Source organism: Punica granatum, chromosome 7, assembly GCF_007655135.1.
Source record: "Punica granatum isolate Tunisia-2019 chromosome 7, ASM765513v2, whole genome shotgun sequence".
Classification (NCBI taxonomy): domain Eukaryota; kingdom Viridiplantae; phylum Streptophyta; class Magnoliopsida; order Myrtales; family Lythraceae; genus Punica; species Punica granatum.
The window spans coordinates 11386146-11457890 of NC_045133.1; the positions used below are offsets into that span (position 1 = coordinate 11386146).

Here is a 71745-nt window from a genome sequence, read left to right on the forward strand (position 1 = left end):
CAAATACAAACTCCACCTTTTTCTCCCACTCAAGGTATGCTTCGAGATCACTCTTTCCTTGGAACGATGGGATTTTCATCTTAATACTACCCAAGTTATTGTCTTCCCGATATCTATCTCTCTAAACCGCTCTCCATGTCTCCTATTACTAACAACTGAATCTCGATCATCTTCTTCATCAAAACCAGCCCCATAATTCTCTTCATCTTCAACCCTCACTTCCCTCGGTTGAACTCTTTCCCTTCTACGTGCATTAGGAGTGTTTCGTGGCTGCTCCACACGTTTATTTTCCATCAGATCAATCCGTTCATGAACCTTCTCAAACTCCAACCTCATCACATGCCTCATTTCACTCATCATGGCCTCTATAAGTATTTTCGAATCAGTCAATTTCGTAGCGCCTTCGGGAATACTCTTAGAACTGTTGTGAGACATGATTATTGCAAAATAAAGTTAGAAAGAAGGACCTCACAATTCTCTCCCTTACGTGTTTACACTCAATAATGTGAATCACTCTACACTCGTGTTTTCACTCAAACAAACGTGGCTTTAAACCCTCTAATGTTCTTACCACTCCTGCCTTTTTCCACTCAATAATTCTCTTTCAGATCTCTTTAAACAAAACGAACAATTCTCCAAAATTTCCAGCAGAAATTCACCAAGAACTTACCAAGGAAAATTAATGGTCGAAGGAAATTTAAGGAAGAAGGGAAATAAAAGAGATTGCAACTACTATGAACGATTAAATAAACCAGAATGTTATATAAAATTATGGGATCATAATCAATGTAGATCACAAAGAACGAGAAATAACAACTTTAGAATGGTCTGATGTAAAGAATTTGGATCAAATTGACTACAACAACTTCTTTCTTTTCTTATGTTCTTTCGTTTCGTTTTTTTTTCAGCTCTTTTCTTTCTTTTTTTTTGGCTGACTTTTTTTTTTTACTAATAACAATCCAGAAAGAACAAACTTGACGAAACGAAGCTCAGCAAATTGAAACGAAAACCTGATTTGGAGCCTGATGCTCTGATACCAAATGATGCGATTCCCGCCAAGAATGACGAGACTCAACAACTAAAGGAACCCAAGATCATTCCACGATCAGATTTGAGTGACAAACCATCAACCCGTTGTTTACAACATAAACAAAAACTTTGGTATAACTGACATCAACTCGTTATTTATTGCGAAACAAGAACCTCAGTATATAGGAAGATGTCACAAACGGTGGTGGAAAGCCGTTTGATAAGTCGATGAAGACGCCACAAACGGTGGTGGAAAGCCATTTGATAAGTCGATGATGAACGCCACGAAAATTTTCGATAAGTTCGAATTAGTTCTTCAAGAACCAAAGAGAATACTCTCACAATTTTCTGAATGTTCCTTTTTATTAAAAATTGACTAAGATGAATATATATAGACAAACTAATCCTAATCTGGTCATATCTCCTCCTAAAGATAAGGAAAATAAAACCTAGAATATCGATAAAGATATGACATAATCTATAAAGATATGAAAAATATCCCTAGAATATCTCCATGAGATTTAAACTTTAAACAAATCTGATGATATCTTCTTTTGATCATCAAATATTCTAGAAGTTTCCTCAAACACTTGCTGAATTTAACCTTGTCCAGAATCTTCTATAACTTGAATCATGTTGATGGATCTTTATTAATCACGTGGTTCATGTCCAATGGGCCTCCAAGAATTTACTTGAGCTCAAACCTCTTGAATCAAGCCGTTGAGTTCATCTTTAAACTTCTTTGCACGTGCCCGCGTAACCGGTCCAATTGGAACTTGAACTGGATCCTTAATTGGAACTTGAACTAGATCCCTTGAAATCGAGCTACGATTTGCATCATTTTGGGTCGAGCAAATCTATTTTCTGGCCGAGATTTCGGCCCATTCGATGACATATGACATATGACAATCATGATGACGAAGATCTTCACAAAGATTTAAATAACATGATACGTTTTTTTATATTTATTTTTGTTCTTATTTGCGATTTCTATTACAATACAATGATTTGTATTTTGATAACTTGTAAAGCATGGTTTGTGCTACATATGACCACCTTTTGTTATTGATGATTTTCAAAACTCAAAATCGTATGAATAGGGATTTATTTTTGAATGACGAATAAAAGTTGCAAATGACTAATTCATGAGAACGTATACATTTATGTTTTTTCATTATAGGTAAAATCTTATGATACTTGATTCAATCCTACGATCTTCGATTCCACAACTCCCTCACGATCCTAGATAGGATCTCGATCTTGACAACCTTGTTCTAAATCTTATCCAGCTTCATTGTTGCTAATTTATGTTAATGTCCCAATTATAGTTCCCTTGTTTCACCAGCCCTATGATCATAAATGTAAGATCTCTACCATATGCATGATTTTTATGCAATCCCAACAATTCTTCATATGAATAGGAATTGCATAAATGACCCGCAAATCATTACAAACATTGACAAGTTCTCACTCAAGGACCTCACCATGTGGTGAGCTTGCTCGACTTTGGACTCCGTCTGACCATGCAACTCATTGTGATGAAGTCGATTTTCTCTAATTTATTGAAGAATCTCGATATATAAATTTACGAATTGAAAAGGAATAACATAAAAATTTTACACTTGAAACAATTGAAAAAAATGCCCACGACCGAGAAATTACCTACTAGATCATCGGCCAACTTGACTCAGCTGTAGATGCTGTGTGTCATTGAGAACGACGTCCATGATACTGCCAACGGAGTCTGTGGAGATGGAGAAAGGGGTCCAACCGAGTGAGAAGAGATGAAGCATTGCGGGGTGCCATGGTTGGGTAGGCATAAGACTAAGGCTGGGGTCATTGAAGACCTAACGGGAAGCTAATTTTTTAGTCAAAGAGAAAAGCCGGTGGGATACATCAATTATATATATATTGTTAAAGTAAAATTTCAAATAAAATACAAGATGTTCAAAAAATATTCGTTAGATGTATTTCACATCTTAACATATAATATTTTGTATGAAGAATTAAAATTTAAGAAAACTACATAGAAAAGCACAAAATTTGCACTTTTTTATGTTTTAGAACAAACTTTCTTTTTGGCAAATAAATACAAAAATGACCGATTCATTACCAGTTTTAGTATGCTGTTAGGTTCTCCGTCAATTCTAACCGAGTGTACTGACATGGCACTTGATGGTGACATATGGGCACAAGGATATTGGCTAAGTAGGCCCGGATTTTTGAATAATTATTTAGAAATTAAAAAAATAAAAAAAAAATAGTACAAAACTACACCTGGAAATTAAGGAGGAAGAGAAAGGAAGGGGGCTTGCGGCCACCACTCCCAATCGAGATCGATGATCACTACCAATTGGAGCCCCGATCCCAATTGGGGACGTGGTGGCTGCCAGTAGAGCCAAAATTGAGAAAACCCCCAAATTTAGGGCCCTATCACGACCACCACCGCTCCAGTCGAGATCACCGGCCATCACAGTGGTCTCAAATTAGCAGCCTCATTGGTGGCCACCACCGCTCCAATTGGAGTCGCCGGCTTATCATGGTGGTGAACGGTGATCCCGATTGGGGGTGTGGTGGTCGATCGGCCCCAACCGCCAGCCCCTCTTCTCTTTCCCTTTTCTCTAAGTTTTTTTTCTTAAAAAAAAAAATTCAGGCTATGGGGACCTTGATGGAGGCCACCACCCCCACAAATCGGGGTTGCTGATAACTACTATGGTCGCTGGCGATCCCGATTAGGGGTAGGTGGCCGCCAGGAGGCCCTATTGCCGGCCCCTTCCCTTTTATTCCTCTTTCATGTTTTTTTTTCAATTTATTTTTGTAATCTTTCATAATGATTTTTATTGATAAAATTTTTGTGAGGCCTATTTAGCTTATATACATGCGCCACGTGTCACTGTCAAGTGCCACGTCACACATCTGGTTAGAATTGACGAAGAATAGTTTATCTGATAACGAATCAATAGTTTATATATTTCTTTGCAACAAAAAATAGTTTGTGCTAAAAAAAGTGTAAAATTTGTGTTTTCTATGTAATTTTCCCTTAAAATTTCATAAGATATCTAGTAAAATTATCACATTTTATCAATTATACTCATTTACAAAATTATGATTTCATATTCTTATATGAAAAATAGGAAAAAAATTCAGGAAATTCCAATTAACCATCCTAGCATTTTTTGAGGCCATTAAAATTGGTTCCATCAACTTCACTTTCATATATACACTAGTCATGGAGCCCGTGCGATATACAGGGTAAAACGTTATATGCGTGTGTTTTAAACGATTCTAAATTGTAATTTATCAATGAAAATGTATCATAATTGAAATATATAACTGATGGCAATTGAATTTCACCAATAAAGTAAAAGACTATAGTTAAGATTTACATATTATCAGAAAAAATATATGTTTTAATACATTTATCTATAAATATATATTTGTTTCATATAAAATTGATGCGATTAAATGTTAATTTTTTCTTAAATAAAAAATTCAACATTATTAAAAATTACTTAGATTACAAAATCTTCCCCAAACATTTCAAAAATATTTTGTCGGATTGATTATTATTTTCAAAATATTTCTTTCAATATTCAAAAATTTTGATTTATTAAATACTATGTAACTAACAATATCTAGTAAGAAAATTAGAAAAATATCATTTTTTCGACCTTATTATGAAATATTTTTAAAAAATTAATAAGATTGTGTTTTACTAAAAATTTATTATTATTTTCCTACCAAAAAATTTATTATTATTTTAAAATAAAAAAACTCAAAAAATCAAAAATTCGACCAACCTGGTCTCCTTCCTTCAATTGGTGTAAATATTCAATCATATATAAATCCGTAATCCATTGTCATGTTGGTTATAATTTATCCATGTAACTTTTATGAAATATGCTTGTATGGTAGACAAAGATTGAATTAATTAGGCACGCGAGCAACATGAAAGAAAGATTTTTATTTCAGATCCTTCCTTGAGGTCTTTGTGATGTGCTTTTTTTTTCCCTCCCTCACCCCATAAGGCTACCTTTAAATAGTCCAAGAAAACAATTTGTTTGGACTAGTTAGGCACATGAATTGCTACTTAGAAAAAGAATTTTCACAAATTCGAGACCAGTTTTCTTCTGAAAGTGGTCAAAAAAGAAAGATTTATTTTCGATCCTTATTCTGAAGATCGCTAACTCATTAAATTTTTCTTTCTTTTCGGTAACAACTGATTAAATAATTTTAAAAAGAATTGTTTCAGCCGACTAGGCAAGTGAATCGCTAAAGGAAAAGAATCTTCAGATTGCCGAGACCAATTTTGTGAGAGGCGTAAAAGAACTTATCCGAGCTTTTTTTGGCCACGTAAAGCGGATGTTTGCGAAATCTAGGTTAATCCCTTAGGAGAGTCATAACGCAGATCGCATGATCGCTTGCTCAAAAACCATAATTTCATTATTTTAGATTCCTTTTCATGTTCGAGCTTTGCTTAATCTTCACTCTTCATTTCAAGAATCCATGCTCCAGAGAGACATGAAATTTACAAGGAGTACTAACTAATTTGCTACTAATTTGGAATTTCCAGTTATTTTTCTCTTCTTCTTTTTTTCCTTCTTCTTTGGTGATGGTTAAACTTTCTGTGAAAATTAATTTCAAAACATTTTCACATTGATAACCGTTGATCGAGTAAGTACCCTCTATAACTAACTACGCTAATTTCCTATCCCGCCATGGAGGTTTTGAGTTCTAAAATAAATATCCTTTTTGCTGTCTACGAAGCGAGGCTCATCGGAAGGCTTTGGCAAGTACCTCATCATCTTATTTGCACTTGCTTAGTAATTCTTCTACTATAAAAAAATGCCTTTTATTTTTTATTTTTTGTGTGAACCCTAATATCCGAAGGTCCAATAGTCCCTGACTAATCCAGTCGAGTCAGGTAGACCCACTAAGGGAAAAGCTCTCTTAGCATAAATTTTTTACTTCCACAAAATTTGAACTTGAGACTTTGCTTATGGGGAACGAGCGTCAAACCCCTTGAACTAGCCAATGTTGATAAAATAGCTTCTATTTCGTTATAAACTTATAACTCCACCAATTTTTCTTTTTCCTTGATTCTCGATTCTTATTGACAAAAATTTTTCTACGAAAAAGGGAAGAAGGTGAAGGTTAGTGAAGCCAATTTGCAAGCATATTTTCTCACTTCTTTATTTACTCATTTTTCAATTTTGTCTTTCTTTTTTCGTGGGTGTAAGTATGCACAGATCATATGTTTTTTTTTTTTGGTGAAACAATGTTACTAATTTAATATGTTAAATGTGTATAATTTCAATGTATAAAAAATAAATAGATGTCTACTGAAAAAAAAAAGATATGGATATTCATCTATACTATTATTTATTTAATTAGATATAATATTTACCTTTATTCGCACATATTTTAGCACACCTCGATCGAGTTTTTATTTTTTCCCCCCTAACATTAGTCGAGTTTAAACACAAGACTAGAGAATAATGGGTTCAATTCGATCCCAAAAGTAATGGCGCACGCACATTAGGGCTAATATTCTCTAATGCAAAAGTATGGCATTGACGTATATATATCTAAGTAACAGGATCAATTTCTGGTAGTAGAATCGAAATTATACCTACATTTTCATGTATTAGAAAGAATTTGTGTCAATACAACCTTTTATCTATGAGCAATGCCAATATCCTGAGTCGAGAATCAATACCTACCTAGTTAGGCCACGAAAAAAAGGCATGTTTTCGAACAAGTATATGCACATGGCATGTGCGGGATCAATCGACTGATCCTGTTCAGCTACAAAGAATAGGCCCTACGAACCCTAGCCTGAACGAACAAAGAATGTGTCGGGTTAGATTCATGAACCAGCATCCTCATCTCTCCTTATTTATCCATACAACTCCCAGAAATTCCAGGACAAAATTGTGGTCAGTGGCGCCTTGCCTGCCTACCAAGGAAGCGCGCAACAGCAGAAAGTATGGTCCTTCAAATTGATTGCTTTGCCGCCCCAACAATCTCCATGTTTGGTCCACCAAGTTCATGCTTACTTGCATCGACGGAACAGACTTGCGAAAAATTTCTGCCTAATTTCTGGTTCCAGTAATCTGTGCACTGACGGTTTGGATCCATAGCTTCAATCATCTTCAAAAACAACCGATCAAAAAGAATATAAGCCATAAAATCTAATCTCAGTTTATCATAGTAAGGGAAAACCGGCATGACTAGTGGAGTCGCAACTATTGACAGTTCAGGTTCGACACTCCAGATCCACGTTAAAAACCCTGAACCCGTTTTCCGATTTTACTTTACGCATAAAGAGAAACCATTACAAGTGAGATGCCACAAAGAAGAAAATATCTATCTAAAGATATAAAAGTAGCTCATATCCATTCCGAATTCATATCCCATTTTTCAGACAGAAGGCACTGGTAGCTCAGGATCTGAAATGAGGGTTTACAATCTTAAAAAGAAGATATTTATTAAAGAGACGAAGGTTTTTAAGGGTCAAATACCTGGATGACTTGTGGCGATGAGAACCCAAACATATCTAGGCCATTGACAGTCTGCAATTCATCAAATGTGGGCAGTCCTTGTACTCCTAAGCTGCTCTGCCTAGCAACTTCCTGCTTTAGTTGTTGGACGACTGAATCCCAGCACTTCTCTGCTGAAACATCGGCAAAAGTTACAGCAGGAGATTCCTCCAACGTAACCTGGAATTGATGAAAACCAATGAAAATCAGGGACAATCAGATGATCTACAAGCTAAAAACCCAAACATCACCTTAAACTAGCCAACTATCAAAACACGAAATTTCGTAGAAATGCCCTGCAAGAAAATCCTTGTGGAAAGTAAAACTAGGAAAAAGGTAGTCCGCAACATTGGAAGACATGCTTAAGGACATTCCCGTAAATGTTTTGCGCTTTATCAAACTTTCTAGAAAATGATTCCTCCCTCTAAAATATTTGACACATATAGCATGTCTGTTATAATGGGAGTGGAAAGAAATGGTTTCCCTGCATAGAATGGCAAAATTCTAAGTTTCTTTTCTTCATAGCAAACCCGGCATAAGAATGCTAGATTTTCTAGTCCAATCATTCCAAGCAAAACACAAAAGTGCAGGGAAGTGAGATTTCTCAGATCTGCACATCAAATAAATGATAATAACCCTTGAAAGAAAATCCTGGAATATAAATACTGCAAGCGAAAAATTCGCATTTCAAGATAATGACAGGAAATATAACCACCTTGAAAATAGGCCCAAGAAGCCCCGCATCCGCAACTTCTGATATGTAGCTACAGATCTTGTTGGGACTGAGCACGCTAAAGAAATTGATGCGACTCTTGTATCCTGTGGAAGTCAAAGGGTTGGTCCATCAGTAGACAAGTAACTTAGATACCACACTAAAGCAACAGCTCCATTTTGAATCGCAACGCACCATTAGGAAAAATGGTCTGCTTTGAGGACCAACGCTTCCCAATCATGATAGATCCAAAATCTATAGGCTCTGCACAAGGGATTGACCTCTTAACAGAACAGTTCGTGCCAGTCAAAGAGGATTTCTCTTCTGAGCTGTCTTCATTTGCACTGGTCAATGGACCATTTGACTTTTGTTCAGGAGTGTGCTGATCCTGAAGGGAAAGGTCGACCCCAAACACCTTACAACCACCACCCAATAGCCCGTTCTCTCCTTTGGTCGACTCAATAGTATTCAAATCAATTTTGGTCTCCTCTCCGTCCTTCCCAAGCAAAGATTCATAAGAGATAACAGTATCCGGGCTCCTTCCTTGCTGGAACTTGGACAGCACCACCTCAGAAGAAAAAGTCTCTTCTTTCTTGGGAGAAACCGACTCTCTGGATATCCACTCCTTCAAGGCTTCCTGTCCGCCTTCCAGTGCCTCGACCAGCAAGTTCAGCGTCTTGACGTCGTACTTCAAAAGCACAAATCTGTCGTCCTCTTCACAAGAACAAGAGAGTTTTGCATGCTTGAGGCATGCAAAACGGTCAGGGGAGCACCGACAGGTGACCGCAGAGAGGTGAAGGTCATAGAAGCACTTGAAGCACTCTCTCTCAATCCCAGAGTCATTGAGACCAGATCCCGTAGGTTGTAGTTTAAGCCAACTAGGAAGGCGATCTATTCTTTCCTCCTCCATCTCTATCCTCATCTGCAAAATTAGAAAAATGAGATTTAACGCTTTCCGCAAAAATAGCGTACACCTTAATCTTAGCCAAGCACTTGTATTAGCCTGATATACTTCATCCTAAGATCCTAGATTAGTGGGAATCTAGAGCAACAATACAGTACAAGTTCATTTACCCTCATGTGTGAGGAAGATTTGACACATGCAGGTTAGAGTAAAATAATATAAAACTATTGAAAGGATAAATGGAAATTCTAGGGGTAAGAACAGTATACAGCAGCCAGGCTTTCAGAACCAGACACCCAATGCTGTAGATTTGTGAATTAATAGGTTCAACAAGTGGTTCAATGACATCTAACCAAACCCACAATATACCGTTAAAATAAATCAATATTCACTATGACATATATTATTGCAGCTGCAAAAGGGATGCCAGTCTTGTGAACTCAAGCAAAAACCAGGCAATTTAACAAATTCAATTCTCAATCCCATTTTCATAAAACTGTACAGGCCTATGCTCTAGTCCTCATCTGACCCGTCCGAATGATCAACCTATCCAGCTTTTGTACCCTGATAATATGTTCGGTAATCATTTACCTTAATAGCTTAAATTGGTTTTCAGTTGGATCAACACAGAGCCATCCTAACTAGCATAAGAGATAGACAGGCCAACCTTAACTGCCTGTGTCAGCACCCCTTCTTTTCCGCAAGCAGCTTTCCACCTTAGATTCTCCAAAGTCTCCTTCCCTAACACCAATACCTCCCAGAGGGCCCTGACAGCTCTTCTTGCCGATATAAAGAGCAGTTTGTCATGAGAGATTGAAGTCTTGCGACACTGCTTGCTGTACAACTCCACTGCATTCTGCCCATGTTCTAACCAATCAACTGGTGCCACGTTGACTGCTTCAGCACAGTTAAACCCACAGTTGAACCCAGCATGGTAAGCCCTCGGGAATGTGAGGACAAATTCCCCAGAGCACTGGACTGCCCGATACACTGGGACCCCCTCGGCCTTTAAGATAGACGGGGACAACTGAGTCACCTGCCCAACATACATCGTGCAAAAGTTAATCAGACCAAGTTCTATCAGTAGCAAATGGAAATTCTCTTAAGGCAAGATAATGAACTTTTTGCGCATTTTTGCATGCAGGAAACGAATGGAATGGACCCATTACAAATGACATGCATGGTATCAGATAATTTATAAACAGGAATAAGCATATTTTATTCTAAAATAAATATAAATATAAAATTAAGCAAGAAAACGTATAATTACCCAACTGCCTCTGAACTACAGGGGTGGTCGCCATAACTGCTAAGTTAGGATAAAATTACACCCACATCCCCCACCCCCAAAAATTCAGTAGTGATGACGTTTAGTGCCCAAAGATGGCTTTGGCACTAAGCGATGAGGCTACAGTGGAAAACCCAACTGACGATCATCCTCTTCTGTAATTTTTCCTTCTCAGCCAGACATTTTTTACTATAAGGTGTCTATTATCACTTATTGCATGAACACAAAGGTTAAATTGCTCAAAAGAAAGTTAAGGCCACTGTCCCCAACTCCAAATTTAGAGCTTGGTAATTATTCCAAAAAAAAATATGCAGTTAATGAATCCTTATCCAATTACACAAAGAGCCAATAGACCTCAAGAAATAAAGCTATACAATGTTCATGGATAGCATTAAATTAGCTATAAAAAAATACTCATATAATTACATTGCAACAGTCAACAAAGAAGAAACTCGATCCCCATATTTTGTACTTGAAAAAACTAATAGGCCGAAGATGATGATCCAGCAAGAAATTGGCGAAGAGAAAGATTGTGAGAGTTACTTACCAGCTCATTAAGTAGATGAGGTTGTTCTTCAAAAAGATCGGGTAGATGCTTCCGCATAACTCTCTCCAACTTGGTGGCATGGCTTCCGGGAACCCCATACCATACTTTTGCGTCCCCAAAGTGAAGATAATTGAGCGAGTAGAGGTGATGGTCTTCAACATGCTGTTTTATATGAATCAGAAAATCAGCATTAAAACTCTGAGCAAAGCTAAACTAGAGAGAATGTGTGTGAACATTAAAAAAAAAAAAAACCAATTAGTAGTGATCCACTGTGAGAGAAAGGGATTTAATCTTTTCGGGACTCTGAAGTAATGCATTGCCTCTGACTTAAATTAGATTTTCTAACATCATTTTGAGAAACTACTAAAATGTTTCAGAATGAAATCAAATGCAGAACAAGTTTCAATTGTTTTCTTGGGAAAAATACAACTTACATCTAGATTATACATAATTTGATCTAAGCTGAGTCTAGACAATTGCGATAGAATGGTTACTAGTTCATATAGATTGATAACATACCCAACAAAATGATGAAAAGCACATCCCAACATAGAGCCATGGCACTAAAACCCCTGAGATATGACTCTCCTCGAAAGATAACACTGAACCAGGCAGCCGTGGAAAGTTATTCAGATTCCACCCTGACTTTACATATTTATCCGAGTCACCATCAGTTGAAGTCGAGGTAGATTTTGGAAATCCACTTCCAAATGTTCCTGTTTCCAGGTCAGCTCCATAATATACCTGTGATGTAATAAAATTATGGTATGATCAGCAAATAAGCATTAAGCTGGTGGTGACTGATGGCAATTTGTTTTGTAGAAAGGAACTGGTGGAAATATGATTGTCCAGAATAATAGCTAAAATCATATAACAAATAATATTCTTTTGTTCATTTGTTTTGGATCTGTTTGAGTCCAATATACAAGGGTTAACTATGAAATACTGAAATGCCTCCAAAAGTGAAAGGAACAAAGAGAAAAATTGCAGAACCAACACATAAAAGAGAACTTCAAAGCCATATCCATACCTCGACTTCATCTGTTGGTTGCTCAATGATCCGCCAATACTCACCCTCAATATCGTCCACTGTAGGCTCCCACCCAATACTCTTTGCTGCAGCTGAGTCCTTCACTTCAAAATAAGACTGTTTAAAGCCAAGAGCAAATTTTTGAAACTCTGCGAGTGTAAAATCTGCCCCCGTCTGGAACCCGAACTTCTCCTCAGATGCAGGAGTCGCATAGCAATCCGAGTTAGAAGTGGCACTCTGCTTATTCTTTGTCATTCGACAGTTCCCCTTGCGCTTCCGCTTCCGACCACGGGTTTTTTTCCTCATGGGCTCTCGATTCTGAAGCAAGTCCACTTGCATAATTCGAGTCGAAAATTTAGCACCTTCCCAGATATCTTTCTGTTTAAGAAGGCAAGGAGGTTTCCAAGAAGCAGGGGGAACTATCCGGCATATTCCATATGACTCAGCCTTAGAGCGGATCTTTGCTATGTAGCCGAGGGTATCTTCAAATTCCTATTAAAAGTCAATAGTTAATGAAATTGCAACCAGGAATTTTTTACCTCCAAGAAAGGTCAATAGGCCACCATTCCATCATAAAGGCACCAACAGAACCATTAAATGTTCACAAGAGTTTTAATTAAAAAAACAAATCTACATAAAATACAAAGCTTCATTGAACATGGCTTATAGAGTCTCTCCTTTGACTACAAATAACTGAAATTCATCAAGCCAATGCACAAAAGTGGCTTTGCACAAGGAAAATTTAAACCTCAAGACAATTGGGAAAGCAGTTCATCTTAGACAAGATAAAATAGAATTATTGATGGGGAATGCATTGATCATGAAACACACAGCTTATATAGATCATATGTAGTCAAATAATATCTTTAGAACCAGTTCATGTTATAATTTGTCCTTCACCCATGAATTACTAAAATTGCTTCAGTAAGTCATGTGGCAATATACAGTGGTGAGAATGGGACAAAGTAAACATCAAGAGCAAATTACCTTCACAGTCGGATAAAATACGGGAGCTTCATCGAGCACAGGCCTACAGGCTTCAGAAGGATCCCATCTAGCTGATACCTGCAGGTAATACATGCATGTCCAATTAATTCACAAGATACCCTCTTCCAATATACATAATCCCAGAAAATTCAAATGTTCGCCATCAGTCCCATTTGAAACACAGTATGAAGACTGGTAGAAACCGAGATAGTGGAGTATTTTGGTGATAGGATAACAGGATGCACACTTCAAAATCAAGCTTACAATCCCAAGGCCCTTCAAGTCTTGCATTTTTAGACTATGAGAAAACATGGATTTTATTTTCTCTAACTCAGCCATTTTCAGAGGGGAAAAGTTCTTTACTGTTCGACTCCGAGGACTGCCTGAGCATTCCGATGCATTATCACTCATCTTCGCATCCTTAGAGTGCTGATCCTGCAAAATTCATATTCTGTAAGCATCTACAAAGATAGCATGCAAGCATTTTTTGTTTTTATTGCAGAGACTCCATCCAGTATTAAAGACTCATAATGACAATGCAATTGAGGCTGCACCAAGGACTATTGCATGTCGAAGCAAACTCAATTGGCAGTAACCATAAGGGGAATATGGTTCTTGAGCACTATGTAATGAGGGCATCATCAGGATAGAATAAAAAGATTTAATCGATACCAACTAAAGCTTATTTCTAAATCAATCAAGTCCCCATCTAATCAAATCCTGCTCTATCTAACTGAATCTCAAAAATCCAAGGCTACAACAGACAATAAGGTGACCTGATCTCCACAGGCTTTTAACCATGAATTGGATTCAACTATCCGCAACAGATGAAAGATACTAGTGCATAGTCGCTAATTCCTGCAACTCTGTCAAGGAATTAGTCACTAAAGTGAGTGACGTTCAGCCACAATAGAGATCGAGTCCCAACAGGAATACTAGCACTTGTACCTAAATATTGCAGTGGAGTATCAGAAGAAAAATTCCATCGAAGTTTCATCAGCAGCAAAAAATCAAAAAACTGATCATGTTCCTCATTCACACATCTGAATTGGGTCACTGAAACCTAAAAACACACGCTTAGCAAGCAATTCTATCACCAATTGCTTTCACTATAATCTGGGGCCGCATTCGGAACCCTAGGTCTCAGAGCACCATCAATCATCAATCAAATCCCTAAAATGACCTATCCTCCTAACTCCCCCAAAACATCCACCTCCCCTGTGATTCTGCAATATGTGTCTACTTTGCTAAACAACGGTGCTAACCTGAATCACAGGTGACAATAAACAGAGCATAGAACGGATCAGCTACTAATCACGTGATGGAAGCAAACCCCAAATCATCACCATGAACAATCAAAAGGTCCATCAGAAGGAACACAAACACGCAAACAGCAGGTGAATTAGGGTAAGCAGTCAATAAAGATTTCATGGCCAAGACTGCAACTGAAGTCTAACCTCCATCAATGGAGCCTCCACCACGTCCATGTTGGACTGTTCCATAGGGCCGTCTGCCATTGCAAATCCCTCAGAAATACGCAAACTTTCCCAACCAATCCGAACCCCAAATCGATCAAAACCAATACCCAGAAACAGTTTCCAGCCCCCCTTCACAAAGAAACAGCAAAAGGGCAATTCCCGGATCAGCCAATCCGTAAAGGGTTGATTGTTATTATGGCTATTGGTTTTTCGAGGAAACTAATCGTAAAATGGAAAGGTTCTGTAGCAATTAATGTTACCCCCCCTCCCAAGAACACAGAAGGTGACAAATTAAGAAAAGGATCTCTCTTTGGAATTGAACTCCCCCCCCACGTAATTTATGTAAACCCCTCCATCAATAGTTCCTATACAACACCAAAAAAAAAAAAAAAAGTGGGAAAAAAAGGATTGATTCGATTTGGAATCTCTGTTTTTTTTTTTTTTTGAGGGGGATAATTATCTGCTGGAGATTTGACCGACCTACACAAACACAACCTCGTTCTCCAAGTGAGAAAACAACCTCGTTCTCCAAGAAAGGGTAAAGGCAGATTTGTTTGTAAGACTGACAAGGCGTGTTGGATGGAATTTGGTATGGTGCAGCAGTTTGCGGATCCAGGGCCTTTTTATTTCTTTTCTTTCAACTTTTATTTATACGTCGGCTTTCTCCAAAAAGAAAATAATTTTATTTATTTATATATCACGAGAGTATTTTCATTGCGTTAGGAAATAATACGTGAAATCGAGGTTTAACTATCGATTTAAGAATGTGATAGATAGATATCTATCTACACATATTGCTACTCCAAAGTGAGGGACAATTTTGATAGACATATAATAGATAATGAAATTTATCATTGAGTATAAAAATAATAAATTGATCAACTATATTTTTGAGTGAGAAAAACAATATTCGCAATATAAAAGCTTTAAACCCAAATTCGTGAGTGAATAGAAAAAAGATGAGCGAAAAGTTTTATAGTAATTTTACTATTTTTTTCCCGTTGATACTTCAAGCAGGTCCAGTTCTAATATGGACAAAGATTGAAAAGGAGAAGTTATAGATAATGAGTAATAGGCGATAGATGGATGATAGACAGATAACAGATTTTTTGAATATTTTTTTAAAATATTTTGGGAACGTGGGGTTAATATGTAGAACTTTTAGAAGGATTTATCTGTACATTGAATTTTATTATTATATTATATATATATATATATAATTTCTTTGAGAACATATATTTTTTCTTACTACTTCACGGTGTACCTATAAGTTGGACACACAATTATATTCTTAATATGCATATATACGGTAGATCTCTCCAAATTTTTGAATCAGATACATTCTTAATAAATGTATCGATGAAATGATATATACTTTTCTCTTTAGTAAATTTATTAATTGTTAATTTAATATATTATCTTTATTGTTATATGGAGACTCACAAATCTAATATGGGATGAAAATCGAAAAAAAAAACTAACGCAGGAGATTTCGCCGATAAAGTAAAATTAGAGCCAGATTTAGGATAAGTGGACTTTTTGTATGTACAAATTATATTGCATTGTATTATTTCGTTAATATTTACCAATAAAAGTGAAACAATGACGCGGGGGTTCCAATATTGGAAGAAAAGTAAAAACGGAGGGTTTCGGGTTTTGGTCAAGTCATGCGACGAGGAGGAGGAAAGGGTCAACAGGAACCCACTCCGCACGCAGTTTCAACGGAAATCCCTGGGGGCAAGCCAACCGACTAAGAGAATATATTTTTATATATATTTATATTTATGGTAAATTACATTGGTGGTTCAAAAGATTTTACAAATGTATCAAGTTGGTCCAAAAAGTTTTTTTTGCTACTTGATGGTACAAAATGTTTCAAAACCGTAACAATGTAGTATATTTCGTGAATTCATGATTGACGCCGTTAGATAAAATGCTGACGTGACAATAATATTATAATAAAAAAATATTTTTTAATTTTAATTAAAACTCCAAACTTTGTAAAATTTCAAAACGACCTAAATTTTTTAAACTTTTTCAATTTTGCCCCAACCCTCTCTCTTCCTCCACTGTTCATCGTCTTCCTCCTCCACTCCACTGTTCATCCCCGGCAGAACAGCCTGGTTCCGAGCTCAAACTCCAGTTCTCAGCGCTTCTCCATCAATCCGAAGTCCAAGGCCGCGCTTCTTGGACTCCCAAAGCCAATGGAAGCTTTCTCACTTCGTACCAGAGAGAGAGAGAGAGAGAGAGAGTCCGAGTCCGACTTCGACTTCGTCTGGGCTTCCTTCAACTCCGAGCCAAAGGGTGTGTTGCTCGTCAAAGAGAGGACTCGCGACTTGACTGTGGTGTTACTGTAGAGGAGAACTTCGGAGGAATCGAATCCATTGAATACGAAGTCGACCAAGGCCGAGACCTGGAAGAGGAGAGCCAAAAAGGGATAATTACACTGAAGGAAGCCCAGATCCAAGCTTTTGTGGTACTCGAGCTTCCTTCAACGGCATCCTCGACCACGTACGGTCGGCCAAGTGGGGGCCGTTGCACGGGAACTCGCCAGGTCTGGGATGAACAGTGGAGGGGGAGGAGGAAGACGATGAATAGTGGAGGAGAGAGGAGGTTGGGGCAAAATTGAAAAAGTTCAAAAAAGTTTAGGTCATTTTGAAATTTTAAAAAGTTTGGAGTTTTAATTAAAAGTTTGTCCGACCCATTTTGACCCGATCCAGTGATCCGGATGCCACATCAGTCTACTGTTTCGGCCACGTCAGAAAAGAGCTGACACGTAGCGAGCCACGTTAGCGTCTCTTGACGGCATCAATGGTGAATTAACGGAATGTACTACATTGTTACGGTTTTGAAACATTTCGTACTATTAAGTAGCAAAAAAAACTTTTTGGACCAACCTGATACATTTATACAACTTTTTGGACCACTAATGTAATTTACCATTATATTTTTATGTATACCAATGTGGAATTATTTCATAAAGAAATTTTTACCTTATATATCTCATGATTTCATTTTTTTTCAAATTTCTCATATGTTTTTAAAATTATCAAAAATATCTCATGGTTTACATTTTTTTTCAAATCTATTCCGATATTATATTTACCGTTAATAAAACGTAAGTAGGCTCCAAATCTATCACATTGTTTTAATTATTTTTTTTTTGAAATCTATCACGGATAAATGGCCATAGTGGCAAGAACGTTAAATGTTGATGGAAAATATAACGGCGGGATAGATTTGAAAAAAAATGCAAACCATGGAATAGTTTACATAATTTTAAAAGTATAGGATAATTTGATAAAAAAATGTGAAACCATAAGATACATAGCGTAATTTGATATCTCATTAATTTTTCCAGTTAATAAATTTTATATATTTAATTATGACTGAACTTTTAAGACTGAATTATACTACCATCGATGTTAATGTGCCATACCTCTAGCAAGTGATTTCTTTTAATCAAAATAAAACAAAAATATAGCCGAAAACATAACTAATTAAAAAAAGATTTGGAAAAAAGCACCGTTAATAAAAGAAAACATACTACCATCAATATTAATGTGCAATACCTATAGTAAGAAATTTCAAATCAAAATACAATAAAAATAAAAGAAAAATAAAACCAATAATATAACTAATTAAAAAAGATTTGGAACAAAGCACCGTTAATAAAATGGTGGAGTGAGATTTACCCAAAAAAAAATGTGTGGGGTGAGATGAGAGAAAAAATAGGAATTGTGAGGTGAGTACAAAGGTGAGTTAGTGGGTAATTATCTTTTTCATTTTACTATTGTATACGCAATTTGATTCAAACATAAACGTTTAGGATAATATCGGAAAGAGAGTGTTAGACAAATTACTATTTTTCTTCTCACGTACAAGTAGTATAGATATAGCCAACAAAAAGTAGTATAGATATAGATATTTATTTTGTTTTATTTTATTTTATACTTTCATAAAAGAAAGAACTAAGAGTTTTAGTATACATATAGATGTTTATTTTGTTTTATTTTATTTAATACTTTTATAAAAGTAAGAAATAAGAGTTTTTTTCTCACATTTAGTAACCTAAAATAATGGTTAAACATAAACTCATTATCCTTTAACCACCCAAACACTTCTATACTTCTCACACAAATTTCCACTTTTCTTTAGTGGTACTTTCCCCCAATATCCATTAGCAATAGTTTTATTTCAATAATCATTTTATTCTAAATTTAATTTTCTTCTTATAAAATTATAATTTATGAGTTCTCAAGAAGATCAATTTTAATAGTATTTTTGGGTGCATTTCATAATTAAATAATACTGCTGATGGAATAATTAAAAATTTATCTTTCAGGAGAAAAAATATAAAAGTTTTTATAGAACAGCTATGTGTGTATGTATAAAACGAGGAAACGAATCATGCTTGCGCCCACCATGTTAAATCAAATTCTTCATGTGAATTTGACCTTTTAATTCTAGTTAAAATATAGATCTACAAAAGCCAAGTGAGACATAGTTGCATCACCTAAGTGAAATTATAAAGCCCCAACTCCACGTGAATTAAGCTCCGCAAATTTTAGGTATTTGTCCATAATTTGCTTGTAATTATATATATATAACTAAAGAAATTATTAAAAAACTAAAAAAATCCTTGATGATTGAAAAAAACTCCTTGAGATGCATGATATTTTCAAGTTCAATATGTTAAATACTTGTTCAAATGACAAATTTTTTATTGATTCAGTATATTGTGGTATTGAGATCACATGATACGGTCGATCATGCCCTAGATTTGGGTCTTGACATTAAGGCATGCTTTTATAAGTACATATAAAGTCCGATTTCAACAACTACTCCATAAAAAAAAATAATGAATTACCTTAGTTTGGTAAACTTCTATGCTACGACATGATACCGTTGGATGGAGCCAGGCTTGGTCAATCTAATCTCACTGTTGGATTGGATTGAGCTGTCTCTTATAAGTAAGGCAGGCTCCATTCTTGAGGAGTGTTTGCTACGATTCCATACTATGTGGAATTTTCGAAACTAGGTAATTAACAATCGTATATGGAATAGTTGTTGAATAGGACTCTATATGTACTTATAGATGTATGCCTCAATGTCATGACCTAAATCCGAGGCAAAACCGGCATTATTCTGTGATATCACTATTATAAGATACAAAATCAATTTAAATTTTCAAATAATTCCAGCGCTAAATATCTATAAAACGAGCGCAAGTTGATTTTAATATTTTAACAAATGCTAACTAATAAATACACCACTAAGCAATCCCTTGGGGTGTCTGGTGGTAAGAAAGAACATATGTGTCCACTATGTCGCAAGTTCGAAACCCCTTGAGGCCAGCCAACACTTCTGGGTTATCTAGTCTAGCATATGGGACCATGGGGATTAGTCCAACGAAAACTGGACACCCCACGGTATTAAAAAAAAACCAAAAAGAAAATATATCTAGGAATTAAAATAATCTCGATATTAGAAAGGATAAATATTTTTGAAATAATTAACTAATAAAGAAAAAGTTTGTCATTTTGTGAGAAAGAAAAACTGGTGGATCTGAAACAAACTTAAGAATTTGTAACTATATAAAAAAAAAATTGCAACATCAGACTCCACTTGTCAAGTCAGCACTGTGAACGTCCAAATCTTCGAAAACCATTAATTTTGCCAGTTGCGGTAACAAAGCGAGAGTTTGTGATTTTAAGAAAATTTATGGTAGGTTTGGAACAAAATTGAAAATTTGTGATTTTCTATACTATTTCCCCATCTTTTTATTGGCATTTGTATTCACAAAAAAGAATACTAAATATTTTCGTAATCATCTATTATGCTTCTCGAAAGAAAAAATCCTATTTGCAATAGTCAAATTTAAATTATATCATAGTTCTAACATCTTTTATTCACTCTAATTTTGCATAAATAATTCGTGAAAAGTAGTATGATAGTACCTATAAGACCTCCCACCAAGCTCCAAAGATGCTCTAGCAACTATAAAGATTTGATGGGAGGTAACACCGATGATGAGATTAACAACACTGCAATAGAATTAAACGATATAGCTATTTTCAATAATAATTCAACTCTACCTAACTCAACTCTATTTTTCCCCAAGTTCAGTAATATAATCATTAATGTTCTGTCTTTTTTCTTCCATTTAATAATAATTTTTCACTCATACATTTCCCTAACCATTTTTATAATCAATTTTTTAATAATAAATTTTCCATCTACTTTTACATCTATAAGAAACACACACACATATATATATATATATATTCTCACACATCAATATATTTGTCAATACTTGCAATCATTGCACGAAATCAAGTTGAGTTGGATTATAATCCAACTCAAAAACCAAGTGCAAGCTAAGTATGGGTGATTAATAAACAAAACGAATTTTCAATAGTCGCCTCAACTGAAATTAAAGTGCAAATATAAAATCGTTTTATCAGATTTTGACTCTCTTAGAAAAATTTAATGCATGGTGTAAACAGCACTTGGAAAAAGTCTCTTCAGGGAGACTCGTAAGAATGACTAAAATCTCTTTATATTTTTCGACGGCAATTTTGGTCCCTTCAGTCTGGGAGCCACCGATAGGTCAAATGCCCATCTCTTAAAACCGTATCTACAATGAGAAAAGAGTTCAGTTCGTTCACGTGTTCTTTGAACTAAAATCAAGAGATTTTCAGTTTGTTTCTCGTCATCGAGATTTCTCCCATACCTTATTATCCCCTGTAACCGAAAATATGTACGTAGATGTAGTATTTGAGAAACACCAGGTAGGATGGAGGCACGATATTTATAGTTCCACGGGATGCTTTAAAGAACGTGGAGCTAATGCATAAACCATCCTCGTTATGCCCTACCTTTGTCAGCATATCACGCATAATCTCTTCTATCTGTAAAAAATCAATGGGTAATTTGATCTTATATTTCCTTTTTCAGCAATACAGTGCCCATTTTTCATCTAATTTAATCAATTATGTGGCTAGGGAATCAAGGATAACATTATCAATTTATGAAGTAATTACCAATTATATATCTGCACACTTCCAATTTTCACCCCATTATCTAGTATCTTTTCTCTCTGTCCAATCCCTTCAACGTCCGATTTCTCCATCTTATATGTATATCTTTTATAAAACTTTTGTTTTTGACATCAATTTCTAATTGGAAAAAAAAAGAAGGGAACGCTGTTCGAACTTATACTGACCGCACGAACAATGTACGTGGATTCATATGTGCAATTTAATGTGGCCTCATAGATTTATGTTTAATCTTGGGAAGAAAGAACCAATTTCGATAAGATGGATAAAAGGAGGATTTACGTCCAAGAAGAACGGGGGGTAGCGGTATTGAAACTCGGGTTTCATCACATACAAAAGGACAGAAGTAAGACAACAGGATGTCACGTGACATAATAAAGATACCTAAAGAAAAAAAAAAACAGAGAGAAGCTCATTTCATCAAACAGAAGTCACACACGACATGTTTTAACTCATCTACCCATTTAATTATTATTATATCGAACATAAGTCACACACGACATGCTTAACTTATCTATCTTGCTTACTGATCATAGAGCGTAAAGGTTTCGGGAAGGAGTTGATTTTCCTAGCTACTACGGGATTGTTGTTGGCTGATTAGCAGGTTTGGGCTTCATGAGCCGGATCATGGACAAGGCAGATATGAGCGTCAGGAGGCTCAGCCCAATATAGGAAGCAATGAGGGCCCAGCCGCCCCGATCGCAGTAGGAATCGAATTTGTCACAGATTTTGTTCCACCGGGCATGCGAATTACCGCGCTTGCCAAGCTCTGCCATGAACGTCGCTGCTCCATCGCCAGCCGATGCTAGAACCACCGCCATCTGCCCCCACACATGGCAAAGTGTTATGTTTCTCATTGACTGAGACCAATATACGAAAAGATAAGATCCTAAAATATAGTTAGAACTAAGTAGTTGCTTTTTCCCTGTAATTTGTCAAAATTGACCTTTTTGCTCAGAAAAAAAAATTTAAAATTAATTCTCACTTTCCATCTCGATTTTTCTTTTCTTTTTCAAAATTTATTCATCCACAGAAAATTATAAGAATATGTTTACTATTGTTAAGCTAAAAAATCTTATGATGTGAACATAATTGGATTAATCACCATTAAATGACAAAATTATAGATAGAAAGCTCATTAGAAAAGAGAAGTTATAAATTAGAATATAAAAAGGAAATAATAGACTAATGAAAATTTGAGAAAACTAAAAAAGGAGCTTCTCTAACATACATACAGTTTGGAATAGTAAAGAATAAAAATTTTCATGGAAAAATCATGTCATTTCAATATAAGTAAACATGTTTTTTTTTTTAAGTTCCTAAACAGTTGAAGAACCCTTCAAAAATAAACAAGCCCACTAGATGACTCTCTCTCTTCTTTTTTTTTTTTGGAATGAAGCAGCTTGGCTATTTCTACTTTATGATTTTCCCCAAATCAAATTTTATTTATTCCACCAAAAAAAAACCTGTTTTGACTGTAAAAGCAAATATCCTCTTTTTCCCTGACAAATAGAACCATACATTGTCCAGTTCCAACATGGACTCGAAATTTCTTCCCAGATGTTTTCGATTTAATTTCTTTTTCTGTCCTTTTGTCTTTTCCTTTTGTCCAAATAAATCAAATGCATCAAAGTTGATAAAAGGGTTGATGTAGTATTCGTGTACTATATCAGTTCCTCGCTTGGAATTAAGAGATTCCAAGTCACTCTTATATTCTCGTTTATTTATTTTATGTTAGGTTCACAAAATTTTATTATAACAGGAAATATGTAAATATGAAAGGTACCATGTCAAAAACCGCAACGAGCACTAGACGCAGACCCTTGTAGTCAAGCTTATTTCCACAAATTTCCACCAATATCATCAATAGGTTGTGGAAACTAGCATTTGCATTTGCTATAACGAAGAACCTGCATTGCATAATCACTCATATAAGCTGCAACCATGTAAAACATGCACGTGTATATTAATTAAGATTGATGATCGCCTTATCCAGTCACACTGGTATTGCTGAAGATAATATATCATATTTTGTGCCATATATACTGTAGGCCCCTAATCGGGCGTGTTTGTGTAAGCTCTTACACGAATGCTGGGGTATGCTGAAACTTTGCGGTAAGGGTGAGCGTTATCGGAGTGCTCCCAATTGTGGCCACCACTAGTGTCTTAGTCTCTTTGTTGAGCGCCATCACGATCGTCGCTGATGCTGTAGCCAGAAATGCAACTATCCTTACCGTCAGCAGAAGCCACCGACCTTTCGGCTTTGAAAAAGGAACGGATTCGTGCTCACCCTCGGTCTTTCCACCGTTTTGGAGAGCCATAGAAGCGATGACAAAAGAAGGAATTAGGGTGGTTAGATTGATTGTGTGTGTTGGATGAGGCAAGAGAGAGGATTGGTTCTTATAGCATCCGGGGAAGGGAAAAATGGACCAAAATTATCATTTGTTCAGTGCCATAAGCTAGGTAGAGATAGTACGTTTTGGTTTTCTTTGGTAGTCTAACCATTCCTTTTAATTTCAATTTCTTTGTCTTGGTGGGTGGGAAAATATTAAATGCCTTGCCCCATCATGCGGTAATACTTATTTATTTGTTTATTTTGTATATAATGCAAAGCAAGTACAAGGAGGGCCAATTGGATTTTACATTGGTGGTTTTTGTATGTTTTCTTTATGAGGGACCTAAAACTAAATTAATCGATTGATTATCTCATAGTCTTTTTGGTAGCTAAATACTGCTGCCCAACCCCGTAAACTGCTAGGAAAACCCTTCTAGTTTTCTTAGAGCGGTTTCATGGGCGATGTGGCCGCAGGGGTCCGGTTTATCTCCCCTAAGTTAGGTTTAAGATAATAACTAGTGTTTTTCTTCTTTTTTTTTTAACCCACAAAAAGAATTACACCATTAATCATGAACTTTACTTGTTTCCCAAATTTAATATGAACTTTCTTTTTTTATCAAAGAAATGCATATTTTTTTTTTTTGCAAATCTCACCTGTTAATTTTTCCGTTTATTTTTAGTGACATGGCAAATGGTTTTCTGGCTTGGCACTAAAAAGTACTAAATAAATTGAATAAATTACACTGTGCAGTTACAGTTTTTTTTTAATACTTTTTTCGAGGCAGCACATTTCACTTCAATTTCGCCCGATGAAAGTTTCTTTCTTCTGCAAATTTTATTAACGAGCATAAAAAAGGTCCTTGGTGTGTGCCCGTTAAATAAGTGGGAAGAATTTATGAATTTTCGCTTAAAATAATAATGAATTTTTACAGAATTTAAGATTGATTTTTATTAATATATGATGGACCTAGCCATCCCAAACTCTCCCCAGCGTCCTCCATATGTATAGTGGTGGATTATTATGACCATAATAGACGTACTATCTAAACAATATATAATTTTATTTCAACATATAAAGATTAAAATAATAAATAAATATTTAGAACTGTCGTCAAATTTTAGAAAGAATTAAAATATCTTAAAATTATTATTCTTTTTTATGCAAGATTAATTTCATTGTTCGAGATGTTTGTTAGATGTTTGTATGCAAGTGTCGCATCATTCAGCATTATCAATATGTTTTTTTTTTCTAGTAAGTATTTAAAGCAATTATTCCTCTATAATTGTTATTTGAATTTGTAGTCTATTTTTCATATTAACTGAACAACCTTCTCCGCAGTTGTATATCGGCAAACGATGGAGAAAGGATTTAAGAATTTTATTTAATTTAAATTAGTTTATAAAAGATGAGATTCCTTACTGCATGAAGCGAGTAGAAATCTTAAATTTGGTGGAGGATGAGAAGCTTATTCGATGGTCAAAACGATTGGACTTGATGAGAAAGAATATATACAGAGGTGATATTTGAGTTCAAAAAGAACTCTAAATGGTCTAGAACAGTTTTTCCCTTGCTCGTAATTGAAAGTGTGAGAGAAAATAGATGAAATGAATAATTAGACTTGATGAAAAAGAATATATACAGAGGTGAGATTTGAGTTCGAAAAGAACTATAAATGGTCTAGAAAACTTTTTTCCTTATTCATAATTGAAAGTGTGAGAAAATAGACGAAAGGAAAAATAATTCCAATTCAAGAGAGAGATTGAGAGAAGAGGTGGGATTCAAATATTATTTTGCACCATATCTAGATGGAATTTTTTTTTAAAAAAAGCCAAATTAACACATTTCTTTTAGAGTTTTGCAATTTTTGAAATTAAAGTGGGGTCAATTGACCCCATAATCCTCAATGTAAATCCGCCCCTGGTGCTATGTCCGCTTTATGTGACATTTTCAAAGCAAATTGATGTTGTGCTATATAGTGAAAGAAATTAAAAAATTTCATGCTATTTGGTGAAATTAAAGTAAATTGTATTGTCTCATAAAAAAGATTAAATGAAAAATCTTGTTCTATGAAGTAATTTTCCAATATAATATAAATACATAAAATAATTCATAAAAGGGGCAAACATTCAAAAAAATTAAATAAAACTATAAAATTTTAGAACAATTCAAGAAAAATAAATTAAAATTCAGAGAAAATAAAAAATAAAACAACATAAGAAAGACTAATAAATATAACAAAAGAAAAGTAAAATTAAATTTAAAACATTAGAAATTCCAAAATAAGATAAAACGTATAAGAAATTTGGAAAATGCAAAAAAGTTCAAAAAAAGGAGAAAAATTCACAACAATTTTAACAAAATAGGAAATTAGAAAATTTTGGTAAAAATAAAATGAAATTAGAAAAAATCAAATCAAATCAAATATTTTGAAAATGAGAAATAGTAAGAAAATTAAAAAAAAATGTTAGTAGAAAATTTTAAATAAAGTTTAAAAAAAGAAATCTGGAAAAAGAAATCCAACTTTGCGGCCATACTGCTATCTTTTAGAAGGGATATCACGATTGAAAAAGTTACGTTCACAGTACTAGCCTCATTGAAGTTCAATAAGTTTGCTAACTGTTAAGAGCTCTAAAGGCGAAATTACCCCAACAATCGTGGGTCTGTTGCATTAATAGTTAAAAAAAAAATTCGTGTATTTTTATAATTAAAAAGTAATTCATATTAGGGAAAATATGCAGAGTTCATGATTAAGGCACAATTAACTAACCCAAATCAATATATAATATATAATGCCTAGAACAATAAATCAAGTCGCGCAACGTGTAATCGTTGGTCTCTCCAACTTCTGTCATGTGTCGCCAAAACGAATATTCCCATGTGGACTTCATCATGTGTCGCCATGTGTGAAACTATAATAATTAAATAATTATCATTTCACAAAGAAACAAATGCACAAAAAAAAATCACATATAACAATTACTTGGAAAGGTTATTTTTAATTAAATAGAATTACTTGAAAAAAATATTTTTATTAGATACAATTATCTTTATTAAATACAAATAATACTTACAAATAAGTATAATATAAGTTTATTTCATGTTGTTTTAACATTCGAATTAGTATATAATACATAATGCTTGAAGCAGTTAACCAGATCGCGCCACGTGCAATCATTGGTCTCTCCAGCTTCCACCATGTGTCCCATGTGGACTTCACCACGTGTCGCCATGTGTCGATCTATAATAATTAAATAGTTATTACTTCACAAAAAAAGCACATGCACAAAAAAATCACATATAACGAATACTTGGAAAAAGTATTTTTATTAGATACGATTATCTTTAGACAGATTTTACTTAAAGATATGTATAATATAAGTCTGTTTTATGTTGTTTTAACATTCGAATTGGTAGAATTGCAGTGACGAATTGATCGAATTACTCAGATGTTGCTGTTTATATAAGTATAAAAAATACCCCAAGACGCTAGAATTACATCGCTATATAATGTGAAATTCGAATCAATATATAATATATAATGCCAAGAACAATTAATCAGGTTGCGCCACGTATAATTGTTAGTCTCTCCAGCTTCCGCCATGTGCCACCAGAGCGAATGTTCCCATGTGGACTCCACCACGTGTCGCCATGTGTCGAACTATAGTAATTAAATAGTTATTATTTCACAAAAAACCAAATGCATAAAAAAATCACATATAACAATTACTTGGAAAATATTACTTGAAAATTTTATTTTTAATTAAATAGAATTACCTGAAAAAAAATATTTTTATTAGATACAATTGTCTTTATTAAATACAAATATTACTTACAAATAAGTATAGTATAAGTCTATTTCATGCTGTTTTAACATTCGAACCAATATATAATACTTGGAACAGTTAAACAAATCGTGCCACAGGTAATCATTGGTCTCTCCAACTTCCTCCATGTGTCGACAGAACGAATGTTCCCATGTGGACTTCACCACGTGTCACAAAAAAGCACATGCACAAAAAAATCACATATAACAATTACTTGGAATTATTTTTAATTAAATAGAATTACTTGGAAAAAATACTTTATCAGATACAATTGTCTTTATTAACTACAAATATTACTTACAAATAAGTACAATATTATTCTATTTCATATTTTTTTAACATTCGAATTGGTATAATTGCAATTCTGAATTGGTTGAATTACTCGAATGGTACTGTTTTAAAATTATAAAAGAATTACCCCCAAACATTGGAATGACATCGCTATATAATGTGAAATTCAAATCAATATATAATATATAATGTCTGAAACAGTTAATCAGGTCCCGCCATGTTTAATCATTGATCTCTCCAGCTTCTGCCATGTGTAGCCAAAACGAATGTTCCCATGTGGGCTTCGCCACGTATCGCCACGTGTCGAGCTATAATAATTAAATAGTTATTGTTTCACAAAAAAGCACATGCACAAAAAAAGCACATAGAACAATTACTTGGTAAATATCACTTAGAAAATTATTTTTAATTAAATAGAATTACTTGGAAAAAATATTTTTGTTAGATACAATTATCTTTATTAAATACAAATATTGCTTCCAAATGAGTATAATATAAGTCTATTTCGTGTTCTTTTAACATTCGAATCAATATATAATATATAATGTTTGAAACAGTTAACCACGTCGTATCACATGTAATCATTGGTCTCTCCAGCTTCCGCCATGTGTTGCCAGAACAAATGTTCCCATGTGTTCTTTGCCACGTGTCGCCATGTGTCTAGCAATAATAATTAAATAGTTATTATTTCACAAAAAAGCATATGCACAAAAAAATCATATATAACAATTACTTGGAAAATATTACTTTAAAATGATTTTTAATTAAATATAATTATTTGGAAAATATTTTTATTAGATACAATTGTCTGCATCAAATACAAATATTATTTACAAATAAGTATGATATAACTCTACTTCATGCTGTTTTAACATTCGAATTGGTAGAATCGCAATGCTGAATTGGTTGAATTACTCGGATGGTACTGTTTTTATAATTATAAAAATTACTCCCAAAACACTAGAATTACATCGGTATATAATGTGAAATTCGAATCAATATATAATATATAATGCATTGAATAGTTAATCAAGTCGCACCACGTGTAATTATTAGTCTCTCCAACTTCCGTCATGTGTAACCAAAACGAATGTTCCCATGTGGGCTTCTCCATGTATCGCCATGTGTCGAGCTACAATAATTAAATAGTTATTATTTCACAAAAAAGCACTTGCACAAAAAAATCACATAGAATAATTACTTGCAAAATATTACTCGAAAAAATTATTTTTAGTTAAATATAATTACTTGGAAAAATTATTTTTGTTAGATACAATTATCTTTATTAAATACAAATATTACTTCCAAATAAGTATAATATAAGTCTATTTCGTGTTGTTTTAACATTCGAATCAATATATGATATATAATGTCTAGAACAGTTAACCAGATTGCGCTATGTGTAATCATTGGTTTCTACAGCTTCCGCCATGTGCCGCCAGAACGAATGTTCCCATGTGGGCTTCGCCACATGTCGCCATGCGCTAGAAATAATAATTAATTTAATTATTATTTCACAAAAAAGTACGTGCACAAAAAAAACATGTAACAATTACTTGGAAAATATTACTTGTATAAATTATTTTCAATGAAATAGAATTACTTGGAAAAATATTTTTATTAGATACGATTATCTTTATCAAATACAAATATTTCTTACAAATAAGTATAATATAAGTCTATTTCATGTTGTTTTAACATTCGAATTGGTAGAATTGCATTTTCAAATTGGTTGAATTAATAGGATGTTACTATTTTTATAATTATAAAAAATCACCCCCAAAATGCTAAAATTGCATCGCTATATAATGTGAAATTCAAATTGGTAGAATTATAGCGTCGAATTGATTGAATTACTCAGATGTTACCAATTCTAGTTGTTAACTTTTGGATATTTTTATTTTTACTATTTTTTAAATTAAAAAAATCTCCAAAACACATCGAAAATATTTAATTATTATATAAAACAAATGCTATTTTTTTTGTTAAATACAATTATTTTTATTAGATACAATATTGCTTACAAATATGTATAATATAAGTCTATTTCATATTGTTTTAACAATCTAATTGGTATAATTACATAGAAAAAACTACTTTAATCGAATTTAGCATTCGAACTGGAAGAATTGCAGTGCTGTATTACACAGATATTACCAATTTGAATTACACATATTTTTATTATTGTATATTTTTATTATTATAGAATTGCAGTGATGAACATGGGAATTCAAATTTTAATGCGAATATGCTAGGATAAAATTAATTAACTGAAAAAGAAAATACTTTAATCGTGATGTGGAGGCCCTAGGGGCTGAATTTATGGAGAAGTTCGATGGCGCCAAGCCCGAGCTTTATAAACCTGGGAAGAAGTCCAATGAGAAGGGGAATTTGTCCAAGGTCAATGGAAGTCCAGGAAGTGAGAAATCAAGCTAAAATTCATCCAAACTGAAGCAGCCCTCATAAATGTCAAGTGGTTGAGTCATTTTATTCAAATAATGCCTTGAGAATGTTTTCAAGGCTTAGTTAATTGAGTCTAGTTGTCAGAAGTTGTTCATTTAGTGTGTTTTAGAGTCTCCATTGGTATTTTGGTATCGTAAGGGGCATTTATTGCTTGTTTGACTTGTTGTGCTGGAGTTTGATAGTTGTAAGCATATATGTATGGGGGTTGGACGAATTTGAGGTAATGAATTACTTTCTATTTCCTTTTCATATTGCTGAGCTCTGCTTAGTGTTTGTTCTATCCTTCTTTTGCTTGGTCTTGACGTGTTTGGGCTGAGTTCTGCCGATCCTCGTTGCGTTAGGTGGTATCAGATCTTGGGAACTCGCCTAGGTCTGTCCATGGCTGACGACGCTGGTCGGAACCGTGTTAACGCCGATGAGCGGGAGGCGGCTGACGTAGCAGCTCTTGGTCAACGAGTCGGGCAAGTGGAGCAAACACTCCACGAGATCCTCAACCGACTTAATGCTCTTGGGCTGCGTGATCGAGGCGATGCGGATGATGGTCGGGCGGAGAGAGTTGCACCCCGTGCACCTCAGTGTCTTCCTCGGAGGATGCTAGTGATCGATGACTCGGATGACGATGAGGAACTCTTGTTCGAGCGGGCACCTCGAAATCGGCATCATAGGGATCGACGCTAAGCTGATGATTTCAAGTTGAAAGTGGACATTCCGGTGTTCAATGGGTGCCTTAGCATTGAGGATTTCCTCGATTGGCTGTTGGAGGTGGAGCAGTTCTTCGAATTCATGGAGGTCCCTGAGGAGAAGCTTGTGAAGTTGGTGGCCTACCCGTTGAAAGGGGGTGCCTCAGCTTGGTGGGATCGAATGCAAGGAAACCGAGCTCTTGAAGGGAGAGGGCCCGTGAGGTGCTGGCAGGGTATGAAGCGGATTTTTGCCCCCTGATTATGAGCAACACCTCTTCTTCAAGGGCAACGATCCGTTGACGACTACAAGGAGAAGGGGTTCTTGCAATTGGCTTAAAGGAATGCGTTGAGTGAGTCGGAAGGGCAACAGGTGGCAAGGTACTTGGATGGGTTGAAACCCGTCCTTCGAGACAAGATAGGGGTTCAAATAGTTACCACCATCGATTAGGCACGGAGCTTGGCCTTAAAGGCTAAGTTGTTGTTGCAAGAGCGGAGGAGTACTTTTCGGAAGAATTTTGCTAATTCGACTCAGTCACAAGACGACAAGGGGCGAACTTTCTTTCTGGGATCTACAAGCAAATCCGAACAAGGGATAAAGGATAAGGTGGCCGAAAGGCGGGCTGCACCGGTTTCCGATAGTGTACGAAATTCGAATTCCTCCAAACAACAATCAGATCTCAAGTGCTACAAATGCAATCAGCCGAGGCACCGTTCAAGTGATTGCCCTTGTAGAAAGACATTGGCTGTAGTAGAGGCAGAAGATGATGTTGAAGACGTGCTTTGTAGTCCAGATGACGAGCAAGACGCGGGAGTATACGATGAGGATGATTATTCGCAAGCTCTCGTAATAAGGAAGTTGATGTTGGCCCCGAAGCAAGAAGATGAGTCTCAGCGGAACAAGCTATTTCAAACCCGTTGCTTGATCAAGTCTCGTCCATTTATTGTGATCATTAATAGTGGCAGCCAAGAGAACATTATCAGGAAGGCAGTGGTGGAGAAGCTGAAGCTGCCTATGGAAAAGCATTCCAATCCATACTCTGTTGGTTGGATTAAAGCCGTGGGAGAGATCCGAGTGAATGAACGCTGCAAGGTGCCGTTTTCTATTGGCCGCTACCGAGATGAGGTGTATTGCGACCTTGTGGATATGGAAGCGTGCCATCTTTTACTCGGGCATCCTTGGAAGTATGACAACGATTCAAAGCACTTGGGGCGTGACAACACCTATCAATTGGTGAAGGAAGGGGTGCGATACACTTTGTTGCCTATGTCTAAGAAGTCGAGCCCCAAAGCTGATGTGAAGGGAGATAGTACGGCTTTCCTGATTGAGTCACATTCGGAGCGAGAGATGGATGCGAAGTTCAAGGAGTCGGGAGAGATGCATATATTGATCGTAAAGGAGCTGCCTATTACTCAGCAAGAAGAGAAGACTCCCGAAGAAGTGCAAGCTCTACTAGCCGAGTTTGAGGAGATTATTCCTGATGAGTTACCTCCGATGCGTGATATTCAGCACCAAATAGGCTTGATCCCGGGAGCAAGTTTGCCAAACTTACCACATTATCGGATGAGCCCAAAGGAGAATGCAATATTGAAGGAGAAAATTGAAGAGTTGCTGCGAAAGGGGCATATTCGAGAAATCCTTAGCCCATGTGCGGTTCCAGCTCCACTAGTGCCAAAGAAGGATGGGAGTTGGCGTATGTGCGTGGACAGCCGTGCAATCAACAAAATCACGGTGGGTTACAAGTTTCCTATTCCTCGGCTCGATGATATGTTGGATCAGCTCCATGGGTCAGCGGTGTTTTCAAAGATCGACTTGCGGAGTGGATACCACCAGATTCGTATTCGACCAGGAGATGAATGGAAAACTGCGTTCAAAACAAGGGATGGCCTCTATGAGCGGCTTGTCATGCCATTCGGCCTTTCCAATGCCCCAAGCACCTTCATGAGGCTTATGAATCAGGTACTCAAGTCTTTCATTGGGCGTTTTGTGGTGGTATACTTTGATAATATCTTAATATATAGCAAATCAGCTGAGGAGCATTTAGAGCACTTGCATGAGGTTTTGCTTGTGTTGCGTGAGAACAAGCTTTATGTGAACATGAAGAAGTGTAGTTTCATGAAATCAGAGTTGTTGTTCCTCAGATTTATTGTGAGTGCTAATGGTATTCGGGTAGATGAGGAGAAGGTTTGGGCGATTCATGATTGGCCTACGCCGAAGTCAGTAGGGGAGGTTCGGAGTTTCCATGGCTTGGTTACATTTTATAGGCGATTTATTCGTGATTTCAGCTCTATTATGTCCCCAATTACTTAATGTTTGAAGAAGGGTAGGTTTCATTAGGGAAAGGAAGCTGATGAGAGCTTTGAATTGATTAAGAAGAAGTTATGTTCAACTCCCTGTGCTTGCTTTGTCGAGTTTTGATAAGCTATTTGAAGTTGAGTGCGATGCTAGTGGTGTGGGCGTTGGGGCTGTGCTTTCGCAAGAAAAGAGACCCATGGCCTTCTTTAGTGAGAAATTGAATGATGCTCGTCGGAAGTGGTCAACTTATGATGAGGATTTTACGCCGTCTTCCAATCTTTGAAGCATTGGGAGCACTATCTTATTGGGAAAGAGTTCATATTATACTCCGATCATCAGGCCTTGAAATACTTGAGCACGTAAAAGAGGTTGACTGGTGACATGCATGCTCGCTGGTCGGCTTTCATCCAAAAGTTTCCATTCAAGTTGGTGCATAAGTCGGGAGTAAACAATCGAGTGATTGATGCATTAAGCTGCCGGGCTGCTCTTCTGGTCGAAATGCGGGCTGAGTTGGTTGGGTTCGAAGAGTTAAAGGGCGAATAAGCACAAGATGAGGACTTCGCTGCCACATAGTCCAAGCTTGAAAGGCACGAAGAAGCCGGAGATTTCCATATTTTCAAGGGGTATCTAATGCGGGGAAATCAGCTATGTATTCCTCGAACGTCTCTATGCGAGAAGCTTATTCGGGACTTGCATGGAGGAGGTCTTGGAACACATTTTGGGCGGGATAAGACACTCGCAGTGGTATCAGAGAGGTTTTATTGGCTAAAGTTGAGGCGTGATGTGGAGAAGTACGTCCAAAGGTGTAGCGCGTGCCAAACTTCTAAGGGGCATTCGCAAAATACCGGGTTGTATATGCCGCTGCCTGTTCCCGAGGATGCTTGGGAGGACTTGTCCATGGATTTCGTGTTGGGTCTTCCTCGAACTCAGCAAGGTATGGACTCTATTTTCGTTGTGGTGGATAGGTTTTCCAAGATGCGCATTTCACCCCATGCCGCAAGACTACCGATGCATCAAGTGTGGTCCGGTTGTTCTTCAAGGAGGTAGTTCGCTTGCACGGCATGCTTAAGTCTATAGTGTCAGATTGAGATTCGCGGTTTCTTAGTCACTTTTGGCTTACTCTGTGGCGTATGTTTGACGCAACTCTTAAGTTCAGCAGCACCGCCCATCCTCAAACGGACGACCAAACTGAGTCCATGAATCGGACCTTGGGTAAATGATTAGGTGCATTTGTGGAGACAAGCCAAAACAGTTGGACTTTGTTATCTCGCAAGCCGAGTTTGCTTATAACAGCGTTGTCCATAGCGCAACGGGAAGGTCCCCATTTTCTATTGTCTACCAAAAGGTCCCTCGACATGCGGTGGATTTGCTCAAACTACCCAAGGGTGCCCATTCTAGTGTTGCAGCTGAGTCACTTGCCGAGCACATCCAAGAGCCAAGGGTGAAAGTTAAGGATAAGCTCGAGGAAGCTAATGCAACGTATAAGAAGGCGACATATCAGCATTGACGGGAAAAGCTCTTTTCGGATGGTGATATGGTTATGGTGTTTCTTCGGAAGGAGAGGTTACCGGTTGGAAACTACAACAAGCTCAACCCGAAAAAGTATGGTCCTTATAAGGTGCCGAAGAAAATCAATGATAATGCCTACGTCATCGACCTTCCAGCGTCCATGAACATTTCCCGCACTTTTAATGTCGCAGATATTTTCCCATATTTTGATTCACAGGAGCCATTGTATCCGGAGCTACCAAGCTCGAGGTCGAGCTTTTCTCAAGTGAGGGAGATTGATGTGGAGGCCCTAGAGGCTGAATTTATGGAGAAGTTCGATGGCGCCAAGCCCAAGCTTTATAAACCCAGGAAGAAGTCCAATGAGAAGGGGAATTTGTCAAAGGTCAAGGGAAGTCCATGAAGTGAGAAATCAAGCTAAAATTCGTCCAAACTGAAGAAGCCCTCATAAATGTCAAATGGTTGAGTCATTTTATTCAAATAATGCCTTGAGAATGCTTCCAAGGCTTAGATAACTGAGTCTAGTTGTCAGAAGTTGTTCATTTAGTGTGTTTTAGAGTCCCCCGTTGGTATTTTGGTATTGTAAGGGGCATTTATTGCTTGTTTGACGACCCGGGGTTCCCTAAAAGAGATTAAAGCCGATCACTTGGTTTAATCGGAGTAATAATTCGGGTTCTTGTGTTAAAATGGATAATAGTGTATATCGACACATGTCACGGGGATCAAGGGTGATTAACTCATTAATTGAGTCTTAGGATTCAAATTGATGGTCAAATTAAATTAACATTGAGGGATTAGGATCACTCCGTAGAATTTTGGGGATTAATCGGCTAATTCACGTAAATATGGCCATGTGAATAAAATCGAAAAACTGCAAATAAAATAAGTAGACATAGGAAATTACGTTAGAATTTTTCTAAGTTAGAGGCCCTAGGCCCATTTTTCTCTTTTGGGCCTTAGGCCCATTTCTATGTCCACTTGGTCCTTTATGTGAATGTTGGCCTGAATGTATAGCCTATGTATTGATTGGCTTGAAGGTATGACCCTTTTCATTCTTTCTTGACTCGAATGTGTGGCCCGTTTTGAGTCGAACTCTATAATTGTATAAGCACGTGTATCTTGCGAAGTTTATAATTCATTATTTAATTTTCTTGTACATTCGTGAATGTAGACCCGACCCTATGATTAAATAACTCGACTTTGACGATAAAAAGTGTTAGCACTATTATGAGCCCAGGAAGGTACCAAAAGGGCAAGTTATTGGTTTGAGGGCCTCTAATATCGTAACAAAGTCCCAAGACTCATTTCTCTGGTTAAAAAGATTGAGTCGAACTTAAAATCCTTAAGCAATTAGTATCATGATCCCGTATGTGACTTTAGGTGGCTCACCGGTCAAATTAAACGGTGTAGTGGCGACTCCATTCCCGAATTGGGTCTTAGGCTACATGTACTGATAGAACACCCCGAGATCGGCGGCAAAGTCCTAAAAATGACACCCGCGCGACAGGGGATTGCCTCAGCTGATGGAGTACCACGACTCGCTGAGGCGTGCCATGGACCTCCCTCAATACTTGAGGGGTATGAGGGAGTGGTCCTCTGTCCTCTATGGAAGCGTCTCCGGCATGGTTGACAGCATCGAGGTGAAGGGCACCTCCCTTAAAACCAGGGGCTGTCCCCTTGGGGTGAAGGGTACTGCCCAAATCCTGACGGCGCTCACTGGCATCGTTCGGGACCTGTTTACTCGGATGCCCAAAGTACGTGCTGGCATTTGAGGAGAAGAAGCTTCCGACCACTCCGTTCATGGTGAGTGGTGCCGATGTTCAGGGATCTCCCCTCCGAACTTTCAAGTCGAAGCCTCTACTGCTCCTGCCTTTGTTGTGCAAGAGCAAGAAGATGAAGAGGAAGAGGAGGCAGATGAAGCAGATGGAGAGGAATATGATGTCGCCCTGAATGATAACGTCCTCTCCTCTTCGGAGGACGAGAAGTACTCCCCTACTCTCCCAAATCTCTCAAATGGTTTCAAGGAGAGACCAAATTTTTTTCTGATTTGGACTAGGGTAGAATTAAGAAAAATCAGTCCTTTTCTTCCTTTTATTTTTTTTATATTGTAATTATAAAAGTCAATGAAATGAAATCAAATATTTTAAGTAATCTCCATTTCAATTCCGAGCAATATATCTAGCATATCAATACTTCGACATGCACCAACATTTCCTGATGATGTCGTTTAGACGCTCCTAACTTGGTCCTCAAGTCAACCTTCTAACTTGCTCGAAGTGGCTTAATTACTTTAGATAAGATTGGAGATCTTTAATAAACCCACGTGCCCCTTTGATCGGGACACGTGTAACTTAATCCGAGTCTTCTTGCTGCGGTTGTCTCCACTACTAGGCCTAACTGATCCATTACTCATCTCGAGCAACCATGGGGCAAGGAAAGAATTTAACGTTTGCAACGGATATGTATGATCCTCTTGTTTTTGAATTTGAGTCCCCAAGTGGTCCTTCATTTCTTAATCTTCCTGAAACATCTAACGATTAGATTTCTCTGCCCTCGACCAAGAAAAAATCTCCTGAGCCTATTGAGGTGAGATCTTTAATTCATTTTCCTTGAACTGACTTCCCATTTGTCTGCTTTCTTTTCACAAAATTGTGATTATCAGGAAGTCATGCTCAACAAGAAAGGAAAAGTCTGCATTTCCCAATTCCCTCAATGGCTCCAGGAATTGATGGCTGAGCATAAATTAGGCATCTGTAAAGCTGTTGACGCTGGTAGCTACCGCCACATCCAGCGACTAAAATGCCGGATGTCCTTCATTGCTATCGCTGATGTTAAACCGAAAATGAATGCCTGGCTTAGCATAATCAAGGATACTCTCAAAGCATTGCTCAAGGCCAAACAAACCTCCACTGGTTACCAAGATGCCAATGACTCGTCCAACCATTGGTCGGAGGAATTATGCAAGTGGACCCAAAAATGTATCAAGTGCAAGTTTGATACTGAGATTAAGGCTTCAAGGAACTCTCTCCTCTCCTGTGCGGTAGAAAACTATGACGCATAACTTTATCCTTGCGCCTTTGATTACTATCGCCAGGAATTAGCTCATGGCACCAATAGGATGGCCGGAATAAGTGAGCAATTCAGTTTTGCCAAGTAGAAAATGTCTAAAGCAGAGGAACACCTGGCTTATTTGCATGGCAAATGTCAACGCTCTTGTGCCCTTCTGCTTATTATAGCAGAGAGTGCATATCATTTGATCAACAAATTTTGCTCTGAATTTTTTGAAGAAGCTGCTTCACCCACCTCCTACTACTTGGATTAGCCGTTTGGTGATTATGATGGAGAAGATAAAAGTAGAAGGATCCACCTTGCCAGGCTTGGTAGATGTAATCTTTTGATATTATTTTAGTATTCTAGTGTTTACTAGCTATTGTTGCCTGTCATTTCTGTTACTCCGAAGGACAGCCGTTTATGTGTACTTTGCTTTTCCTTATATATGAATGACTTCAATTCAGACACTAGCATTCCAGATATTGTTTCCACAATTCATGATACATTTCTTGAATCTCCTTTGAATACTTGTCCCAAATAGATGGCATAAATTTCTTCAAATATTTGCCATTCATTTGCCTAGTCACTTGCGGTTGATCAGGTTTACTGATTAGATAAGTCTTCTTACTCATCACTAATTGTACTTGATAAGGTCTCTCCCAAGTAGGTGACCATTTTCCTAGTACATGGCTTTTATGACCTATTAGGAAAATTATCTTCCAGTCCAAGTCACCGATCTTAAATGATTTTGAGTGTACTTTCTTATTGTAAGCGCATTCGGCTCTGAGTTTCTGGCACCTGATCCTGTCAAGAGCCCTAACCCTCTTGACATCCAAATAGCCAATTCAGAGATCAGTACTCCTCAATACTCCTTCTCACTGAGGTCTTAGAACACAACTCTGAATGATTCCGCCACCACCTCTCTCGGTAGTACAACTTCTAATCCTAATGTAAGTGAGTAAGGAGAGGCTCTAACATACTCTCTTGTTGTGTTCCTATAAGCCCATAACACATCAATTAGCATTTCGTGCCAATTACGAGAGTTTTTATCAATAGTGTTTTGAATAATAGCCCTTTGAATAAACTTGTTGGTTGATTTAGCTTGCCCATTGGCCTGTAGGTAGTATGCTGATGAATGAACCAACTTAATACCAAAAGTATCGACAAATTCTTGAATTTCTCCTTTAGTGAAGATGGTTGCTTGGTCAAGTGTAATAGTTTGAAGAAGTCCAAACCGAGATATAATCATTTCTTTAATGAATTGAATCACATTTTTCTGATTAATGGCTTTATATGGCTTAGCCTCTACCCACTTTGTAAAATAATCAGTGGTGACTAAAATATGCGCGTGCTGCTTACTTGAAGCAGGATTGATCTCTCCGATAATGTCCATAACCCAACCTCTAAATGGCCAAGGTTTGATGATGGACTTTAATTTCGTTGCCGGCGCTCCAGTAATATTGCTAAACTTTTAACATGTTTCATAACCTTTATCATAATCCAAACAACTTTTATACATTTGTGGCCAATATATACCTTGTCTTCCGAGAACTTGTTTCATTTTGTCTCCAGTAAGATGGGCCCCACACAATCCTTCATGAACTTCTGCTATCACTTTATGGGCGGTATCCCAATCAAGGCATCTTAGAGGCATGCCATTTACCGTCTTCTTATATAGTTCATCTCCTACCAAAATATAACTTTTGCCCTGAATGCCTTCTCTGCTAGATGTTACATTTTGCAATTGGTCGATGATAGGTTTTCTCCAATCACCTATTCCAATCTCCAGAACACACACCTCATGTTCCTCACTTTGTTCTGTACTTAGAATGAGTTCACCATGCTCAATGATAGCATGTTAGGCTAGGTGATCAGTGGAAACTTCTATTCCTGATGCCATTTGAGCCAAACAATAAGCTTGCTCGTTGGCAGCTCTCGGGGTGTGACTTGATATCACATCGTCAAAGCTTTTAAGCCTATTTTTTTTACGTTTTCTAAACATCTTGCAAGCACTTGATTTTGGCACTTGTAAATCCCAACAATTTGGTTCATCACCTACTGAAAGTCTCCTCTAATTTCCACGGTCCTATCACCCAATTGTAACAATTGGAGCTTCATATTCTGCTTGGTTATGAGTGCATTCTTCTGGAATAGGACACGATATTTGGATAGTGATCCCAATTGGTGATTTGATTACTACACCTATTCCTCTTCCTTTGCTATTCGTGGCACCATCATATCATAGTTTCCACGGTACAAGTTTAATATAGGCAGCTTCTTTACAAAAATAGCTAATAAAATATGTTATAGCATGTCCTTTTATGGCTGTTTGCTTTACTACCTTAATATAAAATTGACGCAAATAAAGCCTCCACTTACTTAACCTCCCTTGTGTAAAAGGAATATCAAATAAGTACTTAGGGACATAAAGCGCACTTATTACCTTAATTTCATAAGCTAAGGCATAGTACTTTAATTTCTTAATAGCAAAGTATAATGCTAAGCATATATGTTTTGTAAGAGGATATCTTTGCTCCGCATCATTCATTAACCTACTAAGGTAAAAGACAACATGTTCTTTTCTTTCATCATCATCTTGTGCTAGCGTAGCCCTTATGGACTTTTGAACAATCGATATGTCAAGTTTCAATGGTTTCCCGGGTTTTAGAGCAACTGACACGGGTGGAGAACTTAAGTACATTTTGATTTCATCAAAGGCCTTTTGGTGTTCTTCGACCCATACAAATTCATCCTTGTTTTTGCTTTAAACAAAGATGAGAAAGGTTATGCCTTAATGGCCAAGTTAGAAATGAACCTTCTTAAATAATTCACTGATCCAAGGAACCTCTGTAATTCTACTATTGATCGAGGTGGTTCAGCTTCTAAAATAGCTTTGGATTTGTTAGGATCAATTTCAATTCCTCATTTGTGAATGATAAATTCAAGAAATTTTCCTGCCTCAACAGCAAAAGCACTTTTGAGGGTATTTAGCTTAAGCTTATGTGTTTGCATTTTAATGAATGTTTGCTCCAATTTGGCTAAATGCTTATGTTTCTCTTTGGATTTGACAATGATATCATCAATGTACACTTCCAAAGTATTTCTAATGTGGTCATGAAAAATGACATTCATAACTCTCTGATAGGTGGCTATCACATTCATAGCTCTCTATGTTGTTGGAGCAACGAAAAGCGGTTTTATGAACATCATTTTCGTTAAAATAGATTTGATTATATCATGAATACCCATCCATTAAAGTCATGATCTCATGGCATGCTACCGAGTCAATCAACACATCTGCGATAGGCATAGAATATTCATCTTTGGGAGTGACTTTATTAAGATCTCTGAAGACAATATAAATTCTGATTTTGCCATTCTTCCTTTTGATTGGGACTATGCTTGATATCCTTTCGACATATCTCATTAGCTGGATATATCCTGATTTGACCAACTTGTCAATTTCCTTCTTGATTGGAGTTATCAAAGCATCCTACGTAGTCGGAGCCAATTGTTTGACTGGTATACAACCAGGAATTAAAGGTAAACGATGTTCTACTAGACTTCGGTCTAGTCCGGGCATTTCATTATAATACCATGCAAAACATCTTTATACTTTCCTAGGAGTTCAGTAAGCGATTGTTTGAACTCATTATCTCAGTGTTTACATATCATGATTATCCTACCTTCACTGGGATTTCCTAACTCAATTTCTTGTAGCTCATTAGTGTCAGTGAAAGTGGGTTGTTTACTCGCCTCATTGATTTTTGTTGACTTCGAACCGAATCGGTGTAACTCTGAATGGTCCAACAAGTTTGAGTCTGCGTATTTATCAACATGTTTTTTTCTTTTGCAATAGAAACTCGAGTTCAAATTCTGGACGTGAATAAGCTTCCACAAGATCTAACATGAGCAGATGCGATGCGGGTAAACTGGTAGTAAATTTACGCAAACAAAAGTATCCACTTTACTAATGTATAAACAAGGTCTGGAATACGTAGTTTTGTACATGATACAAAATATGTATCCATAATAGAAATTGCAATAAGTCGGAATTTTCAAAACATAAAGTTGTCCTAAAGCCCTCTTAAACGATCTTGTCACCAACAGGGTGACAAGATTAAAGGTATGCTATGAGTTGATTGAATTCATTGGAGATTGTTCTTCCCAAAGCTAGGGGTGAGAACATATTTTGAGCTTCCTCGACTAGCTTTTAGGTCATGTCCTCTTCCAAAAAGTTCATGGCACCAGATTCATTGAAGTCTTCGTCAGAAATTAGCTCATCTCCTCAAACATCATCATTATCACCTGTGTTAGCCACACAAATGTCATATATGAAAGGACTTGGGTTAGCATATACAGCCTCATAGCCATGTCTATTTTAGAGATAAAGCATTTGATGTAAAGAAGATGGAATGCAAGAAGTAGCATGGAAGCATTCTCTTCCCAATAGTACTTTGTAGGTTGATCGAGTATCTACCACAAAGAAGGTAGTAGGTCTTGTATATGTTCCCACTGTTGCAGGGATTTTAATCATACCTTTTGTTTTAAGGCCTAATTAAGTAAACCCACAAATCATCACATCTACGGGCTTTCGTTTGAAAGTCTTACTTGACATTAAATTCACAGCAGCCCCATTATCTATTAGGGTCTTATCAATAGTGAATTTACCTATTTTACTAGTGGTAAAGAGCGCTCGGAGATGACTAGAAACACTATCGTTTATTGGTCTAGCAAAACATAAATAGAAAAGTTCTTCAAAATCTTGACCTGATTTCAATCCTTCCTCAATCATCTCATCAATTCCACCTAAGTCCAGTTCCTTACTGGCAAGTGTGTTTTTTCCATATCATCCTTCAAGCCCCTTGGTATTATGCCTGGAAATCAGTTGACAAAATAGACACCATGTTGCATTCCACTAGTGAGGGAACCTCCTCCCTTAGGTCAGTTGGCATGTTTTCACCTTCCTCTCTTTCCAAAGGTTTATGTGTCCTTTTACTCTTGCTTTTGGTTTCCATGACAGGCGCTTCAATCTCCATATCTTTAGTCCCATATATTTTTGTTTTGTCAGAGGACTATATTTTGACTTTAAGGCAGCCATGCTCAGTGGTTATATAGAAGATCTTGGTCTATACCTTTTTCTTTTTACTCCTATACCCAGTATGTTTCACAATCTTCTTCCCAACCACTGGAGTAAACCTCATAGCTAGATTGTTGTCTAAGAAACTAGAGTCCATGGTCTCTGCCTTTAGCAACCTGCTTGACATATGCATTAGGCTGAATTTTTCATGCTTCCATTGGCATCATAGGGGCATAGGCTTTGGTGCTGCAATTGGTCTCCTAAGGGATCGTTCAATCTTCAGACTAGTCTTGGCCACATAAGTTACCATCCTCCTAATACAGGGGTTACACATGTGATACATGAGTGTTTTCACTCAATCTACCAACATATGCATGGTGTATTCTTTGTGCCTAAGTTGCTGCCAATAATCAGGAGTTGAAGCTGATAATGTCTCCACTAATGTTTCTAACAGACCTAGAGCAACAAACGGCTTAGGTGAAATGTTCAAATCCCTCTTTCTTTTTTTAATCTTATTATAGATCACGCTTCAAAAGACCATGCATTTATCTATAGTGTGACTCTCATTATGATTTCATATGCAGAATCTGTCGCGTTGTTTCGCTGGGATATCCACCACGACAGGAAACTAGAGATGTCCAGTAGCTACCATGTAGTCAAACAGCCCATTAACACGGGCTATTTTATTTTTGTTCGCCTACCAAGCATCAACATCATTATGATCAAATGAGTTGGAACCAATTATTTCAATCATATTGATGTCCTGAATGACCGAAAATGGATCTTTATCAACAGCTATATCAGATTTCTTTCTAGGGAATTTGAGCTCTTTGGACTCAATCTCGTCTTGATTCAAGTTTTTGAATATAGCGCACCTGATAGTAGATGAGTAAAAGAATCATGTCATTTGCAATAATCCCTACCCTTCAAGTCATGATCATTAAGAACTTTTTGTTTACTTTTGACCTTAATCTTGCCATTAGCCTTAAGCCAATCGAAGATCTAGAATGAATATTTTCTTCAGTCTTATCTCTGACTTATTTTTGGCTTTGATATCTCTATGGGTCAAGGCTTTACAAACAATGGAATCTCCCTTAACAACTTCAGCCATATCAACATCATATTCTTCATTATCAAAGTCGAAAATGAATATAATAATGTTGATAAAAGACAAGAACATTCTTTTTATCGGTCTCTTTTTGTTTTAGCAAATCCTAATGTTACAAAGCTCTAGTGGCTAACTCATATAGACATGCAAATTTAAAGCCAATGAACTTGTCTCTAAGGTCTATACGCATGCCTTTATAGCCCATGGCAGCATAGTCTATTTCAGAAAGCATTGCCTGACATTTTGATTTTTGCTTTCTTAAATCTCTTAATTTAATCCTTAACGGTCTCCTTATTCTTTTGTCTAATTTTGGCCAAGTCTCATACAGTTACTCCTAAATCAAATTTGGAGAAGTGTAAAGCAAACCTTGTTTCATATCTTTCCAAGTATGAATAGACCTTTCAAGAAGATACAAACACTATGAAAGGCTGATTCAGTCGAGGACATTAGGAACATTCTTAACTTTAGAGCCCCATTATTCGAAGCCCCCTTACATTAGCAAGTGAACCTAACCGGGTGTTCAACAACCATAATGTTATCCTCCCCAAAAAATCTAGAGAAGTCAGGGATTTTATATCATGAAGAAAAAGACTCATCATCCACTCATTCAGGATGGGGTGGATTAGGCAATTGAACCAGCACTGGATCAGAAGTGATTGTGTTAGCCCTTCCATCCATAGTAATGGTAGTTGGTTCTACCCTAGGCATTTCATTCCTAGCCTCAGCCTCAATTTTTGGCATTCTTTTCTTCTGGAGTTGTATCCAGTCTATTCTTAACACTATTTCTATAATCAGTAGGCCTGAAAATCACTGTAGGTAGTTTTGAAATCCTAGGAATAACCTGTTGTTCTAGTCCTAGCATTATGAGGGTAGGTTGACTCAAATGGCCTAAATTTAGGGTCTGTACCATTGAAATAGGAGGAGGTAGAATAATTTGGCCAACTGCTCCCTCTACTGCCACTATTCCTGAATGAACCCTCTGGCTCTCTCGGAGTAGAGTCTAAGAAGTGAACTCGACAACTGTTGGCTCTAGGACCATCATTACTAGAATTTGCTACCCTTGGAGGGGGATATGAAGCACTAGCGGGCCCGGGATCGAACATAGGTTATTGAGTTTTTTTTTTTGATGACAATGGGTTGCCCAAAACCTTGTTGGGCAATTTCTTTGGCTAAATTAGCTAGCGTTTCATGTAGATCATATCTAACTTCACCAATCTGGGATGTGATCATCGAATCAACGTGTCGCATCACATTTTGCATCTCATCTCGAGAAGTACTCTTCCCTTGAAAGATACTTTGATAAGTTTGGTCAAACATAGACTTATATCTTTCCAATAGATCTCGAATTTCATTATGAGAAATCGTTGATTCAGTCCGCAAGTTATCGCTAGACTATTATGCTCGGTGACTAGGTGAAGTTTCAGCCTCAATCTGGGGAATGTCTCTCTAGAGAGTTTGTTTTGACTTTAGGTCAGTTCTTGGTTGAGAAACAACAAGGTGATTCTCAAGGTCAACAACTACATTGGTTCCCTAATATGTAGTTAAGGCTACAGTCTCCTGTGGGCTAGGGAGATCAGTGTGACCCTCATTTAACACGCATGAACTGCGATTATGCTTTCTAGGTGGCGTCTCACTAAAGACTTAAATATCTACTCCCACTATGGTCGCCAGAGAAACTGTTTGCGAATTTCGGTAGATTAGAGAAGGCAATTTCAACGGAGAATTTCTTTCCAGTCCAAACCCTATGGATTCTTTTTAGAAATGCCTTGCATACAAGGACTTCGTGATAATAGAGAGAAACACGCAATTGCAAAACAATTAAACGAGAATGGATTGCAATTTTCAATAACAATATGGAAATTACAATTAGAACATTGAAAAGACAATAAACCCAAAATAAAGTTACAGAGGATAACTTACTCTGTTTTCCATTGACAAAGATAGTTTAGGTTCTGAAAACCTTGACTCAAGCGCATCCAAGTTCAAAGATTTGGAAGAATTGCAACCACGTTGAGATGCTCGGAAGCAAATACCATGGGATGGTGACAACCTTCCTAAACAAGGACTAATGGAGTAGTAACCGTGTCATTGAGGATTACTCCTACCGCCACAGATTTTGAACCTAAATCGTTGAGGGACAAGCCCTACCGCTACAAGTTCAGTTATCTAAATTACTCTACTCCTAAGATAAAAGGGAATATGCTCCTGAGCTAAGATAAGTTGTAATAGGTCGATAGTTGTGTGTTCAGTTATGTCTTGTTCTAGGAAATCAACTAGTATTTAGAGGCCTCCAAGCTCCCCTAGTTGTTTCGCTTGTTCCCTTTAAGGTGGAGATCATGGGCAAAGTGGCTGAATCAAATTTCCTTGTTGAGTAAGGAGAGTCATTGTGTGCTCCGTTAATCACTGTCTATGTCGTATCTTCCATGCATATTTTCCACGTGATCGTTGTCAGCACCCCATTTCGGTCCATCGGCTGTAGGGAGACAAAATCGTCATTTTTCCAATTTATTACCTTTTCTAAAAAAGAAAAAAAAAGAAAAAAAAATAATTTAATTAATTAATTAATTTAAATTAAATTATATATATATATATATGTATCATATAAAAAAAAAAGTTTCAAATCCCGGGCAGGCCGGGCAGGGGCCGGGCAGCGTTGACCAGCTGCCCGTGACCCGCCGGCCATTTAATTAAAAAAAAAAAAAGATTCGGGCAGACCGGGCAGCGCTCGCCGGCTGCCCGCGATCCCCGCCGGCCCAGGAATCCCCAAAATCGGATTTCCGCGATTTTCGGCCAAATCGGCCGAAATCTTAACGGAAAATGGGATGGAATTGAAATTAAATGAACAGAAAGTTAATTGGAGAGGGGAGGAACACGACCCAGTGAAAACAAACGGAAAATTGGCTCTCGATTTGGCGAATTTGGAAGTTGAAGAACTCGGAACTCTCGTCGGAAAACCGTGGCTTTTCCCCCCGATTCCGACTGATTAAGCGCCGGTGAGGTCCCGATCGACCACGGCGGAGGGCCGGTGGTGTCCAAAGCTATCTCCCGCGTCCATTCCGACCTTCATCGCGGCGGCCAGGGGCGAGAACCGCCGCCCAGAAGCCGTCGCCGCCGCTGCCCCCCGATCCCGACCGCTTTTGGTTAACGGGCCTCGGCCCAGTTCGGTTTCTTTTGCAGGCCCAGCCCAAGCCTAGAAATTCGGCCCATTCGGCCCAACGCTCCAGTCCGGTCCAGCAGCACTTCCGGGCGGTTTCTCCTTCGGGCGGGCGATCCGATCCGACCCGACTGTCCGGCGAATTTTTTTTATTTACAGAGAAGCCCCTCAACTTTCCGGATTAGGTAAATTCTCGACTTAGTAGCATGATTAGGGCTCCTTCCCTGAATATTATTGCTTGCTTGATGGATATAATGTGAAATGAGTATTCTTGGGTCGCGTGGGTGATCGGATTTGTCCCGAACTCGATTTTACGAACTTTCTATTTTGTCACATTTCAGTCCAGAGGACGTATTTTATTTTTTAAAGATCTGCCTCGAATTTCAAAATTATTTTCAATCAAGCCCCGGTCATTTTTATTATTTTCCAATCAGTCCTTGGATTTTTCTGAATTTTTCCAAGAATCCCAAAGAACTTTTCAAATTGTTTCAGTTTAGTCCCGGGACCATTTTTCACCCTTTTCAGATCTGCCCCGAATTTCAAAAAATTCTTCTCAATAAAGTCCCAGTCATTTTATTATTTTCCAATCAGTCCTGGAATTCCCAGAATTTTTCAAGCATTCTAAGGAACTTTCCATGTTGTTTCAGTTTAGTCCTGGGCCTTTTTTTTTGTTTTCAGATCAGTCCAGATTTTCAAATTCATTTCAAATAAGTCCTAGGACATTTTCAATAATTTTTTCACACAGTCCCCTTTTTTTAGAACTTTCAGATCAGTCCCCAATTTTTAAGAATTTTCAAATCAGTCCCCAATTTTTCAGAATTTTCAAATCAGTCCCTACTCTTTTAAAATCGTTCAATTCAGTCCCCTGGACATTTTCTAAAAATATTCGGCCCTTTTCTACTTGGATCACCCACCGACAATGTATGTGCCCCATTTAAATATTTCATTTTTGTAATTATGTGACCATGTCGAAAATTAGAGTTTATCGGGCGGTCAACTAATGGCTATCTCGACGGCTCGAAATCCGTAGACTAAAGCATTCGGCAAGTTTTTAATTAACATAAAATTCTACATACAGGATAATCGGGACGTTAAATTTGGCTAAATTTAATCACTGGATTTCTTTAATTGGATTGCACGAATTGATTAATAATTTGTAATCGCGTCGACAGTTCAAGAACTGTTAGTCATGCCCTTTTCAAAATTCACAATTTCAAAAGCACCGAGATACGTACAACGTAATCTTGATTTTCATGCACACACATATTTACCGACTCAAGGGCATGATTACCGGTTCTTGTCCTGCCGTAATCCTAGCGTAGGTTTGTGTTTAGAGAGGGTTGAAACATGGGAAAACAAATTAATCACAAACTCGGCTTAATCAAACATGGGCAAATAGTCAAGTAGAGGGTTAGGTTTTGGGTTTTAGGCGAAAATACTTTTAATCTATAAAAGCCATATTGTCACGATACAGAATAATCTAAAAATAACCTACACATTCGAGACTCGACCACAGACGTCATGTCTATCGGGTCCGTTTTAAATAATGTCGAATGCTACATACCCTATCCATCATCCATTTTGTTTGTTTTAGGGTAAGATTTGTATGCCAAGATACCCCGGATAATAATTGATTAACTCACGTAAATTCGGCAATAACAAAATCTCATTGTTTGTTTATTTGCGCTTACTTGTTACATTTTTACACTTATTTGTTATGCGGGTCGAGCCCGATCCTTAGGATACGATTCATTGGGTCCAATGCCCATAACCTTCGATCACGGGGTCCAATGCCCCCATACACCGAGTGCGCATTTAATTTAATTTTCGGTCTTTTCCAAATTCATACGGTGAGCATGAGTGAAATAACGGCCGAACGCGAACCGACCGGGATTCAGTCATTGTAATTTATCTTTTAATTGAGAGAACAATGTAAGGGTTTTATGATGCATATTTATTCATGTAATAATCCTGGTCGGAGAGTGAACGGTTCAAGTGTCTATTCGAATTTACGGTGTCAAAACGCGTAAGATGAGCGGAACTTAATTAAGCGGTAATTAAATGAAAAATGGCAATCCTAGACAAGGTAGAGTACCGATAGGGCATGCGAGATATAGGCTCGCATGTAACAGAACCCCCGAATTCGGAACCTCGGGTTTCGCAGACCATATGCCTTAGCAATTAGGTGTACCCCGTACCCCTAGAGCCGGGCAACTCACCGGCCCTCGACCTTCGGGTCGTAAACAGGTAGTGGCGACTCCTTCTCACGTACGTCCGTCGCGCGTCCTCGGGAAGGTGGACACTCCCAAGCCGCGTTGCATTTAGGCGCGCGCATGCGTGCCCCGACGAGACGAAATTCGGGTGCGTACAGCTTGGCGACTCCACTGGGGACACTTAGAGGGTTCGGGCTCGTTCTCGATTGCTTTGTTTGCTTGTTTATTTATCGTTTTCTGTAATTTCCCGCTTATCTACTTTACGCACTTTCATTTATGCACACGCAGTGCATATCATACTAACTTCTAGGTACCTACGAGTCGCGTCCCACGACCGATTTTAGGAAACACAGGTTAGATAGGGGTTCCGAGTAAGGGTACGTTGCACGGTTGGACCGTCGATTAGGCCCCCAAAGATCCCCGCTCGATTTCAAGGAATTGACACCCTTGAGTCGGGAGCCCCCATCCTTACGTAGCACGGTCCCTGTAGTACTAAAACCATGCATTCTGCAGGAGCTCCACGCCATCCTCCAACCCGACTCCAACAACAGTCCTTGAGTCGGCCTGCGCGCCAAATTGAATTTTTTCTGTTCTTGATAGAGATGTGCGATGTATACTATTTATTAAGCCGTTGGCATTTTTATTTTCTGCATGCATGCATCATCCAATTTCAAAATTAGGGTGTCATTTGTATTAACTAGTCTTAAGTCGATTTTCCTTTCATCTTGGTAAGGGATGTCACGCCTGGTCTCCTGCCCACGCCTCGACAGAGTCATACCACCACTCGAGGAGATTGCCCGCATATCGACGACGCTGCGCCCGGTCGACCGCCACTATATCGCTGCATTCGTGGGAGATATTCCCTTGCTGGCTACCCGACACGTCGATTGGAATTTCCTCGAGGCCGCCATCACATTCTGGAACCCAAGTCGCGCTGTCTTCGACATACAGAGTACCGAGCTCACACCGACCATTGAGGAATACCGGACACTCATCGGTCGAACCACAGTTGTCCACAGCATTGTGGAACCCAACTTCCACACTGCTCGATCAACCCTAGTCTCACGCCTACTCGGGGTTCCGACGACTCGTTTGAATGCTGAACTTGCATACTCCGGCAGCACGGAGATAACAATCGAGAAACTTCTCCTTTTTATTGAGTCCCGAGCACACAGGATCCAGGGGGATTTTCTTCGAAAGGATTTATGTCATGATGTTTTACTACTAATTTTCGGGACCCTTTTATTTCCTCGCTCGCATGGTCTCATCGACGCGGCCTTGGCCAGCGTTGTCCTCCAAGTGGTCGGAGGGCGCGGTTACGAGGTAGCCCTTGTAGCTGAGACCATTCGGTCCCTCGACCGTGTATTGAGAACACGCGACCGAAGAATAAGAGGATCCCCCATCCTTTTACAAATTTGGTTTCAAAGCCACGCAAACCCCTTTGGTCTAGTGCGCCCGATTATGTATTTTAATGGCCCGGAGTCGATCATCTCTCGATTGTTGTCCCTCCTGCGTGTGGAAGAACGCAAGGTCTCTGAGTGGATCAAAAGTTTTCGTGAAATAGCACCTAAGGGCTTCAAGTGGCGTGCCGCGTGGATGCCACCCGGACCCATGGCCTTTAGGTGTCCTGATTTTTATGGAGTCCCACTCATGAGTCATGCGGGGTCCACCACTTACTTTATGGCGCGAGTAGTGAGGCAACTCGGTGGCTTACAAATGGTCCCCGAGGATACGGTGCGAACTAGATTTGAACATACTTGGCGGGAGGATCAGACACCCGTAGATCGCCAAAGTAATGTCGAACAGGTCCTAGATGCGTGGCGAACTGTGATTACCGAGCGTCCATACTTCCCCGAGCATCCGACCCAAGATGATCGAGACTTTCAAGCCATGGAGGAATATATCCTCCGCTTTTATCGATGGGGTCCATCAGAGAATGATGATTTCACAGACACTCCTCAGGTCAAGAGTAGCACATCATCCAGGGCACCGGTACCGGACATGGCCATCCAAGCCGAGCTCGCCAATCTCAGGAATGAAAGGGACCGCCTCTGCCGGGAGGTCGCCGAGAAGAATGAGCAGCTTGGCGATCAGCACCAACTACAGAAGGAACTTGCCCAAGTCCGCGCCCAACTGCAAAGGCGTGATCAGGAGTTGGCGCAAGCGAACGCTGCCTTGGAGAGGTCCAGGAAGAGGACCCGTGGAGGTCTGCACACATCTTAGGATAGATACCTCCACCAGGCCCTCACCTGGAACCGGTGCTTTCCATGGCGACGGTCGCTTGCACCCCGGGCACGTTGGAAGACCGACTTAGGATTATCTTTTCAAAATTTGTATTGCACTTTGAACCATTAGGAGTTAATACGAATGACAGCATTAGTTTTTGAAAATTCACGCATCTCATGCATTCCCTCTCTTTTCATTGCTTTGCATGTTTATTTTAAAGAGAATATTCTTGCATCGAAACTCACACACTTATGGAATCCAGGTATTAACAACCGGCGGCGCCTCACCGGTATCCCACACGCTTCCAATTAAGAATGACAGAGGAAAATCAACTCGCTGTCTACGAAGAGAATACACCACCGACGCCGGTTCATTCTCCACAGCCCACGATGAACGCGCCACCACCACTTACCTCCGCAGGCGTGCCACTAGCACATCATAGAGCTCCCTCGGCCCATCTCCCACAACCGACTTCAACAAGCACGCCACCACCGCTGGGGTACACGTCACCACCACCTGGGTACGCGCCGCCACCACCGAGGTACATGCTGTCGTCGGCGACTCAAGCACCACCGCCTGCCCATGATCCTACTCGCATGGCCACGCTCGAGGGCAACGTCACCACTCTTCAGAACTCGTTTGACCTAATGGCCGCTAATATGGCCGAGATGATGGCCTTGCTCAGGGGGCCAAATAGCGCGTCTTCGAGTTCCACCCCACCTCTCGCACGCGGGCCAACTGTCGACCCCGCCCCTTGGGTCCCGCCAACCCATGCATCAGAGGGCCACATAGCGGCCGCCCTCGCGCCGGCAATTATCCCAATGCCTGCTCCTCATCCGAAGCACGCTCCTGCAATTCACCCGGTCGACTTCTGCCATCCTCAGTCCATTATTCCAGCAACTGTCTTACTTCCGCCCATGACGATTCCCATGCCGAATCCCGTTATGTTCGCACCACCTCCCGTGTCCGCGCCAATTCCAACTATCGTTTATACTGCTCCCCCGCCAATGGGTTTTCCGACATCGAACGCCCCTGTTCCTGCTCACACAACTGAGCCTTTCCCTTACCAAGCTCCACAACCCCATATCAGCCTCCCCTACCAAGCTCCACCTCCCATAAATATTACTTTATCCGAACCGGGCACGCCGACTCAAGTAGCCCACAGAGCTCCACCCACAAATTTCTTTCCCGAAGCGAAGACCGAACAGGAAAGGAAAATGAAGAAGATGGAAGAGACTATCAGGGCCCTCCAAGCTAGTGATCCCCGACATAGCACTAGGTATCTAGATTCGACTCTCTTCCCGAGGATGCAGCTACCTGCGAAAGTCAAGGTACCCGATTTTCAGAAGTACGATGGAACTAAAGACCCACGACACCACCTCCGTCACTACAACGGAAAGATGCTTCAATACTGGGACTACGAATAGTTCGTCATCGCGACTTTCCAGGAGAGCCTGTCAGGACCGGCTCTTAATTGGTTCATATCTCTCCGAGTGGAGGACATCCCCTCCTGGACCGAACTGGCCAAGAAGTTTGTTGAGCAGTATCAGTATAACATGGAGACGCCCCCGTCCTTCCTCGAGTTAAGCACGATGGAAATGGTAGAGGGGCAGAAGTTTGAGGATTACGCCACGAATTGGCGTTTGGAAGCAGCAAAACATTTCCCTCCAATTTGCGAAGCGTAGCAAATCCAAATGTTTCATGGGACTCTCAAGGGGGCTTACTACTCTCACCTCATGGGTCACAAGTCTACTTTCTCGGAGATGATTATGGCCGGGAAGCAGGTAGACCTGGGCATCAAACTCGGAAGGTTAGAGGGCCCGACAAAGAAAGGGGAAGGAGAGTCCTCGAGGAAGACTGCCTTAGCAGCCACCCTCACTGGCGGCAGAAGGAGTAAGGAGGCATCGGTCAATGCCGTCAATGTGGGCCACAACGTGCCGCAACAGTACTCGGTGAGCTTCACGCCCGCACCATCTACCACCCCCGCGTATGCTCCACCGCCTTCGCCCTATCCGTCTCAGTATCTCGCTCAACCGGTTTATTATTCGACTCCGCCGACAGCATTTTCATCGGCCCCGCAACAAGTCGTCCATCATTATGCTCCCGCTCCTCCTCAGACCCCGCAGTACAGGCCTCCGGCTTCGAGAACTCCTCAGCCGACGCAACAGGCCCCAGCCCCACAGGGTCAACAAGGCGGTGCAATGCAAGCTCGGCAGCGCATACAGTTCACACCCCTGCCTACCCCGCTCTCCCATATATACAGGCAACTATTAGCCGGCGACATGATCCGACCAACGGTTCCCGGTTCCAGTTTCGTTCCGGCAAACCAAGATCAGAGTCTACGCTGCGAGTACCATTCAGGTGCACCCGGGCACACCACCGACAACTGTTGGAAATTGCGGGAGGAGGTTCAGAAGTTGATCAATAGTAAAAAGATCTCGTTCAATGCCATTAGGCCCCCGAACGTGCAAGCTAACCCTCTCCCTGATCACGGGTCAAGCTCGGGGCCCACCATCAATATGATCAGTATTTGCACTATGAGAGAGGACGAGAGCCAACAGGAGGGCCCTGCTCCATTTGTAATTGAGTATGTCCCCGCTGAAGCCACTGTAGGGTTCACAGGGTCTAGTGCCGCGCCCGCCCCGTTCATAATAGAAGTCCCCGCTCGAGAGACGTACCAAGACAGCAAGGTCCCCTGGACCTATGAAGGAAGTGTTGGGAACCTTGAGCAGCAGTTCAGTGTCATGGGCGTGACACGCTCGGGCCGGGTGTACACGAACCCGGATATCGCAAGCAAAGGTAAGGCTCCCGCTGCATCCGGAGCTGCTCCGGAAGCCCCGCCTATCTCGCAGAAGAAGGTGACCGAAGAAGAAGCCGAGGCTTTCATGAAAGTGATCAAGGCGAGCGAGTACAAGGTAGTAGAACAAGTGGGTAAGTCTCCAGCTCATATTTCACTACTCGCTCTCCTCTTGAGTTCGGAGCCACACCGAGCAGCCCTCCTACGAGTCCTCACCGCAGCACAGGTTCTCAAGGAGACAGCCCCGGATCGGATTGAAGAGACCGTCAGCTCGATTTTCTCCAATGCCATCTCATTTTCAGATGACGAGCTCCCCTCCGAAGGATGGGCACACTCACGGGCGTTGCACATCGTCTGCAAGTGCAACAATTTCATCATTGGCCGGGTCATGATCGACAACGGCTCCGCCCTCAATGTTTGCCCAGTGTCCACGTTGAAGCAAATGAATGTGGACCTCCACCGCGTCCGCCCGAGCAAAATCGCGGTTCGAGCCTTTGACGGCTCACGGAGGGAAGTGAATGGGGAGATTGACCTCTTGATCGATGTCGGCCCGTGCTCATTCAGCGTCACATTTCAGGTCCTTGACATCCCAAATGCTTTTAGCCTGCTCCTCGGGAGACCCTGGATCCACTCAGCTGGAGCCGTGCCCTCGTCCCTGCACCAAAGGATCAAGTTCATCGCTGATGATCGGCTCATTACGGTCAAGGGTGAAGAGGACTACGCCATCTACAAAGAAACGGCTGTGCCCTATATTAGCATCGGAGACGACGAGAACCTCCCATTCCATTCATTCGAGACCATCTCCGTCATTCGGGACTATGGGGAGGTCCGTCCATCTCGTGCTGACCGCATGGTCGAGAAGGTCCTTATGCGTCACAACTACGTTCCCGGTACCGGGCTTGGAGCAAAGGGGCAGGGGATCAATTGCCCCATCGAGATTGAAGAGTACAAGAACAGGAGGGGACTCGGTTTTCGCCCTTCCTGCCACGAGAGTATCGAGGCTCGTAGGGGCAAGCACCTCCACCATCTCGCCGTGCATTACGGGAAGATCAACAGGGGCATCCCAGTTCTCCCACTCTCTCATTTGTTTCCTGCACCGCCGCACATCGTCGGAGGTACTCTTGACGGCCCTTCCTCGATTTCAGATGCCAAGCCTGTCAATCTGCCAGTCATATGCGCCGTCACCGAGGAGACTCCTCTAGGGGTCCATATCCGCCTTGCACAGAAGAATGAGGAGCTCAACAACTGGACCTCAGTCCCGTGCTACTCAGTTGTGATCGCCGATGTGTAAGGCTATCTATGTGTTTGATGTTTCCCCGCGTGTCGGCATAGCCATAAGCCACATGACGGAAGAGGGATTTTGTTATGGCTTCATGCTTACACCATTAATAAAATCTCTGCACGCATTTTTTGAATTTTCGCGTCTACTTTCTTTTTTCTTTCACTTATCTGGCAACGCTCTAAATTTCTAAGACTACTCGTTTAAATTGCCAGGCTCCACTCGAATCAAAATCATCGACACGTCGATTCGAACTCATCCGAGGAACACCTCGAAGAGTCCTGACCCATATACTTCGGGGAAGGACTCGACGAGGATGGTCGAGTGCCCGAGATATAGGAGAGTTTGCGCCGCCTTGAGAACCGTCAATTCACTTCAGTTGAGCCGACAGAAGAATTCAACGTGGGTACCGAAGAAGAGCCTCACATTCTGAAAATCGGGACGGGTCTCGACCCCACACAGCGGGCCCGGATGATTGATTTCCTCAAGGAGTACCAAAAAGTCTTTGCTTGGTCTTATGCCGACATGCCGGGTTTGGATCCCTCAATAGTTAAGCACTTCCTGCCGCTCGATACGGAGAGGTTTCCACCCAAACGGCAGCACTTACGGCGTCAGCGAGCCGGCCTTCTCCTCCGCATTAAGGAAGAGGTCATCAAGCAAATCAACGCGGGCTTCTTGGAAGTTTGTAATTACTCTGAGTGGGTGGCGAACATTGTGCCTGTGGAAAAGAAAGATGGAAGAGTCAGAGTTTGCGTCGACTATCGGGACCTCAACAAGGCCAGCCCCAAGGATAACTTCCCCCTGCCTCACATTGACGTCTTAGTTGACAACACAGCACGTCATACATTGTTCTCCTTCATGGATGGCTTCTCCGGATACAACCACATTCGGATGGCCGATGAGGACAAGATCAAGACGACGTTCATTACAATGTGGGGCACTTTCTGTTATCGAGTCATGCCATTTGGCCTCAAAAATGCCGAGGCAACATACCAAAGGGCCACGGTCACGCTATTCCACGATATGATGCATAAAGAGATCGAGGTCTACGTCGACGACATGATTGCTAAATCAAAAGAAGGAGAGGATCACCTCGTTAATCTAAAACGCCTCTTCGACCGACTCAAGAAATACAAGCTTCGACTTAACCCGGCAAAGTGCACATTCGGCGCCAAGTCATGGAAACTGTTAGGATTCGTGGTCAGCGAACGAGGCATCGAGGTCGATCCCGACAAGGTGAAGGCAATCAAGGAGTTACCTCCACCATCGACAGTCCGTGAAGTCCGAGGCTTCCTAGGACGGCTAAACTACATTGCCCGTTTCATTGCAAATCTGACAGACAAATGTCAACCACTCTTCCGCTTGCTTCGCAAAAATGCAGCGATTAAGTGGGACGAAGAATGTCAGAAGGCCTTCGACACTATCAAAGCATACTTGGTTCAACCCCCGGTATTGGTCCCACCTACTCCAGATCGCCCTCTTATTCTCTATCTGACAGTGCGCCGGCAATCCCTGGGATGCATGTTGGCTCAGAAAGACGAGTCCACGTACGCAGAACACGCCATTTACTATTTAAGCAAGAAATTCACCGAAGGGGAGTCCAACTACCCATAGATTGAGAAGATGTGTTGTGCGCTAGTGTGGGTCATGCAGAGGCTCCGGCAGTACACTCTCTATCATACTATCCGCTTATTGTCAAAAGCGGATCCCCTGAAGTACTTGCTCGATAGTCCATCTTCCATGAAGAACATTTCAAAGTGGCGATGTCAGCTGACGGAATACGACATTGAATATGTGCCCCGCACGTCGATCAAGGGGCAGGCAATTGCGGATCACTTAGCGGAGTTCCCAATCGAAGACGATACGCCGATCAACTCTGATTTCCCGGATGAAGGGATTCTCCAAGTGGACAGTGAGGAGAACAAATTCGCATGGAAGATGTATTTCGACGGCGCAGTAAATTCCACTGGGTCCGACATTGGCGCAGTGCTAATTTCCCCTGACGGACGCTACTATTCGGTTACAGCAAAGGTTGATTTCCCCTGCACTAATAACGTGGACGAATACGAAGCATGCATCCTCGGCCTGCAAGCGGCGATCGACTTCAAGGTGAAAGAACTGGAAGTGTTCGGCGATTCTATGTTTACAATTTTCCAGACGTTGGGGCAATGGAAGACGAAGGACGCGAAGCTAGTGCCATATCACGAGTATCTCGAGGAGTTAGCGGAGAACTTCGAGAAAATCTCATTCACATACACACCGCGCATCAAGAACCAATTTGCAGATGCACTTGCAACGCTCGCATCCATGGTGAGCATCACGAAAGAAAACCTCATTGAGCCATTCGAAATCGAGATTGCCAAGGGCCCTGCTCACTGCGACGCAATCGAGGCAACTGACGAACAGCCGTGGTATGAAGACATCAAACATTTTCTGCAAACCGGCCAATACCCGACATTCGCCAACCGGCGCGACAGAAAAACACTTCGGCGACTCGCAGCACATTACTTCCTGAGTGGAGAGGTTCTTTATCGCCGTTCCTTCGATGCCACACTACTCCGGTGTGTCGATGAAATTGAGGCACAACGCCTTATGGAAGAGATACACGAGGGAAGTTGCGGACCCCACATGAGCGGGCTCATGCTCGCTAAGAAACTTATGCGTTTGGGTTACTTCTGGTCCACCATGGAGACCGACTGTGCCAAACACGTCAGACACTGCCACTTGTGCCAAGTCTACGCCGACCAGATCAAAGCACCCCCCAATGAGCTACATCCAATGACAGCTCCGTGGCCCTTTTCAATGTGGGGCATAGATGTGATCGGCCCTATCAATCCCAAAGCATCCAACGGACACCTTTTCATTTTGGTGGCAATCGACTACTTCACCAAGTGGATCGAGGCCATAACGCTTGCTTCGGTCACCGCAAAGGCCGTGGCACGCTTCCTCAAGTGCAACATCATCGCCCGATACAGAGTCCCCGCGACAATCATCACTGACAACGCTAAGAACTTGAACAACAAGATCATCAATGAGCTCTGCGAGCAATTCAAAGTGCAGCATCGTAACTCCACACCGTACCGTCCCCAAATGAACGGTGCGGTAGAAGCTGCGAACAAGAACATCAAGAAGATCATCGAGAAAATGACGGTGACCTATAAGGATTGGCACGAGATGCTCCCTTTTGCTCTCTTAGCGTACCGAACATCTATCCGCACTTCAACTGGGGCAACTCCGTACTCTTTGGTCTACGGCATGGAAGCAGTCCTCCCAATCGAAGTGGAGATTCTTTCCATGAGGGTCCTTGCCGAGTCCGAGCTCGAAGAAGCAGAATGGGCGAAGCGGCGCTACGAACAGCTCAATCTCATCGACGAGAAGCGGCTAACAGCGTTATGCCACGGCCAATGCTACCAACAAAGAATGGCTCGAGCTTTCAATGCAAGGGTCCGCCACCGCGAGTTCAACCCCGGTGACCTTGTCCTGCGAAAGGTTCTTCACATTACACCTGACTCTCGGGGCAAGTTCGCATACAAGTATGACGGGCCTTTCGTCGTCAGGGAAACCTTCTCTGGAGGGGCAATTATCTTAAGTGACATGGACGGGACCGAAAATGCGCTCCCAGTCAATGCTGATGCCCTCAAGAAGTACTATCCTTGATAACCTTCTTCGTCATTCTGCAGCCTCTTCATGTCCCCGCATGCTGCAAGCCACATTGCCGACCTTTGTCTTCTTCTGTATTCTTCAGACTCCACGTTCATGCTGCCTCAGCGCATTCTGTCATCAGCATTTGTATTCTTTCCATCTAAGATCACCTTTGAGAGAAAAGAATAAATTTCCCACTAGGTCGAAAATCTCCTCGAGGCGACCTAGGCAAAAGTTAGGGAACGAGGGACACGGCTTAAAATCCCGCAAAGGGGAGCCGTGGCAAAAGGAGAGCATAAATCATATCCTTGCTAGGCTGAAAACCCGCAAAGGGCGATCTAGGCAAAAGTTAGAGGAATCGAGAGATGCGATCGGACCCTATCTTGGGCGATCGTAGTAAAAGGAGAGCATTCATGAGAGAAAAGTCAAAATAAAATACCCCGTCAAGTCATCACGCGTTTTGCGGCCTGGGCAAAAATTAGGGGCAATTGTCGGTTCGACCACGAAAGAACAGCAGCACCCCGCGTGAAGCTACAACTAGTAGTGGTTCGGCAGTCCTCAACGCAAGCAAACTCTCTTCGACTCTCAAGGCTCTAGATACGCCTCGAAATGGGGTCGAATCGTCGTATCCTTGATTTGGAGGATCCTAAAGATCCTTCCATTTACCTTCACTCAAAGTTCTGTGGGCCATGCCCTCATTTTGCAAAAAGCCTTTCTTTTGGTCAAACATGAGTTTGGGACACGGCTACCCCTCAAATGGTCACCAAGTTCAGATCCCCAAAGCATCATTACATAGATTTCCTTTGCACATCGTAATTTCAGCAGTTTCACGCGACTGACAACGACCGTTCGCTGACACCCTCCTATGCAGGTACGGGCATGTGGATCCTAAGAGGCGTCTCTCCCTGACGGACTCATGTCTTCCTCATACGACAAGATCGCAATCTCAAACTCGAGCGAAAGGCCCTGAAGGAGGCACCTGGCACCATCATTTGACAAGTCCATCAACATCAACGGGCCCGAGTCAACTCTTTCGCATTCTCGGACCATCCTCGATGACCGAATCACCTTTTACTGCTTTGGGTTTTACTGCTTTGGGTTTGGACACCCACCTTTTACTGCTTTGAGTTTGGACACCCACTATTTACTGCTTTGAGTTTGGACACCCACCTTTTGCTGCTTTGGGTTTGGACACCCACCTTTTGCTGCTTTGGGTTTGGACACCCACCTTTACTGCTTTGGGTTTGGACACCCACCATTTACTGCTTTGGGTTTGGACACACACATTTACTGCTTTGGGTTTGGACACCCACCTTTTACAGCTTTGGGTTTTTGACACCCACATTTACTGTTTTGGGTTTTAACACCCACCTTTTTACTTTCTTTGGGCCCGTAAACCCATCTTTACTGCTTTCAGGGCCAGAAGCCCATCTTTATTGCTTTCGGATCCATAAGTCACATTTTCACTTGTTTTCAGGTACATACGTTTATCCAACTCCCTCCCATTTATCCAAAATCAGAGAGAACAAGTGGCTATGGGGGAAGATGCCAGGACGGTCGTCGAGATCAAACGGGGTGCTTCTTATAGTCTTTGGCTGCATCCTCTATCCGAGCACACAACCAAAGAGGGGCAAGCTGTCAGTACCCCATTTCGGTCCATCGGCTCCAGGGGGCAAAATCGTCATTTTTCCAATTTATTACCTTTTCTAAAAAAGAAAAAAAAGAAAAAAAATAATTTAATTAATTTAAATTAAATTATATATATATATATATGTATCATATATAAAAAAAAAAGTTTCAAATCCCAGGCAGGCCGGGCAGCGTTGACCGGCTGCCCGTGACCCGCCGGCCATTTAATTAAAAAAAAAAGATTCGGGCAGACCGGGCAGGCCGGGCAGCGCTCGCCGGCCCAGGAATCCCCAAAATCGGATTTCAGCGATTTTCGGCCAAATCGGGCGAAATCTTAACGAAAAATGGGATGGAATTGAAATTAAATGAACAGAAAGTTAATTGGAGAGGGGAGGAACACGACCCAGTGAAAACAAACGGAAAATTGGCTCTCGATTTGGCGAATTTGGAAGTCGAAGAACTCGGAACTCTCGCCGGAAAACCGTGGCTTTTCCCCCCGATTCCGACTGATTAAACGCCGGTGAGGTCCCGATCGACCACGGCGGAGGGCCGGCGGTGTCTAGAGCTATCTCCCGCGTCCATTCCGGCCTTCATCGTGGCGGCCAGGGGCGAGAACTGCCGCCCAGAAGCCGTCGCCGCCGCTGCCCCCCGATCCCGACCGCTTTTGGTTAACGGGCCTTGGCCCAGTTCGGTTTCTTTTGCAAGCCCAGCCCAAGCCCAGAAATTCGGCCCATTCGGCCCAACGCCCCAATCCAGTCCAGCAGCACTTCCGGGCGGTTTCTCCTTCGGGCGGGCGATCCGATCCGATCCGATCCGATCCGACCCGACTGTCCGGCGAATTTTTTTTATTTACAGAGAAGCCCCTCAACTTTCTGGATTAAGTAAATTCTCGACTTAGTAGCATGATTAGGGCTCCTTCCCTGAATATTATTGCTTACTTGATGGATATAATGTGAAATGAGTATTCTTGGGTCGCGTGGGTGATCGGATTTGTCCCGAACTCGATTTTACGAACTTTCTATTTTGTCACATTTTAGTCCAGAGGACGTATTTTATTTTTTAAAGTCTGCCCCGAATTTCAAAATTATTTTCAATCAAGCCCCGGTCATTTTTATTATTTTCCAATCAGTCCCTGCTCTTTTAAAATCGTTCAATTCAGTCCCCTGGACATTTTCTAAAAATATCCGGCCCTTTTCTACTTGGATCACCCACCGACAATGTATGTGCCCCATTTAAATATTTCATTTTTGTAATTATGTGACCATGTCGGAAATTAGAGTTTATCGGACGGTCAACTAATGGCTATCTCGACGGCTCGAAATCCGTAGACTAAAGCATTCGGCAAGTTTTTAATTAACATAAAATTCTACATACAGGATAATCGGGACGTTAAATTTGGCTAAATTAAATCACTGGATTTCTTTAATTGGATTGCACGAATTGATTAATAATTTGTAATCGCGTCGACAGTTCAAGAACTGTTAGTCATGCCCTTTTCAAAATTCACAATTTCAAAAGCACCGAGATACGTACAACGTAATCTTGATTTTCATGCACACACATATTTACCGACTCAAGGACATGATTACCGGTTCTTGTCCTGCCGTAATCCTAGCGTAGGTTTGTGTTTAGAGCAGGTTGAAACATGGGAAAACAAATTAATCACAAACTCGGCTTAATCAAACATGGGCAAATAGTCAAGTAGAGGGTTAGGTTTTGGGTTTTAGGCGAAAATACTTTTAATCTATAAAAGCCATATTGTCACGATACAGAATAATCTAAAAATAACCTACACATTCAAGACTCGACCACAGACGTCATGTCTATCAGGTCCGTTTTAAATAATGTCGAATGTTACATACCCTATCCATCATCCATTTTGTTTGTTTTAGGGTAAGATTTGTATGCCAAGATACCCCGGATAATAATTGATTAACTCACGTAAATTCGGCAATAACAAAATCTCATTGTTTGTTTATTTGCACTTACTTGTTACATTTTTATACTTATTTGTTATGCGGGTCGAGCCCAATCCTTAGGATACGGTTCACTGGGTCCAATGCCCATAACCTTCAATCACGGGGTCCAATGCCCCCATACACCGAGTGCGCATTTAATTTAATTTTCAGTCTTTTCCAAATTCATACAGTGAGCATGAGTGAAATAACGGCCGAACGCGAACCGACCGGGATTCAGTCATTGTAATTTATCTTTTAATTGAGAGAACAATGTAAGGGTTTTATGATGCATATTTATTCATGTAATAATCCCGGTCGGAGAGTGAACGGTTCAAGTGTCTATTCGAATTTACGGTGTCAAAACGCGTAAGATGAACGGAACTTAATTAAGCGGTAATTAAATAAAAAATGGCAAGCCTAGACAAGCTAAAGTATCGATAGGGCATGCGAGATATAGGCTCGCATGTAACAGAACCCCCGAATTCGGAACCTCGGGTTTCGCAGACCATATGCCTTAACAATTAGGTGTACCCCGTACCCCTAGAGCCGGGCAACTCACCGGCCCTCGACCTTCAGGTCGTAAACAGGTAGTGGCGACTCCTTCTCACGTACGTCCGTCGCGCGTCCTTGGGAAAGTGGACACTCCCAAGCTGCGTTGCATTTAGGCGCGCGCATGCGTGCCCCGACGAGACGAAATTTGGGTGCGCACAATCGTATCATTGAGGTGCTACGTTCTTATCTTTATCCATGCGGATTTCTCGCTAAGTTGCCCTTATCCAACTCAGAATGGTTCGGTCGAACGGATCGTTCGATCACTTCTCAAACTTCAACTTGTTCGACCGAACTTACCATTCGATCGATCTTCAAAACGCAGCGTATCATCACTCCATATCGAATGACACAGAGTATTCCAATCATGAACTTATTGCCTATTGCAAACAAGCCCCTAATCTTTATTTATTTACGCTAATGATCCCGAATGTACCGGCCCATTATATTCATGCCACGTGGCATGTGCTGAAAATCTAATTCCGTGCTGACAACATATATATACAATCTAAACTTCAATATTAAAAAAATATATTTTTTTTAATTTAAAAGGAATTCATGTTAAAATTCAGTGCAAAGCACAGATAGAACACTAATTTTAAAAAGTACACTGTCATTTATTCTTAAATTTTTTGAGAAACCAATAATTTGGTACGTGAAGATATTTTATTGCCAGAAACAATCCTCATATTTTCATTTCATCATACAAAACAGACCAAAATTAACCACATGTGACAGGGATGCTAACGTGGAGCAGATGTAGACTAACGTTAGTATCTTAACAATTGAGAATTATAACGATACACGTCATTTCGCTTTCATTCCTCCACTCTCAAAAAGAAGAAAACTAATATTTTGAGGGACTGTTTGGTTCAAGTATTATTATTGTGCGCACCCGAATTTCGTCACGTCGGGACACGCATGCACACGCCTATGCAACGCAGCTTGGGAGTGTCCACCTTCCCGTGGGGACTCGTGACGGACACGCGTGAGAAGGAGTTGTCACTACCTATTTACGACCCGAAGGTCGAAGGCCGGTGAGTTGCCCGGGTCTAGGGGTACGGGGTACACCTAATTACTAAGGCATATGGTCTTGCGGAACCCGAGGTTCCGAATTCGGGGGTTCTGTTACGTGCGGGCCTATATCCCACACGCCCTTTTGGGACTCTAATTTGTCTAGGGTTTGCCATTTTTTACTTATTTACCGCTTGATTTAAGTTTCGCTCATCTCCCTCATTTTGACATTGTAAATTCGAAGAAACACTCAAACCGTTTGCTCACCGATAGGGGTCCTTACAAAGACTGAATATAAATACAGAAAGACATCCTTACAGTGTGCTCTTGAGTAAATGCAAAAATACAGACGCGACACCATACATGGACCCGGTCGATTGGCATCAGGCCAAATATTTCACTCATGCTCACCTCGTGATTTTAAATGATCGAAACCGAAATTAAGGCAACGTGGGCTCAGAGAGCCGGGGGTCGGGTCCAACCGAACCGTCGGATAACAAAGAGTCGTTTGGCTCTCTTGGAAGCCGAATGATCAGTCGAGCTCCCGGGTCATGTCCGGCCACGACTTACCTCCCCGATCCGAGTCATCTTCCACATAAACACTACTAGGAGCGGAGCGATAAGTCGAGGCAAGACCTAATTCCGTACTCGGGTCGCACGCACTCAATGTGAATGGGCATTGGACCCGTGATAGACGATGTGGGGCGTTGGACCCCATGTGCATCGCGTCCTATGGCTAAGGCTAGAACCGCGATAAAACAGACAAAAAGGCAAAACTGGCACAAACGGATAAAAGCAGATAAAAACAGAGGACTACATGCAGATTGTGGATTAAGCGTCGAGTTTATGTGATTTATCCGGTTCGTGCGGGGTTTCAATCAAAAGATATTCAGTTGTTCACATGCACACGCGAATAAGCAAAATTAATCACGATGTAATTGAATTTTTGTCAATTTTTAAATCCGGGTAATTAATTAAATCAGTTTTGATATATTTAATCGATTTAACTCATTTAAAGCCGAGTGAACATGAAATTGATTCGTGTGGGTTCGTTCTCAGTTCAAATGACTGGTTTTAATGTCGAGTAATTAAAAATATTTCAATTCGTGCTTCATTGGTTTAATTAAAACAACAATTATTTGTTTTTTTTGTTCCTCTTTTCCTCATTTTTCAATTTTTTATTTTTTATTTAACACGACAATCACGAATTATCACCACAATCATTGAATGTATTCACAAATTGAGCCCTATACATGCCACTAAGTCGGAATATTATACATAGTATCGGTTTAACTGGAATCAAGGCGGTTGGACCGAGCCGGAGGCGATCTGAACCGAACAGATCGGCAACACAGGCTCTAGGCCGCGGGGAGCGGGCCGGGAGAGCGAGCGAGCTGGGCCAGGCGCTGGAGTTGGGCCGGGCACGCTGGAGCTGGGCCGCAGAGGAGAGCTGGGCCGCGAAAAGGCAGTTGGGCCGCAGAAGGGAGCAGCTAGGCTACGGAAGGGAACGGCTGGGTCGAGTCTCGGGTGACACGGGGAGGATCGGGCATCTGAACTGGGTCGGGTCGTCTCGGCTGGACAGGACTGGGCTGAATCGTCTGGGCTGGACCTACGAAAATTGAAGAAGGGTGGGTCGAGCCCGTGAGAGAGAGGATGAACGGAGAAGACGAAGTGGGCGGAGGAGAGGAATCTGGCGGCCGCGTGCAGCAGTTTCCGCCTTTGGGCGCTACGGCGACGGCGCGGGAGGGCTCGAGAGACAGCGGCAAGTACCACCTGGACTATACCGTGCTCGAGATGGGTGTCACGAAGCTTGGGTCCGTCGGGATTGAGGGGGATTTCGGGTTTTTTTTTGCGAGATTTCGAGTTTTTCCGGCGAGAGGTTTCCGAGTTCAATCGCTGGAAATCGAGGGAATTAAGAGGAAGGAATAGGGGTTTTGTGCCAGGGAGTGTCGCAGGGTCCGTTGGGGAGAAAAACCGAGAGCGAGCGGGAGGGATTCGACGTCGATTTTAAGCTCGTTTCGAGAGTCGAGAACCGAGAGCAAGAGAGAGGGGGCCTGAGAAAGATAGATAGCGGTCAAGGGAGCGTACCGAGGAAGCGAGCGGTGCCGTGGTGGACGGGCGTGTCAGCGGTCGCGGTGGGTGGGCAACCGCGGCGTGTCGGAGATGGCATAGGGACGTCAGTGAAATACGAGGAGAAGAAGAGGCGGGAGAAGAGAAGAGAAGGAAAGAAAGGCGGGGGCGGAAAGGAAGATGAAGAAAAGAAGAGGGGGCGAAGTGGAAAGAAAGAAAGAGCAGGGGCGAAAATGAAACGGTCAGAAACTTCTGACCGGCGTCAGAAATTTTGACAAGCGTTAGACCGGTCTGATGCCGATTTGACCGGTCGGACGCCGATCTGACCCCCCTCGGCCCGATTTTTTTTTTTTGAAAATTTTGAATTGACCCATGTAAAAATTGAAATCATCGTCTTTCTAATTAGATGTCGGAAAAATGATCCGGGATCAGCATTGTACTCAGAAAAATTTGTTGATCAATATTGTGCGATAAAATGTTTTTTCAATCTCGAATTTTCATCCTAGATTTTTTAAAATTGACGTCGATGTACGCAAAATCCAAATATGTCCCAAATAGCATCATTTTTGAAAAATCATAAAATTGGTGTTAAATTGGAAAACTGTACTATTTCCGAAAAGTCGTGAATACTCGAGTAATTAATTGGAAATACTTCCCTCGCACGGGTGACGAAATGAAGATTTTGTTCATCTGGAGCCGGTGAACCAAAATTGAGTACTGACAATTATATTGATAAGAATGTTAAAAATGATATGAATATTATCCGTTTATGAAAATCCTTAGAATACAAGCCGTGATGTAAAATCATTGTATTCAGTAAGTATACAGAATTACCAGGAAATATATCTGGCAATGTAATGTAGTATTTGGTAAGTTAACTAAAGGGGTGGGAAATGACTTCAATTTTTTGTTAATGACTGTATTTTTCAAAGAGTAGAAATTAGTTGCCTACAGTTAGTTTCTCATTAACCAAATCAGAGACATCTGCACAATCTCCTGCAAGCAAGAATTACAAATTTTTTTTTTTTTGTGTTGTTTTGGGAATTACAATGTCACTCTTACCAATTACAGTGATCCACAAAACAAAGCACAATTTCTTTTGTACACGTGCAGGTGGTAGAAGAAGGATTAGTTCCGAGTTTGTTTTATTTTTTACGGTGTGCATCATAATGTCCGGAAGTTCAATCTGACTAATCTAATTCTAGCATATATTTTCTTCATTAACAAGACTCGAATCAAGACCTTTTTTAAGATAAGTAAGAGATGAACCACTTGAACCAACTCACATTGATTGTTCTATTGGTTAGAATCCTGAGATAGGTTCCACAACTGGATTCTCAAAGTATGACCTCTCTATTTGGTATTCTTTCCCAAAACCTAACAGTCCAATTTTTCTTGGGGAAATCCATGAATTTCCCCGAGAAATTGTTCTTGCCAAAGAAAGTAATTTACAAGGAATTCTCAAACTTATTTGGGCCTATACGGGCTTTAATGCGTCCAATTACTTTTTGGGCTTGGGCCCCAACATGAGCAGAAGAACCCACTCTTCAAGTTTCCGACACGATCAATAGTAGTTGGCGCTTCTTTATATTCACATCCAATCAACAACCCAAACCATGGCATAAATTTGGTTTCGGGCGGACTGTTCCAAATATAAACACTATTTTAAATCGAAGAGAGCATTCGCATCTTAAATTCCGATATTTTTCATCATCACGATCCGAAGGTTAATCCCGTTACTTGCAGATCTCTTCAAATCAACAATGGAGAAAAGAAAACATTAAGAAGAGGAGAAATAATTTTCATAATTCTCTCTCATTTCACGCCTTCTATGTCATAATGCACTTGACAAATGCCACAGTGCCCCTCTAATATACAGTTCACAAAAGGGCAAAAAAAAAAAAACCAAAAAACAAACAACCGAACAAGAAAAGACCTACTTTTGCCTCCCAAAAGGCGAGAGATCTATCTTCCAAACACAAACTACATACAAACCCGGAGTCGCAATCAGAGTCGACTCTGCAGCAGCAACGCAGCACAAACTCGGACGTCTCGAATCATCTCAAGTTGCGGCAGATCTCTTCGTATACATACAGAGATACATAAATTTTTTAATCCTCATCTAATGCTTCTCCTGTTCTTTAATTTTATATTTTTTGCCATATCCAAATTTTTTATAATCTTAAGAAGATGAAATAGAAGATAAGGTAGTGGCGGACGATGTTCGGGGAGAAGGTGCGTAGTGATGAGGCGCCTGCTTCAGAACCACAGGGGGCAGTATGCTCGTCTTCCTCCTATCCTGCTCCTTGATGATCTCGCCGGCGAAGTTCTCGATCTTGTCCATGTTCGTATCCTCGGTCATCTTCTTCCCCTGGAACATGACCGACTTCACATACTTCTGCACTAGCATCGCCTCAACGCACTCTAGCACTTGGCTAGTGCTCTTTCTCAACTTGTTGATACCCTTGAGACTTTCTCGCTCCTTGGCGCAAACCCCGAGCGCCTGGATTCGGACGTAGCTCGTCTCCAAAGATTGACCAAATGCCATTGAAACAGCCTGATCGACCTGGTGAACAGAATAGCAAACCGATCATTTGCTAGAATAATTAATAATTAATATTAACATATAAAATTTTCACTAAACCTATAAACTATTGGAACTATAAACGATTGGAATGTGGAGCAATAACTCTCAACATAAACTGTAGTGCCTCGTGGAATTGAACAAAGTAGCTTTCTATTTTTTATATTTTTACATAATTTATTTATATGCCAATTTTGTAATTCATGGTGGTAGGGTGCTTCCATAAAGTTTCTACCAACCGAAGCATTATTGCTACGATCTTTATACCAGACAAATGATGTACCATATATTTCAAGCTTATTTATTATTTCAGATATTTATTGTGTATATTTATTACAAAAAAACCCGCACATTTAATTTTTCTTTTACAAAATTAGCAGTTTTTTTTCGGTATGTAAATTAGTAGTTAATTAAATTAACTGAAGAAATATTAATGGGACCACATTAAGGGCAATTACAAATATTATCTCGGAAAAAATCCATGTTTTTAGATTTATACTAAAATAGGGAAAGCAAATTAATTAAGTAAATAAATGCAAAATAAATACGAACCATGTCCGAAGCTCCATCCTCAGCGATCCGACATAACCCGGAACGGGTCGACCCGGAATTGCCAGCTCCGAAATCCGACCCGCCATTCCCAAGCGAAAGGACCAGCAGGTCCTCGACGCCGTTACAGAAGGGGAACTCCTGCTTGTTATTAAGCACGTGAGTGATAGCGGCGGCTGTTGGATTGTTCATCGCGATGCGGCCATCGACGGCCATTATCTTCGTCCGGCCGTCCACCGACCTCACCTCGACCGGCTTCCTGGCCGACGTGGCAGCGCACACGTCCCTCATCCTGAAGTCGTAACCGTCCGTCTCCAGCGCGTCGGCACGTGAAAACACGAATGGCGCCTCTGAGGAGAGGTCGTAGCACGGGATGAGGACTGGCTTGACCGTGTCCTTCAATGTGTAGCCGTCCCCGAAGATCTTGGCCAGCTCCCGGTTGGCCCTCGAAAAGCGGCGGAGCATCCAGGAGGACTTCCGGCGCTGCCCGGCCAGCAGCTTGAGGGCGTCCTCGGCGGAGAACAGTGGGGAGTTGCTGTCCTTCCTGCGCGTGAAGAGGAGGGCGGCGAGGAGGCCCCCGGCGCCGGAGCCAGCGGCGACGTCGAAGAAATCAGCGATGCAGGCAGCGGGGTCGCCGGACTTTCGGCGGAGGACTGACTCCAGGTGGGCGAGGGACCGCGCGGCGAGGAGGCCGCCGGTGGCGCCGCCGCCGTCGATGGAGAGGATCCGGACCTTGCCGTTGGCGGAGCCGCCCCTGCTGGTGGGCTTCGCGTCTGCGGGGGGCGGCGCCGTTTTAGGGAACTTGGGGTTGTCGTAGCCGAAGAGGAAGTTGTTCTCTAGGATCGAGAAGATCTCGTAGGTCAGCTTGTTCACGTCCGAGGCCGAGTCCCGAAGAGGAGAGGCTGAGACTGCCGCCATTTCTGTACAAAACTGCAGCTTTTGAGAGAGAGAAGTGGGGGGGTTTTGATGAGGACAGGGGGGAGATAGTGGGAGTGAGGGGTTTTATATAGAGGAGACGCGTGGGGGCGCGTGCAATGATGATTGGGGGACCAGCGCGTGCGCGATTAATTCAATCACGACGGAGCGAGGGGTGGGCGTTTCCTGGCGATTAATCGGCAGCGATCCACCCCGCCAATTTAGATTCGTTTTTTGACTTAGCTCGCTCGCTAGCTTTTCTCCTCCTTTTTTTCCTTCCTTTTTCTTTTTCTTTTTATTTTTTTTAATTTGAAGCTCAAATCGAATGGGAGGGAGTTTATTTCAAATGAGGGAGACGGTCCCCAGCACTCGATTTTCACTTCGAGGATAATCTACTCCAAACGGACAATAATATTTCATGGTTGCTCAAGCGGCATGATTATGTTCGCGCTTTGTCGTCGTTCAATGCACATAAAAGAATTCTTGGATCGCAGCTGCCGCGCTCCATATTGAGTTTGTACAGTTATAGCTTGCATATGCTATATTTGAAGATCACTCGTGAATAGTTTGGATTGGTTCGCCCTGCTAGAGTAACACTGAGGTAGATCGGGTCCTCTGGTGAATGACTGAGGGCCCGATGACGCTCTGGACGTCAATCATTTATAGAAGCAGAGGATGATGAGAGGGTTGGCAGCCGTATAGGTTCTGTGACCCTTTCGTGATTCGAGGATAAGCCGTAGAGGGAGCAATGATGCTCGATCATACTACTATTGATGTAATATTGAAAGAGTAAAATCATACAGTGAATGAATATCCGACATGAATAACAACATAAACCGGCACCGTGGCAAGAGTACTGCAACGAAGAATAATAATTATCATAGTGGCTGCATGTGTCGACGAGGATTTGCCTGCTGGAGAGGTTCGGCATTAAAGATCTGGGCTCCGCCTCTCTT

The 71745-nt window shown here is 40.6% G+C and overlaps 5 protein-coding genes across 6 annotated transcripts; 2 read left to right on the top strand and 3 right to left on the bottom strand.

Moving 5' to 3' along the window:
- Window positions 1-6641: 6641 nt before the first annotated feature.
- LOC116214161 (lysine-specific demethylase JMJ18-like) lies at window positions 6642-15092 on the bottom strand. 2 transcript variants are annotated; one of them, XM_031549488.1, is made up of 12 exons: window positions 14497-15092; window positions 13403-13474; window positions 13040-13117; window positions 12053-12544; window positions 11542-11766; window positions 11023-11184; window positions 9855-10223; window positions 8479-9205; window positions 8287-8390; window positions 7554-7751; window positions 6985-7182; window positions 6642-6867 (listed from the first exon to the last, which is right to left on the bottom strand). In XM_031549488.1, the coding sequence occupies exons 1-11, from the start codon at window positions 14554-14556 to the stop codon at window positions 7027-7029; spliced, it is 2643 nt and encodes an 880-aa protein (XP_031405348.1). In that variant the 5' UTR covers window positions 14557-15092; the 3' UTR covers window positions 6642-6867; window positions 6985-7026. The 2 variants fall into 2 exon arrangements, with proteins under 2 accessions (XP_031405348.1, XP_031405347.1); XM_031549487.1 differs by having other exon boundaries at window positions 6642-7182.
- A 6763-nt stretch (window positions 15093-21855) lies between these two features.
- LOC116213184 (CASP-like protein 1B1) lies at window positions 21856-23961 on the bottom strand. Its single transcript, XM_031548033.1, has 3 exons — window positions 23664-23961; window positions 23365-23488; window positions 21856-22399 (listed from the first exon to the last, which is right to left on the bottom strand). Exons 1-3 carry the CDS (start codon window positions 23897-23899, stop codon window positions 22154-22156), a joined length of 606 nt encoding a protein of 201 aa, XP_031403893.1. The 5' UTR covers window positions 23900-23961; the 3' UTR covers window positions 21856-22153.
- Window positions 23962-30870: 6909 nt separating this feature from the next.
- On the top strand, window positions 30871-33748 carry LOC116214398. The gene is made up of 4 exons (XM_031549807.1): window positions 30871-31124; window positions 31224-31389; window positions 31621-33399; window positions 33593-33748. Exons 1-4 carry the CDS (start codon window positions 30871-30873, stop codon window positions 33746-33748), a joined length of 2355 nt encoding a protein of 784 aa, XP_031405667.1.
- Window positions 33749-53497: 19749 nt separating this feature from the next.
- On the top strand, window positions 53498-55891 carry LOC116214399. The gene is made up of 2 exons (XM_031549808.1): window positions 53498-54661; window positions 54785-55891. Exons 1-2 carry the CDS (start codon window positions 53498-53500, stop codon window positions 55889-55891), a joined length of 2271 nt encoding a protein of 756 aa, XP_031405668.1.
- A 12630-nt stretch (window positions 55892-68521) lies between these two features.
- On the bottom strand, window positions 68522-70858 carry LOC116212633 (patatin-like protein 3). Its single transcript, XM_031547262.1, has 2 exons — window positions 69878-70858; window positions 68522-69307 (listed from the first exon to the last, which is right to left on the bottom strand). Exons 1-2 carry the CDS (start codon window positions 70790-70792, stop codon window positions 68924-68926), a joined length of 1299 nt encoding a protein of 432 aa, XP_031403122.1. The 5' UTR covers window positions 70793-70858; the 3' UTR covers window positions 68522-68923.
- Between the last annotated feature and the right edge of the window lie 887 nt (window positions 70859-71745).

Excerpts from the sequence above, each read along its gene's own strand:
- LOC116214161 (XM_031549488.1), bottom strand. The coding sequence starts at position 14,556 with ATGGCAGACGGCCCTATGGAACAGTCCAACATGGACGTGGTGGAGGCT. Across the intron at positions 13,118-13,402 it reads GCAGTCCTCGGAGTCGAACA|GTATCAGCTAGATGGGATCC; the intron begins GTAAAGAACTTT and ends TATTACCTGCAG. Across the intron at positions 10,224-11,022 it reads CTCATCTACTTAATGAGCTG|GTGACTCAGTTGTCCCCGTC; the intron begins GTAAGTAACTCT and ends TATGTTGGGCAG.
- LOC116214399 (XM_031549808.1), top strand. The coding sequence starts at position 53,498 with ATGTTTCATGGGACTCTCAAGGGGGCTTACTACTCTCACCTCATGGGT. Across the intron at positions 54,662-54,784 it reads CGCCTATCTCGCAGAAGAAG|CCACACCGAGCAGCCCTCCT; the intron begins GTGACCGAAGAA and ends TTGAGTTCGGAG.
- LOC116214398 (XM_031549807.1), top strand. The coding sequence starts at position 30,871 with ATGGCTGACGACGCTGGTCGGAACCGTGTTAACGCCGATGAGCGGGAG. Across the intron at positions 31,125-31,223 it reads GATGACGATGAGGAACTCTT|CATTGAGGATTTCCTCGATT; the intron begins GTTCGAGCGGGC and ends TGGGTGCCTTAG. Across the intron at positions 31,390-31,620 it reads CTCTTGAAGGGAGAGGGCCC|GCACGGAGCTTGGCCTTAAA; the intron begins GTGAGGTGCTGG and ends ACCATCGATTAG.
- LOC116212633 (XM_031547262.1), bottom strand. The coding sequence starts at position 70,792 with ATGGCGGCAGTCTCAGCCTCTCCTCTTCGGGACTCGGCCTCGGACGTG. Across the intron at positions 69,308-69,877 it reads AGGATGGAGCTTCGGACATG|GTCGATCAGGCTGTTTCAAT; the intron begins GTTCGTATTTAT and ends TCTGTTCACCAG.
- LOC116213184 (XM_031548033.1), bottom strand. The coding sequence starts at position 23,899 with ATGGCTCTCCAAAACGGTGGAAAGACCGAGGGTGAGCACGAATCCGTT. Across the intron at positions 23,489-23,663 it reads CAGCATACCCCAGCATTCGT|GTTCTTCGTTATAGCAAATG; the intron begins GTAAGAGCTTAC and ends TATGCAATGCAG. Across the intron at positions 22,400-23,364 it reads TCGTTGCGGTTTTTGACATG|ATGGCGGTGGTTCTAGCATC; the intron begins GTACCTTTCATA and ends GTGTGGGGGCAG.